Genomic DNA, 60,997 nt, shown 5'->3' with positions numbered 1-60,997 from the left:
GGAATGTTAAAAATTTTACCCAGATCTCAAATAATCCACCCACTCTCTTTAGGCATTGAAATCTTGCGCATCTTTGTTTGTCTATGCGGTAATTTTTCAAGCTGTTTGTAATCTTTGTAATTCCTTATCTCTTTTAGGCAATTATTCGAGAAAAAGTCTGGTAAACGTTGCCGTTTTAACTCCTGGTTTAGCGATAAAATAGACGCTCTTTATGTTCTTTTCCCAGTCTTTAAGAACAATACTTTAGTAACTATCCTCAGTGGCTTTAAGTGGCGTTTAACTGGCTAACAGCCGACACGAAACTATCAAGAGCAAAGTTTTTTTTGCAAGAGACATTCCGTGGCGATTACATCATTGCATTGTTGGTAGGTTGATCTCATTTGGACGTCACGTGCCTTGAGCAGCGGGAGGTTTTTTGCGTCCAAAAACTACTTTATGGTTTGTTTTATTTAAAAATATTTTAATTCAACACAAAGCAGGTAATTTAATAATGTAAACAAGACATTCATTTATATTACAGTTTTCTCATTCAGCTGTATTTTATTTACCACTGCAGAGAACACTTGCATTGGATTATGGAGTCTGAGCCTTTAATCTTAATTAATTTTACATTCTCTTCAATAAATACTAATTCTTAGGTCTCAGTTGCTCTTTATGTAAAACGATGGACTGGCATTTCTGATCGTGGTTCAATCTTCGTTTGCAAAAGTCGGGACGGTGACTGATACATCTCCAGCGTATAACTGTCGAGCCTCCCGTAAGCGGACATCCTTGAGGCCAGAAAAAGTGTCCTCTTAAGGTAGTGTCCGCCTATGAGAGGTTAAAAATGTAGTATTTGTATGTAGCTGAGAACATGACCAAGTGTCCGCTTACGAGAGGTGTCCACCTACGGAAGGTGTCCGTTAGGTGAGGTTCGACTGTTTCTGAAAGACATGAAAACATAATAGACACACGAAGCGGATACAAGTGATTGTATGTTGCAATCTTCTGCTGCTTAGAACTTTGGACTCCAGAGTTGGCTGACAGCATTGGAATTGACGGCGATTAACAAGATTAATCCCCGAATGGGCGAATAAAGAAAAAATGAGCCAGTTAACGTACTCAATTAGCGAAACATTAAGATAATTGACTATAAACGTATTTTAAGCAAAACTATGGCTAAGAGAAGTGATTGAAATGTTTTCGTAACGCCTAATTATTAGTCTCATTTCCCGTCTAATACAAATCAAGTTCCACTTTTATGCCCCTTTTATGCAACGCAAATCCAAATAAATAATCAAGCTAATAAATTTGTTACCCATTGTTTGCTGGAGTCAGTAATACTGAAAGCAACCTTTGACGGCTTTTCTGGGTCTTTCAATTTGTATGAATTGGGACGAAATCCAGTGTGCCTCCACTCTTCTGCTTTATGAGACAGGCTGGTAAGAACACTATTTTCCACTCTGAAAGAAGCTTGAGTGCCCCAAAATAATCATCAGGTCATCTGTCCTAATAATAGTTGAATGCTCATAAGAAGCAATCTAATGATCACTAGAAAAACATTTTCTTGGTACTTTGGGGGTTGTAGTTTTCCTGAATACTAAATTGGTTTTTCCAACCCGCTGGGAGTCTAGTACGGAGTTGTTGGTGATGGTTTATGAACATCAAAAGGTGAGTTTACAGCAAACCTTGTTCTTCTATAATGACATAAAATATTGCTTGCGTCTCCAGTTGGTTTCAACTGAAGCCCTTACAGTTTTGACCGTCATCTGCTCCACAAAGATAATACCTTGCATCGTGTCGTGACACGCACTGTTTTCTTAATTTTATTATGGATTAAGTTTTCAGTTTAACCTTTGTTGTAGCCAAGCACTGATAATCGTTTTGAATGCAGTCCGTGGATAGAAATGCGACAATTTTGATTTCTGGGAAACGTTTTAAAAAAACTATTAGAGGTTCTTTTTTCAGTCCGGTGGCACAGACATAGTCGAAACAAGAAAATCCGAGTTCTTCCAACAGGTGTCGAACCCATGACCTTCCGACTACTAGTTCGGATGCTCTACCACTGAGCTCAGTGTATAGGAAATTCGTGGGAGCAAGGCCATTGACAACAATGAGCCTGGTTCAAAAACTCTTCGGTATTCGCATTTCAAATGTTGAAAACTAAATTTAGAGTTGTGTTCGAATGTCAACACCATTAATCCCTCCTGTTGTCGATAAAGAGCTTCTAATCCGCAGTTACAAGACAAACGAAACCCAGAACTGGAGGAAACTAAGCAGGTACCGGCTCCCTTGTACGTACTCAGCAAAAGGTATACGGGTTTTCCTGCAGTCAGCCTACAGAAAAGCAAGTTTTCTGTGATCCTCACGGCGGGGAAGCTCACAAATTCGTGGAATTAGATCCTCGCATTCTGCGGAGAGAGAATTGAACAAAAGTGTGATGATTAACTATCGCGTGGAAGTAAACGACACCCCTTGCATTCTTGATTCCCACACAGAGTCCCAAGCAGACGTCTTGTATTTCCGTCCGTCGCAAAAAAGAAACGGAGACGTCTGCACCCAGGCGGGTCAAACAAACAATATCTAGACTGAAAGGATTAAAGGAACAATTACCCAAGTTGTCTGCAAGTTCACGTAAACACGAATCTTTTTCTTTCTTTTCATTCCGTCTTAATTCGCTGTTTAGTATCTATTCGGTTTTCCACGTTTTGCGCTGAATCTCATCAAATTGCTAACTTTTTTGTCCACATTATGCCAGAGTGACTCTTGCATGTGTATTACCATGAAAATCTAAGAAAGCATTCGATCATTTTCTTTTTACGACGGCTGATTATGCTTAACTGAAGATATAAACAAACGAAAATGAATTCTACCCAGTTTCGTACCTAAGTTCGTGATACGGGTGTCATCAAAAGAAAGACGATGGTTTTACTATTTAAGTTTAACTGAGCCTATTACTAACGAAAATAACGCTGAGATTAGTCAACCATCCTTCAAACCAGAGGGTCCCGAATGGGGTATATTGGGAATTGGGATTTGCTGATTTTAACACTGGTGTGAATGTAATTTTGCAACAGCGTTAGTCGGGGTTATCCTGTTACTAGCTGTAGGATTTGGGTAATACCGGGGTTAGGAAATCAAATGTGATTTTGAAAAGAGAAAGATAGAAAATGGGTTTATACCCCTGCTTCAAAACCTTCAGAAAAATCACTTCTAAGACGGTGATGACTTGCACGCGAAAACGAGCGGTGTACTTAGTGCTTATTAGGAGCGAACTAGGAGGATTGCATTACTGACACGGGCAAACCGCCGGGTCAGTTTTGGAGTATACGTTACCTTTGGATGCAATGTCATCCGCCTCTTGTTGTTGGTCGATGATAGCTGCGCCTTGGTTAGCAATCAGAATTATTGTAAAAAGCAGAGAAAGGGAAATTACTTGTCGGAACTCACATCTTAATTGAACGTAAGCGATCACTAATTAAAAGTCTGTAAGTTGACACTTCGAATTCTCGAACTGAGAAAGTGAGTTCGAAGTTCAGTCTTCTTCAGTTTACGATTTTACAGTTTTTTGATTTGTATTCAACTGCGGAAAAGAGAACAATTAATTTGAGAGTATGCCTGTGTCACTTACTGAATAATACACCTTTCTCATTTATTCACCAGGCTTAAAATATTCCATCACATTTATTCCATTGCGCATATGCCACACATTACATTCCAATCCTACAATAGCAGTATGCGGGATGTTTATCTCATGAACCTAGTTTAATGATATTAGCTCCCACGAGTCTCCTATACCTCAGTGGTAGAGGATCCGAACTAGTAATCGGAAGGCCTTAGGTTCGACTCCTGATAGGAGCACTCGGATTTTTTTCCGAGTATGCCTGTGTCACTTACTGAATAATACATCCTTCTTTAGATAGGTTTAGTTCTAAAACAGACGTAACTTTTCGGAAAATTTAAAAAGCAGAACACTAGAAGAAGCCAGTGGACAGCCGATTCTTCCCAAAAACCGAAGTAACAAAAACCAGTGTGTTTTTGTTTCGTGGCACGAAGATAAACTATGAGATAAACTATAAGATTAACTACACGGTGTGGATTCATCCACGAGGAAATTACTGATAAACTAATAAAATGTAGATAAACCAAGGTTTATAATTCTTTTTGTTACTGTGGAATCTTGTTATCACGACCACTCTTCTGGCCCAAAGATAGTTCATGCAGTCATTTTCTTATCCCATGCAAGTAACCCGTTCGCGTTGATCCGAGTGAACGTTTCAGTATGTCCCGTCCGTCGGGTCGTTGAAGTCCCACTGGCCACTGTCCTCTTTTGTCTGAAAAATGTTCTTGAATCGCTAGACGGTGAAAAAAAAAAATTTTCTGTCCCAAAATGGTCACCGTAGAAATAAAGACAAGTGTACATTTCCAAAAAGCAACAATGACTGAGCAAGTGTTAAGTCCAAGCTGATATTCAGAAATATAGATAAGGATCACTTTCAAAACAATAGACAGTATTCGTTTTCTCGGTATATTGAGCTGGATCTGCCGGGAAATATATTAAAAATATATTTCCATGGGAAATTATTCCACGAGTTCGTGTTGGATGTGAGATGACAGATACCTCCGGCATATCCAACAAGCGGGAGTGGAATAATTTTTTTTAAGCAATCAAGAAATATTTCTAGATGTTGCTGATTTCGCCTTGAAGGAACGACCAGAAGACAATTTAATGGTCGCTATTTCTCGGCCATGGTATAATGGCTGATAGACCATGGCCGCTAAGCCAATCAAATCCTTGGAATTGCATTATGCAATGACCCAGTTTTTAATAATCTGGGATAAAAGTAATTTCGTGTGCCGAGGAGAATACTGTGACAAATAAAGACCATCTCTAACTTCTTTGTAATAAGACAAGTATGCGGAATACCGCCTGATTTTAACCAACTCGTGTCAGGGGACTGTTATATACAATACAGCTCTGCGACACACATTTTTTTTTTGTTTCTTAAATATCCCTTGTGAGTAAATGTTTCTAAGATTTTGTTTAGGACGCGGCAGATCTTCGTAAAATTTCATTGGTATCATTGTGGTATCCTATCTAGCAGACAAAAATTCAGATAAACGATTTTACCACACCCTCGTGGGAATTTTTTCCCTGGCTAATTTAAGAAACCAGTAGCATCCAACGAACACGCAAAATACTTAAGAGCGGATGTCTGTAAATATCAACCAGAGGTGTGCAATAGCGAAAAATTCAAAATTCTCAAAAAAATTCACAACATAGCCCACGGTAAACTATTGCAAGAAATACATGTTTCACTTCGATCCGATAATTATTTTTGATGTGAGGCTATGATCCTGAATTCACCGCTCCTGAACAGGGTTTTCGGTGTCTGACACCACATGTTGCGAAGACCTTGTTTTAAAAATCAAACCAGTTTTGTTCCAAACAAAAAACATCCAGTCTCATAAAGTACATAATTATAGACATCATGAATGGTATGTTACTCATCTGAAGTGAAAATTAAATATTTAGGAGATTTTTCAATATTTACAATTTTTTTAGCGATTTCTCGTGATGTCAAATTGACAAATTTGCGAGGCTAAAATCATCAACTGGTACATGGCGTTGAGGATAAAGATTTATACCACGTGAAAGAGCATCATTTCTTCTTATAAAATCCGCTTTCAAAACTATGGGCAACACAGAAGGAAATTTTTGAGGCCCCGAATTACAAGTAGTACTTTAGTGAAATTTGAGCTTTTCTGTCATGGCATTCCGATGGTAAAACTCAGATAAACACAACATGAAAACGTTTCAAACAACAATTGTTTGTTGGTACATGCTATAGGTTTTGGCCCACGTTCATAATATTACTTTCAATGGTTTTTAATCATTCCGGGGCAGGCACAAAAGATTGTAGCAGTTTTATTAGACCCCGAGTTCAAAAGCGTACAAAGGTCACAAAGGCCAGTTTACGCAGTCAACGTTTTGAATTCGGACCAGAATGTTTTGCATTGAATCTTACTTTAGAACAAATGAAACAATAGCTACAAGTGCTACGTAATTCATACCTTTTGAGCGAGCCTTCTGTACATTGTAGAAATCATCACATCAATCAGGAACGATATATGCATTTTATCGCGATTTAAAAATACGTTTAACGGCAGAGATTGCGTTACAGTTTGCACAGACCATTTGCCCCCAGGGGGAGGGGGACCTCCATATCAAATTGACGAGTTGATCGTCGTAAATTTTGAAAAGTACCACTAAAAGGTACCAGAATTTGTTTTGTAGCCGTGGTCTGTATAATTTTCCCACTTAGTGGTACGAATTCTAAAATGAATACGCCAAGTGACAGTTGACTGACATCATCTTATTTGTTTTCGCTCAATACCCTAAAACTGGCTAAAAGGTACCACCATGCCTTTGACAGGTACCAAACCACGAATTTTAACCCCCGAAAGGTACGATCACCCCTGTCAATTTTTATATAAAGTTTCACCCCCCAGGTACCCTGCGAGCAGAGGCCCTTCGACATATCTAGGAAAATCGAAAGGGCCTCTGCTTGCATGGTACCCCCCGGGCGCATGCCAAGGGTAATTTTTCACTGCCGCTTCGATACAAACTGTAACTGCGATTTATTTGTGAGCTGTATTTTCTGTCACTGAACTTTCTAAACGTGCAGTTAGCCCACGTTGGTATTCAGATCGCTTCAGTTTGTTTATTTTGCTATGCAATCCAACTTTAATGCTCGATTCTGGTTTCACGGCGTTCAAACAACAGCTGAAACAAATTGAGCCGAAATGGTATCGTGTGAGTATGCTTCGATTGTTGGAGGACAATGCGGACAAAGTGTTGGAAATCCAGCGAATACCCAATGTATTCCAATCAGAGATTCGAAACGATCTAAGGGCCACGGAGCTTGCTGAATGAACACTGAAAACTGAGGCGGAGCTTCTCGTAGGCAGAGCAGGTATCGAATTACTGTAACGCAAAACACCTGACCTTAAATAAGAATTACCTTTTTAAAATACCGCTTGCAATTTGATTCTGAATTACTGGTTATTACATCCCCACACATTTACGATTTAAGTTATTTGGCCCTGTGATTTGTCACTGTTAGTCTCCCGACGTAAAGAATGGTGAGCTTAGTGGGGAGGCGGCAGGGTAATAGCGAGGAGGGAAACGGGGTTGCGTCACCACTGTCATCCCTATTTTCCCCAATATCTCCTGCAGTACGACTCACACCTGCTACAGTCGACCACAGTTAACATTGTCAGCAGGAATAAGGGAGGAGCGTAGGGGGAGCAATTTTTGTCAGAAAGAGGGCCAGGGTTTCACAGCCTGGATGGCACAGCTACGCTCCTTTGGCTGTAAAGCCAGTTCTACAAAGTGACATAACGAACTGCCTAAACTTCAGCGCAAAATTTCCCTTGGTATCTTCGAAATCGATGACAGCCACCTAATCAGGCGTATTTGACCAAGATGTTGAGATGCTTATGCCATCAGACGGCGCTACCAAAACCGATTCTGCGCCGGTCCCACCAAGTTGGGCAGCTAATCGTTTCAAGCAAACGAAGGGAGATCGGAGCATCACATTTGTGCAATTTAGACTTATCCACAAGATGACCTCGATATTAGTGCCTGTCGGCTTTCGCAAGTACTCTAAAAATTCAGAGCATAGCAACATATATTCAGTCACACATGATCTTGTTGGATCGTGTTTTTACTTCGACCCATTAAGGCCAAAGAAACCACTTTTTGTCTGCTCAAATACCATTACTGATGGATGAACTGTCTTTTATCGTATGAAAACTATCATACAACAGACAATTTTTGTGAACAATAAATTGAAAATTGGGTCTTATCCAGATGAACTAGACAGTGACATTGCTTTTAACTCTCCTTGAATAGCATTCATGGTAGCCTGCGAATACAGCCACCTCTCATCGCTCCCGGCCCCCGAGGGCCGTTTCGCGAAACGCCCCTCGGGGACGGGAGCGATGAGAGGCGGCTGTATTCGCAGGCTACGTTAGACTGAAATTTGAAAAACCTTATCAAAAATCAAAACAACTGCGCGAGTGTAGACGCCACCAGATAAAATTATGATAACCCAAAACCGTAATCTCAGTTTGAACTGATTATATAATTAATTGTCTTTGGGGTCTACCTGGACGAAACATTGATTTCTATCCCGTGGACAAGGGTGTACGTAAGTGCAAGGTCAGCGGTCTACCGGTGAAATGTATGTAACACAATCTTTGTGACCAAACGTATAAAACGGCGTTAAGTGTTATTATGTTTCCTATAGATGTCCCATATTTCTTAAACATCCAGTGTGCCCGCTCAAAGGTATGAATAATATAGCACTCTTAGCTATTTGCTCCATTTTTTTCAAAGTAAGATTGAATGAAAAGAGTCCTGGTTTCATTTTATTCCATATTTACTAGTGTACTTGCGACCGGTTGACAACGTAAACTGACCCGTGTACGGCTTTTGACTCCGCAAAAATCTTTTGACACTGCCCCTAAAAGATAGAAAACTAAGGAAAATAGTCTTATAAGCATAGATCATGCACAGGCAGTGCCCTGTAGCAAGAATTATTAAACCATCGTTGTTTGAAACATTTTCATGTTGTGTTTATCTGAGTTTTAGCATCGGAATGCCGTGACAGAAAAGCTCAAATTTCACTAAAGTACTACTTGTAATTCGGGGCCTCAAAAATTTCCTTCTGTGTTGCCCATAGTTTTGAAAGCGGATTTTATAAGAAGAAATGATGCTCTTTCACGTGGCATAAATCTTTATCCTCAACGCCATGTACCAGTTGATGATTTTAGCCTCGCAAATTTGTCAATTTGACATCACAAGAAATCGCTTAAAAAATTGTAAATATTGAAAAATCTCCTAAATATTTAATTTTCACTTCAGATGAGTAACATACCATTCATGATGTCTATAATTATGTACTTTATGAGACTGGATGTTTTTTGTTTGGAACAAAACTGGTTTGATTTTTAAAACAAGGTCTTCGCAACATGTGGTGTCAGACACCGAAAACCCGGTTCAGGAGCGGTGAATTCAAGATCATAGCCTCACATCAAAAATAATTATCGGATCGAAGTGAAACATGTATTTCTTGCAATAGTTTACCGTGGGCTATGTTGTGAATTTTTTTGAGAATTTTGAATTTTTTGCTATTGCACACCTCTGGTTGATATTTACAGACATCCGCTCTTAAAATGTTATCTCCTGTGTTTAGTTTCGTTTTAAGGTGGCTTGCACTAGTTTCCAGCACTTTCCATCACTTATAATTTAACGGATAGACCATACTACCATCTTTTATCATTTAAGCAATAATGATATCAGACAAATGCCTTATCATTGGCGAACAAGCCATGGAGACTTTCGTGGCATACTAGGTTACCATGGCAACGGGGTGAGGTGCAGAACAACCTTAAATGTTCGGTTCTGAACTCCTCCCTATTTTTTTTAAACTTTGCAAAAAGTTGTATCTGAATATACTTATGGCAGTTCCATAATAAAAATGGGGGTCACCGAGCTCGTTTTTTGAGATATAACAACCTTATATTGAGGTCTGGTTACGGTCCCAGTGTGCCTGGTTACTGTACTTGAGTGATACGTTGTTTACTTTATTTAAGGAGAGGCCATGCGTGAAGCCGACATGAAGCCATGCACTTTGAGCGGAGCCAGAGTTCCCTTCCTGTTTTAAGTTTCGTTGGTTAAACGGCTGTCTAATATTCCCGAGAGTTTATGTAACAAAGTAAAAGCTAAAATGAGTTTTGGTAGGCGCAAAAATAAGCGAGGAGAAAGTGGTTCTTTTGACGAGGAGGTATTAAGCGTCGCGAGCTTAAATCAGACATGACCTCAACGCCATTCCACAGAGCCAAGTTTAGCTGAACTAAAAGAAATACTAGCTGAGATACACAATACAGTTTCCAAGATCCTCGTGGAAAATCATCAGTTTAAAATGGACATTCAGATGTCTTACTCTAACTGAAGAGAAATGGGCAACCTCAACCTCAGTACAACTATATAAGACTGGGATGGCAATTTGTGCCCTGGTGAACAAGTTAGACGCTAACTAAAATAAAAAAAAGAAATGACAAGGATAATGAAATGGACCACTGATGGGAAACTTTTCGTTAAGACATCGCGTGATAGACAGCCTTAAGAATTTATTGCGACAACGATTTAGAAGACCTTTATTTTAAGGTAAATGACATCAGTTTCCAGCACTTTCGAGCACTTCAGTTTTAATACTTTGACGGGTCAATACTACCGCTCTTTATCAGTTCATGTAACACTAATAGCATCAAACAGATTCCTAATTACTGGGAACAAGTCATAGTAAATATCTTGACATAATGGTTACCATAGCAACGGCTTAACCTGTTAAAGACACTCTCAATTTTAACTTGAAATGACTAACCAACTTGTTTACAAAGGGCATGGAACATCCACACAAAAACTGAGATACTTCATTGTTGTTGAAAGTTTATTATCTAACAGCTACAGTGAACCAAATTGTGATAAATTCAGTTTACATTGAAGGCGTTTAATTTATTAATTTATTTTTCATTATTTATTAAAAATAAAATTCTTCCAGTTCGTCTTTAGATTCTCGGCTGGTCTTTGGTTCGTAGTCTGACGGCGCTTGAGGCTTCAGTGATATGACTGGGTGAAATTGTTCTAAGGTAAGAACAGCATAAAATAATTTGAATTGTAAGACGAGCTAACATAATGTAGTGTCTTGCAAAAACTGGACTCTGCTATGAAGACAGTCGCATCCCTACAATAGTTTTGTCCGAAAGTGGCCGCCATTACAGAGGCAGACGTTTGGCTGTATGTATATTGGAGAGAAGGTATCGCCTTGTATAATGAGCTATGTTGCGTCGTATAGTTTTGCCGTTTTGTATTGAAAATTGGAAAGAGATTGGGTACTACATACTAACTAAGAGATTTCGATAACTAGATGACCGACTGATCCAGCATTCATTCGTGAGTGCTTGAACCAGATTAAGGTAATTACTCTAAACAACCTCACAGAAGGTTAGATATACAAAGAAACAAAGAACCAGAAATCAGAAGCAAGTATGAGTAAACGACGTTAAGCACAGAAAATTTCTACTGACCCAGAAATTTGAACCGATCACCGAGTGAAATTTAGCAAATTTAGGGCAAACGTGAAATTACTTTTCACGTTCGATTACTGTGAACCGCTGTAAGTGATCGACTTTCAGGATGACTCAGAGACTAATTGGAGCTGAATATAACAACTCACCTCGACTGACTGACTGACTGACTGACTAAGTGACTGATTAATTGAATATATATCTGACTGACTGACTGACTGACTGACTGACAAGCTAACTGACTGTATGACTATTCGACTGACTCTTTACGTAAGCAATTAAGAAAAAAATTCTTTTTTTTTGCCCTATATGTCACGTGAAGATCTTTTCAGTGTGGAATAAGGTTTTTAATTAGTTGAACGGGTGTGAAACATAACGTGTGACTCTTGAATTTCTTTCATAGTTAATAAACTTACTTACGGACGGTGCCCACTAATACAGAGGCAGTTTTGTGCAGTTTAAGACTATGCGGGAAAAAACAGATCAAGGGATATTGAAATTTGAAAAGAAAATTGTGGGTAACCATGCATTTTTTTTTTTAGAGATAATTAAGCAACAATAATTCTAAAAAGCGCTTAAATACAAAGCAATGTATGGCATTTTTCCCAAATCTAAGATTAATTGTCTGTGGAAAATGCATGGTTACCCCCAATTATCTTTATGGATACCACGAGCAGTTGCTAAGTTCTACTTTGTCTGCATAGTTTCAAAAGCGTAAAAATATTCCTATATTAGTAGGCACCACCCATAGGAAACCCGAGTATCTCGAGATGCGCAGAACGTATGCGCAGTAACAGAAGTAGGACTACTAGTGGAAGAAACTTGTATACAATGATTGTCCTTCAGTAAGAGCAAGCATCATATCCCTAAACAAGGCTCTAATCCATGCCACATGTAGAAGGATCCCGGAAGTGAATGGGGAAACCCTCGGGAAGCATTTTTCCCTAAAAGATCCAATTACATCTATCATGACCTCGAGCCAAACGCCTTCTTTTTAAGTGCATAGTAAAAAGAAATTAGCTTTTACCTCAGGATCAGCAATAACGACAAGTTTTAGGACAGTCTCTCTGCATTGCTGGAACATTTCTAAAGATAAAACATTTATGCGGCCACATGACTCTGCAGTAGGCCTTCGGCTTAAGATCCACACATTCTGTGAAAAAAAAAGATAAAAGTATTAACAATTGTTGCTGAAACTCAAAGTTTATGGAATATAAATTTCACTGCTATTACTGGTAATTCTAACTTAAATTTTTGGTTGAACATAACTGGTTGGTGATGGCGATGAAAGCGAGCACCAAGAACACTAGAAGCGTACTGCCGTAGCGATTTAAAGTGGCTGAAGAAAATAAACAGAGACGGATGCCGCACTCTCGTAGTAAGTCGAGTTTTTACAAATGTCAATCTTTCAAGGTTTTTCAAAACTTAAATGTAATGAAATCATGCGATTTATTCGGCGTTGATATTATTTTAATAAACACCTAAAAGTGCTCAGCTTTTTCAGATTGAAACTAAAGGGAACTAAATGTTTGCTCTAGTCTATAAGCAAAACCAGAGAACTAACAGATCTTCGTTCTTATATTGACTGACGCTAAATGTTTCACTGCGGTCATAGCAGTTTCTAAAACCCAATAGACACTTGTTAACATAAGGCAAAAGTCTTTATTTGAAGAAAATGAAGTCGAAAAAACAAAACAAAAAACAAAAACAGTAGAAATAGAAAATGAAACAACAATGTATGTCAAATAAAGGTCAGTTTAAAGAGAAGAAAAAGAAGGGAAAAATAATACTAGTAATACATTAAAATATGTACGTTATTTCACCTTCATCAAGAAATTCCTGATCCTCTTCTATCTCGCTCTCAGCTTTTACAAGGCAACTTGTCAAAATAAAAAGGATAACATTCAGAATTATTACATTCTGTAGTTTAATCATCTTGCCTTCGTCCTGCACCTCTTTTGCTGTTAATTGTGTACACACTGGACGTGGTATATTCTTTTATACTCGGCTTATCATCAACAGATGCCAGGGCTTCACCATATCAGGCGCAGGTCAGGCTTGTGTTTTATTCAGACAATTCTTTAAGCTATTTTTTATTTATATTGTAATAAGCGTCCAGCTCATCAATCCATTTATTTTCATTTCCACATAATTTGAACCACGTGTAGGATTTCTTTGTTATGTAGAGTGTAACAGGAACGGCTGCCGTAAGCCTTTTAGGGGATAGCGTTTCTTCCCCTGCCAAAAATTGACAAGATAGAAAGCAATTTTATAACTCACAGAACTCGCTTTTAATTTTTTTTTCAGTCCTTGCAAGAGAATTTTGTGAAAGATGAGGTATCCGTACCAGTTTGATTACCACAACATTGTAAGCGTTCGCCGACGCTTGGTCATTCTGTAGGTTCTTTAAATATTCGTTGACAACAATAGATAATTTATTGGATGTCAGTTAAAAAGCATACCGCGCGTGGACACGGATGAAAACTGAAAATTAGCCTTTTGTGACTGGGAAGACACGCTTTTGTGACCACTGAAGATTAACACCCTTTTTTTTCGAACAGGAAGCGCAAGTACTCACTTTCAGAAAGGTCGTCACCGAGACGTCAAATTAACTTCTTTAAGAAGGAAAATAGAAAGAAAATTACTTAATTCTCTTATCAAGGATAATTCCAGTTATAGATAAGCAAATTTATTAAAAGCGCGCTAATCAAAGAACTTATTAGTTTTGCGTTGGTTTTCTTTGCTTAACGTTGACTGTTGTAAGAAAAAAAGGAAACGTGAGATAAAGATTTTCCATATTTTATTTGCTAAAAATGGTCAATGTAGTTGATTGCTTTCCGAGGTAACAAACGAGAAAAACCTAACAGGAAATGAAATTTGTCAAAGAAAAACAAAGCAATTTATCATATGATCCGTGCGGCCCTGCGCACGCTTTGTAAAGCTACACTCTTTTTTTTATAAGAACCTTTTTTATAAGAACGTTGAGGCTGAGATTAACTAAAATTTAAGAACATACTAACAACACGAGGCTGAGAGTCAGTTAAGAACATTTTATTCCAACCAAATATTTTTAAAATGAACAGTATAAATACGGATAAAATAAAACAGGTAAAAGTTCAGGCTATATTGTCCAATTAACCCAAATAATAGGTGTCTTGGCGAAGTCCACATAGATTTATGAACTCCTATAAAAGATAACTTAAGAACTTTCAGGCTCAAATATTGGCAACAATCATAAGAACGTTCAGCCTCAGCCTCAAAATTAGACGTTCTGATATAAAAAAGAGTCTATTGCCGGAGAAAATCCCGTACGAAGGTGGTACGCACTAACGCAAGGGGCCTCGGAAAAAGCCGTACAACTCAGCTAGAGACACAATTTTGTCGCGTGTAACTTATCTAACCTTATGACTTGAAAACATACTAAGATTGATAACAAACAGCATCAAATTGAAATTTACTTCGGAAATTCATCAGTGCTTGTTGGCATAACTACACCTTCTGCATGGATCAACTATAAAGACAGTTCTGAATTGGTCGTATGATAACGGATTTTTACTGAGTTAAAGTTTAGGTCGGGCGCTGGAGGAAAATTAAAAAGAATATTGAGATCTCGGTCATAGCGCCTTGCCCTTACCTCAAGCCAAACATTTTCCGGCGAACCAAACATTTCCCTGTTCGGTCAAAAGCTTTTTTCAGTGGCGACCTATCGGTCCCCCAAAATGAGGAAGGAAATTAGATCGATTATCTGCAAGCTGAGTTAATAATCCAGTTGCATCTGTTGTGCATGGATTTTCGGTTTAAACAAAAGTTTTTGTTATCACACACCATTATTGTATTGTACTCAAATTCAAAACTCTCATGGATCATTTATAAGGAAGACAAGGACAAAAGGATAAGATGGACGCGATTAATGTTCAAAATCAGGTTTTAAAACTACTTCTTGGACGAGGGAGGGGAAGATATCGATATTTATCTGTGGTAAGCGATCAATTATTTACCGATCACGGAAGGCAAAAGTAAAATACACTCTTTTCTTTTTATAAGCATATTGCTTTTCCGGCCCAGGCTGAATATTCTTATTTTTCTGTCGATGTTAGGCTGAAAATATTTTTGTGAATATTCTTAGATTATAGCCACCGAACTGTCATTAGCATCGAACATTTGGCTAGTGCAGGTTTTTATCGTTTTATTGGCTAGTTTTGGCGTTTAGGGAAAGAAAGAATTTTATACGGTTTAGTTAAAACACATAATAATGTTGTATTGTATTTACAAACTTTCAACATAAAAAATTACATTCTTTTCAAAATCTTAGCCTCGGGTTTATTCTTAAAATTTCGCAAATTTCAGCTTCGATATTCTTATAAAATAAATTCTTATATACAAAAAAAGAGTGCACGTAACTGAGGCATTAGCAAACCACCGCATCAGTAGCGGAAAACTTTTAAACAATTATTTTGTCTTTCAACGAATGAAGTTTTGTTACTAAAGGAGCTCTTATTTGTTGCGACCTTATGTTCCCATAATGTTGTTAATGATGTTCATGAACAGAACCAGATTTACAGTAAAATAAACGCGGCATTGATTTTTGGGTGCGTTCTATTGACCCTATCCCGGAATAGGAATACATTGTACAATGATTACAAGAAACCCCTCATAAGAGTTTTTTGGAGTTAATGGTTGTTGATTTTTGTGATGTAAAGCGGGTGGTCATTTCTCATGTCCTTCTGATTTTCTCACATCCATTGTATCAAAGAGTCTTTCATCTTTCCATTTATATATATTGTTTATTTTGTTTCACCGTAAAAGACTGATTGCGAGGGCAAAGTTTACATCGAACTAAATGGTAATTTCATAGATGATATATGAATTAACAAAGAAGTCATCGACACAGTATGAGATACAAAAAATTATATGGAGTGGGGAGGACACTAGTCTTGAAGAATATTATTTATATTTTATATTATATTTAATATGATCGAGATTTCCTCCCGAAAATTGTTCATTTGATGTACCATTGAATTTCCTGTCTAGTTTTTATAATGAAGAACTGAGTTGGACCGAAGAGAGTTTGGAATCCAAGGTCACGTGGCCTCTGTTGTCCCAAGGTTTACCCGCTGTGAAATCCCTGAAAATACTCCACAGAGGACAATTAGCGATAAAATTAATTGGCTCTCAGTATAAAGGGTTTTCCTAACATTAACAGTTCCAAAATACTTTCGAACACTTCTCGTAAACATTGACAACGTGGCCATTTCACCTAAGAAGAAGAAGCCCAAGATAACAAAACCCATGCACGATAATTGAAACAAGTGTTTATTATTGCCAGCAAATTTCAAAAGTAATAAGTTAAAAAGAGTACAGAAATTTTAACCAGACTGCAATAAATAGAGTATAGTGATCTTAAAATATGAAAAAGATTACATGTATTCAGTGGGAAGCATGATTTGTTTAAAGAGAAGGTAGCGTTTCAGTTGGACTTCATTCATCGAAGGTCTCGGCTTGGTCGTTGATTACGCCTGTGTAGAAGAAACAAAACAAGCAAGTAGCAAATCTTCTTGGTTGGTTCTGTTTTATGAGACTTATTGGTCTGAAAATGGGTATATATTTTAATCATATCAGTCTGAAAGTTTGCAAACGGGTATGATTTAAACCCTGGTTAAACGGCGCATGATAGTCGGTGATAGTTGATGATAGTCAAAACTATCATCCACTATTATCAACTATCAAGCGGGTGGTCAAATGGCTCAAAGAAACTATTGTCAGGCACCTGCCAAGTGTCAATATCGCAAACAAAACTTCGCAGGGATAATTTTTTCGCGGCGAAAGAAGGCAGCTGCCTGCTTCGTTTTCCTTCAATTGTTGGAAGAAGTAACTGAAAATTAATCTTGAGGGCGCTGGTGAAAAAAAAAAGCTGACCGAAGAACTATCATCAACTATCATGCGCGTGGTCAAACGGGGAAAACTATCATCAACTATCATGAAGAATTGGAACACGCTCAAAGTGAATGATAGTTGATGATCGTCGATGATAGCGCATGATAGCTGGTCAAACGAGTGCGCGCGCTTTATCGACTATCATCACTGACTATCATTGACTATCATGCGCCGTTTGACCAGGGCTTCATAGCGTTTTATAAAATAGCCAGGGTCAAGCAAGCACTGTGATTGATCAAACTGAGTTCTGTATAGCTCCACAATGCACGAAGCGTACGTATACGTCCATTATCATTGTACATATGCACGGAGCACACGTCAGATTTTTTGCCTGGGAAAAATCTGAGAAATTCAGAGAAAGAATCGAATGCGCTGTCACTCCAGCGATTCGCAAAGAACAGTCTCTTGTACTGATGTTTCCAGACTTTTAATTAACTTCAACTTGTCTCTCAACACCTTGTTCTGTCGCACTTTGTAATAATCATCGCACTTTGTAATACCTGTCGCACTTTGTAATAAAACTGTCACACTTTGTAATACCTGTCGCACTTTGTAATAACACTTGTCACACTTTGTAATAAAATAGCTGTCACACTTTGTAATAACAAGTTGTCGCACTTTGTAATAAATGAAGCTGTCACACTTTATAATAACAAGTTGTCGCACTTTGAAATAAGCTTTCAAATTTCCTTTGAATAGGATATTTGGTAGAAAATATGACTTAACTAATCCCCCCGGGGCACAAATACGTTCTTCCTTGATATTTTACTCTGCATACTTAACTGAGGGGACGAACCCGTTCTACTCCACGCTTCTCCCAATTGTTATTTTGGAGATCACATAGCTTGTTTAGCAACGATGGAGTGTAATAACTGAACAGAGGGGAAATAGCTCCAGGTAAAAATAAAAAGATGAGCGAGAGGGTTGAGTCCAAGGGTAAGCAAGGGAGACGGAGGCTTCAAGTGACTCGCTACTTGTTCTATATGAGGTTGCATTTTTTCGCGTGCACATAAAAAGTTTTCTCATTTGTATAAATTCCCATTTAAAAATCAGTTTGCTTGAAATACCGTTGAATCGTATCGAGTACCAATAGTGGCCAGATCTGGGTCCATGCAGTTGTTCAAAGTCCCATTAAGCTAATCCTGGGTTAACGTGAACTTTGATTCGAGTTTAATTGCTAATCAATAAAGATTCTTCCAAAAGGGTTTTGCTCCTAAGTTTTTACTTTGGACTTTTCTTTAACTTTCGCTTCAAATTAGCTTTTAAAAACGTTTTTAACCTCGGTCATGCTTTTAATCGGGGCCGGAATTAGCGTTAATCGGCTTTCGAACAACCGGTCCCTAAAGATTACATATATTTTGTCTGAAATAGGGTCAGGGTTTGGAAAATACAAAACGTACGTTGAGATTGTTCTATAGTGTACATTCGGCTAAATGACTTTTATTGATGGAATTACTGAATAAAACAGGCTACGAAGTTTTCACTACCTGCAAGGAATCCTTCCCCACTTCGGCAGAGATGACAGGTTCTCCGGCAGTTTGTAAGCGAGAATGCTAAGTTTTTGTAAACCAAGCATCCGTAGGTTCGACGTAGTAGTTTGCAAAATGTTGGTTTAAGATCTATACATTCTGCGGAACCAATAAACAGTGTTAATCAAAACTCCGTGTTATTCGTCAAGGGGATAAACCAGGAAAAGCAAAACTTGAGACTGTCTTCATCGCACGCGTTTTCCCGCGCTTGGCGACAGTTACATGCATTCGCTTCAAATTGTGATTGGCTCATTCCCTATTTTGGAATAAGAATACACACAATGATGACAAGATATCCCTCATGAGAGGTTTTTGAGTTGCTGCAGTACAAAATGACTCGTAAATTATTATGTGTCAGCGAAAGTTGGAAGAAATGTCTTCCCAAACGTTACTTAAAAAGAGAAATCTAACAATCATTTCGCTTATTCGTATTTTGGAATACAGTCACTCGAACGCAACCTAAATAACGAAGTCGGGAGAGGAATTTTTATGAAGTGGACTTTTTCGAACCATAGCCGTTCCTCACTCTAGAACTGACAATTTGCCCCTAAACTTTACCCCAGGGAATCACGTATTTTGAGAAACTACCCCGTTTAAATTTTTTCAAGCAGAATGAAAAAAAAAAAGAAAAGAAAAAGAAAAAAAAGAAAAGGGAATATGCTAAAACCGTCGAAAATTCAGAGCACAGTACCTCCAACATTGGCATTAATGTTCATGTCAGTCAATGATCCTAATCCATCGTTAGACCAACTCAACAGAAGTGTCAAAACAAAGAACGTGAGAACTGTAACCTTTCTCCTCAACATGTTTAAAACCACTTCAAATGTGATAGCTTCGGTTCTTTCTTGTGTCGTTGTAAAGCAAAATGATGCCTTTGGTGTTTTCTTGCTTTTATACTGCACTTTGTCTTGAGATGTACGCAAGACATGTGCGAGGGGTGAGAGATAAATAATTATCTGCCTCTTCCATGTGAGATAACATGAGAAGCTTGTAATTTGTGTTGCGACAAAATCAAACTTGTTGTTACCTCAAGACGCATGTGGCGCTCCTCATTTAAGAGATACCGACAAAATTATGTAAAAAAAATTACCAGAAATCCCAACACACTGTGATCAGTACGGACTGGTTTTCTTTGTAACTGAAGTAAAAAAGAAGAAGCTACACAGCCACATTTCCATAAAAGAAAACGGAAACAACAAAAACAAAGAACTACAACAAAAAACAACACGAAACAAAAACAAACAGACAATTTTCATTTTCAATTTATTTTATTTTGCCCATGGTTTATAATACATAGTTATGAAACACGATGGCGTGGGAACCCAGGAGAAACCACTTATGAAAACTAAGGTTTCCTCTCAAGATTCACCATTGAATGTCCTACTACAAAGTGGTTCAATAAGAAAAAAAGGGACAAAACAAGAGAAAATCAAAGGTTATAACTGATAACAAACAAATCAACAAACAAACAAACAAACAAACAAACAAACAAAAAAACAAAAAAAAACAAAAAAAAAAAAAACAAACATCGTGGAAACAATCCAGGTACATACACTCTTGTCATGTTTTTCTGTTTCCCGTGTTAAACCAAGTATTTTTTGTCCCCCAATGTCATGCAATGTCTGTAGCTGAAAACCACTGAGATGTGATAGCTTCGATTCCTGAAGCTGAATTTAGCGTAATCATGACTTTGTGGTTTTCTTGCTTTTATACCTTACTTTCTGATGCACATAGGCCATGTGCGAGGAGTGAGAGATAATTATCTGCCTCGTAAACGCTTGGGTAACATGATAAGTTTGAAATTTGTGTTTCGGCAAATGGAACTTATTGTTACCTCAAAGGCGAATGTGCCTCTCCCCAATTAAGAAATATCGACAGAATTAATTTAAAAATCCCTGATCTTCTAATCTGCCGAATCCCTTCACTGCCGCTGCATTACTAAAGTTAATGTGATGGTTTCAAAAAGGGGAAAAAAAAGAAGGAAAAACTGGACAGGCAAACAAGTACATTCCAAAAAATAAATAAAAACTAAAACAGAAAGCAAGGAGCCCCCCTTAAAAAAACAAACAAGAATTAACTATCGTTAATTAACTCGAGTTAATTTCCACGAAACCCTGATAACGTAGACGATTTATTTTCGAGACGCCGATCTACTTCGGCTTTTTTCAATTCCTGTATGCGGTGGAATTCAAAACTTAAACGGTGTCGCTCTACGTCGTATTCACAAATGGCCGACATGCGCGGGAAAAAAAAGGTACTAGACACCAAAACCAGGCGTTTTAGGACAAACAAAATATAATTTACCAGCGAGTGTAAGCTCTACAGAGAGGGTAATCAGCGGATACCTGATCTCTTATTCCGAACATGTTTAAGTTCTATTATTTATTGGTTTGCTTCTTGTGGCAATCACAAATGCAAAGTATACGCTCAAGGGAAGAAATCAGTTAAATTTTTTGCTTCAAACCTTCGAGGGCAATATACGAAAAAGTGTTGGAAAGATCCTCGCTCTAGCAGGTACTACACAGGTTTTCTCCGTGTAATTTTTAAAAAGGGAAGTAAAATAGGTCTTGAAGGAACGCTTGAAGGTTGAATTATTCGGAAACAAAAAATCCAACCGATTTGTTCACTTGAGTGTCTACTTTGCATTTGAGATTGCTACAAGAGACAAGCCAAGAAACACTAGAGCTCTCTTGCTCGGATCTGAAAAACTTGCTATCAAAGAGCTTATCCGCTGAGTAGTCTCCCTGTGATCTTGCACTCGCTGTAAAATTATTTTTTGTTTATCCTAAAATGCCTCGTTTTGATGCCTAGCGCCAGTTTTTTCCGCACACACACCATTTGTGAATTGTATTTGTGTCGGATATTTCCATTTCAATCATTCAAGTAAATTTCTGCCTCAGTTGATGACTAAATCAACATTCTTTGGAATCACAGACGTTGGAATTTAATTTCCTCAGCCCTTTCGAAATTTAATCATCGCTTCCGCGTTCATTTCCTTTAGGAATGTGCCGACGTTGAGCCCCAAAAGTCAGCGGCAGAATCTCGAGGATGCTATGGAAACCAAGAGATAAAAAATTCCCCCACCTTTTCAGACAATTCCGTTAATAACTAGCAGTTGTATTAAAGGTTCATTAGCGTAGATTGCTAACAATTTGACATTAAATTCTTGCAAGAGTCGAGGTCTCTTTTAAAATACAAGCTTTGATAATATCTGCATGAATTAGGGAAGAAAAACTCCCTGGAATCAAAGCAAATACAGTTCAGTTCTAACTTAGAGTCTTTGTTTAAAAAGAGCCAAGCATTATAAGCTGGGCCTCCAATAAACGATACTTCAACTTGGGTTTGTCCAGAATCGGATGTGCTGCGGAAAGTGTTTTGCCGAAATAAGCTATATTTGGGACCACAAGAAATGCGTTTTCAAATAAAAACAAACTGAAGAATCATAAAGCACTGTTAAATTAAGTGTCGCACAACCACAGCCAAAGTGATTGCACTGACCAATCACAGAAGACGCAAACAGCGCAATGAACCAGTCATAACTCAATGGTTTTGGTTTTGCTTCTTCTTGTCGAAAAATTGGCGCGAGGTTTTCGAACCAATTACAGAGTGTAGAAAAGCAAAAACAAAGCAAACGAAAAAATGCTTTCGACAATCAATTGAAAATCACTCTACTCAAATTGTGTTAACAGTAAATAACTTTCAGTTTTTCTCTGTTTCTTTGTCATCACTTGAGGTATCATTAAGTACGGAAACTCAAAACCAACTGGCTAAACCTTGTTTGTAATCGGGATCCCCTATCCCACTTTTGATATGCTCGCATATGGTCGGAACATGTTTTAAGATAAGGACATTAAAATGAGTTTGAATTTGCAGTTTTCCTGAAATTCGATGAATCACTAAAGGACCGTTAAACTGGCATAAGCTGTGACCTTCATCTTCTGAGTAGAGCGCTATTTGCATCGTAAATGGGACAAATCTTTCGTTATCCGTTAAAGTAACTCTTATGTACTGCATCAAAGAACCAAAACACGCATCTTCATTAGGAAATAATCTTACAACTTTTAAAGCCTCAGACAACTTAGCCAATAGTTTCCCACTAAACACATAGCCGGGACCAGAAGCATAGGGTGGGTATGTTGCATAGGGGTATTCTTTTTTCGACACATAAAATTTATTATCATGCTCACGGAAAGGTTCCTTGTCTATCAGAGCTGCACCCATATACAAAGGCTCATCTTGTTGCTTTCGTTGATATTCTTTTAGCCATAAAATTAGTTCGTGTATGTTAACATAGGAATCTTCGTCTGCTTTCATGACATACTCAGCCTGGCAATGCTTAGCTGCCCATTGAATTCCAAGCGCCATCTTTCTTGTTAGATTTCTGTAAGAATCGATGAAATCTCCAAATACAATATCTTCATAGAAATTGGCCTCATCCAGAAGCAGGTCGTCTAATTTTGGGTTGTGGGTCTGTCCTAACAGAAACACTGTCTTCCACAATCTTAAACCAGAAGAAGAGAATGTGTCGTGTAAACTTATTTTTATTTTTAAATGCGTTATAAACATCATAAACTCGCTAGATGAGCCCTTTTAGCTCTTATAGCAAGTGTTGAAATAAATGTTGTTTATAAAAAGAAAAAATAGTAAAACAGAAGCAAATTAGTGTGTTGACACCCTAACATGTCAAAGTTCTTTTCAAATAAATCCCAAAACGAACAATCACGGGAAAAAGAAAAGATAAGCAAAACTGCTCTGCGTTTTTTATAGTTTGGTCGTGATCGAATACTGCATGGCAATTAAAATAGATTAATAATGTGTAAATTAACATGTTTGTATGATCAAATGCGCAGAGAAACTATCAGAGCATAGAGGGAATCGAGATATTGTAGAACATTTTGCTTTTTCCTTCTCGAAGCCTGTTAATTTTTCTGATTTTTTTTAAAGCGAGATTTATTCGTTATCCTCACAACTGTTTTAAATATCTTATGCCTCATCGCTCAAACGGGTTTCAACTCTCAAGCCTCATTAGTTTTGAAGTTAATCCGTTACTAACCTTGGTATGTGTTGTGTTCCCGTGCTGACCTTATTGATTCTGTTCTCGTGTCTTCCCCAAGACATTCGGATGGCTGCTCTCTCCTTGACGTTTTCCGGTTTTGAATGAATTAGTATTAAAAGAAATGGCGCTTGTTTACAGTCGAGTACAGCAGCGTGATTTCCATTTTTGATTTGATCATCTTTTCTTGTTTGCGTCCAATTTCCTTTAAACAGTGCAGCTTGTTCGAAGGCTTTTCCAGCAACGCGCTCTATTTGGTCAAATCTCCGAAATGTTTCATTGATTTCTATTTGCAGTCTTCGGAGATCACCATAGAGAGCTTGGTCTTTTTCATTAATGTGATTAACATCCTCTTTGACCGACCGTTTGGCATATTGATAATTGATGATCATTAAAAAGTTGGATAGTCCCAAAAAAGCAGACAAAAGGAGAAGAATTTTAGATCTTAAAACAGCGGACACGAAACACATCTCGACGAAATAAACTCAAGTTAATGATTATCATGTATATTTTTGAAAATAAAACAAAAGAGTTTATATCACTTTGGTCGTTCATTGTTTCAGTGGTGTAAAGCTACCATGACAACTATGTTCAAGTTAAAGCTACAAATTAAAAAAAAAAAAAAAACATTTCGCAGATAAAGGAGTTGTTTAATCAGCACCCACAGTCCTTATGTGTGGAAACACATCACTCACGTGTTCTTTTATACCTGATCATGTTGCTCAAACATTTGTTTGGTGTTGTGAGTGGTTTCAATGCAATAGCGCCAGCGTGTTGACAGTCTTCTTTGCATTACCTTAGTTAAAATTTGCTGATACAGCTGAACCTCCCGCCGCGGGAAGCAACTGCCCAAAATACTAGCACAGGGGTCGCTTGATATATTCTCCCCCTGCGTGGTTTAGTTTTAGCTAGTGCCAACGCTCTTTTTCGTTCCCGTTTTTATATTACAGTGCATACATATACACAAGATCTGATGCTAATAGCGCACACAAAATTAAAAAATGATAGCGAAGGTCTGACACCAAGAAAGACAAAACGAAAACGAAACAAACAAACAAACAACCTAAAAACGAAGTCAAAACGCTTCTCTCAGTCTTGATAAATTTCTTAAATGTATCCTAGGAAAATCTTGTTGCTCACTGGAATGTTTCCTTGTTTAGTTGTTATGATACGGGGAGTATGATTGTGTTGACTGTCAAAGTTATTGCTATTCAAGTAAGCCCTAGGGGTAACAGTTGTTAAAATTAGTGAAATACGGAAAAATATAACCGCGTTTTATTTCATTGCTGGACCTAACTGATGCAGTTTTTGTAACGTTCATTGTAGGAACTACATTGCTTTGTTGGCTCAGACGATTTAATAAAAAGTTAACTAGTGAGCAGCACTCGTGTACATGTGTTCTTACGAAATGTAAACTCTAGTATGAGTTAAGTATATATACAGGTGCTTCGTGTTGTATTGTTAAACTCCCTGACGAAGTGTGCGTTAGTCACACGAAACGCGTAGCAGAAATAAAGAGTTACACAACTATAGTTCGCAGAGTGCTGCTCACTAGTAAAGTTTTTGTTAAATAATTTTATTAAACTGTCTTCAATTTCGAGGACGCAAGACACTGTATATATCTAGACTGAAAATTGCCTTGAGCTTTGAGCTATAATTGTGCCACTGATAAATTGAACAATCGTGGTTTCTCGTTAAAAGGTGAGCAAAGGGTTATTTTCCTCAAATCTCTGCGATACAAGGACATAACCGCCGTTTATTAATTAGTTGAAACATCAAAGTTAACAGCCACTCGAAACCATACGCGATGACTTTTCTTAAATGAACTATTTACAAATGACTGGGACAGAACATTAAAGCTTAAGTTAATTTATGTAAACTTGCCGAGGGAAAAAAAACCTACCAGGTTTGGCACGGCTAAAGGAAGAAGCGTGATGGGCAGTTATTTTAGCAAATGAAGTCCATACTCAGGCATAAGTGATATAAATGATAAATCTTTTTACTTGGCAACAAAGACTTTCTTGAGAATGATGATTATTCAAGAAAGTGACGCAGGCATACTCGGAAAAAAGAAATCCGAGTGCTCCTATCAGGAGTCGAACCTAAGACCTTCCGATTACTAGTTCGGACGCTCTACCACTGAGCTACAGGAGACTCGTGGGTGCTAAGGTCATTAAACTAGGTTCATGGGACAAACATCCTGCATACTGCTAGGATTTGAATGTCGAACGTGTGGTATATGAGAGAAATGTGATGGTATATTTCCAGCCTGGTGAATGAATGAGAATGATGATTATTCAAGAAAGTGACGCAGGCATACTCGGAAAAAAGAAATCCGAGTGCTCACTCGGCGGCACCAATGGGTGTAAACAAACTAAACACGTTAATGAAAACGATGGTTTTGAAAGCAAACACCAACAACAAGCGTCTCACCAAGCATAGTGCTCGTAAACGTGATTCAAAAACTTAATGATAACGATATTCCGCGGGCACAGAAACGTGCATAACATCAGACAAACTACAGTGGCTTGAACCTTAACCAGCAAAAAAATTATATCAGGCATCTTGAGCAGGACATCTCAAACACAGATGACTACTAGTACTTCAACTAGCGGAACTGCCGCCGCAAGCACGAGTAAAACTCCGATGAATTTTTTCCAGGGAGCTGTAATAAGTGGAGGCCAGTTTACGATTTCCGTCAACGCACTTACTACCTCGCCAACTATTCAAACCCGAGCGTCCATCCCTGAAACCACTGAAAAGATATGGAAGAGAGTCCGAATTGAGGAGTCCGACTCAGATTAAACTTTACAACCAATATTTTTATATTTTGTGTTTGCTGTAATGTTGCATTTCTAACGGAAAGGCCGTTTACATAGCTTACATCTTTTATGAGCTTTTGACGTGAATCTGTGTAACGACAAACTTTTATTAAACAAGAATTCAAATCTCAGTATGCATGTAATAAACAAAAATACACCATGGAAAGTGCGTCCGTATGGCATTTACGCACTCGTTGGTTTGTTTTAGAAATCTCACTCGTTCGCTGCGCTCACTCGTTCGATTTCTGATACTTCGCCAACTCGTGCGTAAACAAAGACCATACGGACACACTTTCCATGAAGTATTCGGTTAACAGTGCAGTATATTTGAAGTTTTCAATTTTTTATTTTCCTTTGTTTGTCGGGTTTATGGTAATGTATACTAATGAGTATAAAACAAAGGGAAATGAAAATTGAACCGAGGATAAAATTGAGCCACAATTCCACATGTTAATATTTTTGGTTGTGTAATGGGTCGGTACAGTTTCGATACAGGGTTTTGGTGATTATACCTAGATTTTTAAATTGGCTTTTTAGTAGACCTATGTTGGCCGAAATGATACAAGGAAATTTTGATCGAAGTTTGTCAGGACTGATATTTTACTTGTAGTAAAAATGACATTAGCAGTGACGACGATAAACAAAAAACCTTGAAAACAGTAAACTTCAATTTTACGGTATATGGCAAATAAAACATACAAAAAAATATTTTTCTTTGATTTTAAATAAATCGTAAAAACATTTCAGGCCAAGCCTTGTTTCAGAACATCACATAATTTTGAGGTCCATTACACGAACTAAGGTTTAGAATGTTTTTGCCATCTATTTTAAAACAAACACATTATTTTATAATTGTTCTTGTACATTTCTTTTATTATTCAAATCTGGATCGCGCAAAATTTATGATTTGCTGATTTCGAAGTTTTTTTGTTTATAGTTGGCAATAACGATTTCATTAAAAAGTCAATCATGACAAGTATCAATCCAAACCCAATAATTGTCGAACGGTAAGAGGAAAGACTGCTAAAAGGCTGGTTGTAAAAATGGGATATGTTCCTCAAAAACTGTACCGAAACGGTTTTAAGGGGTGGGTTAAAGTATTTCCGTTTCTTAAGGAAACCACAAAAGTCCCGTTGTGCTACTTATCAAAATTTGCAGTGGATCACTGCCCTCATATGCCACTGAAGTACCTGCGATATAATCGCCGGCAACTTCCAGTGAAGGGCTCCAGGTATCTCTGCGGCATACTGCGCAGGTGCCGAGCCTGCGTGCAGACGTCTCATATTCCCTTTACTCAGGTTAATTGCGAAAGCTTGCTTCACACATTTGTACGAGCTACATACTCTCCGTCATTTTGGAATTTAACGCATTGTGGCATAGATTTTACCACTTAGGAATCGCCGAATATGTTCTCAATATTTTTTTTTGTATCGCCGGCAAGCAGGAAGAATCGCTGACGTGCCTGTGCACAAAGTCAGTGAAGTCGATCCAATTGACCTTCGCAGGAAATTTGGCGAAAAAGGCCTGGGATATCTTCTTATGTCAGCGGCTCATGTTCCCACATGCGGCAACAGTATCTCAGGTATAGTATCGCCTTCTAATATAGAAGTCAGTATTGCGCAGTTTATTTAGCAAGGGCCATAAGCAGCAGATCTTGTGGAATCCAAAAAGAAAATGGGTGGTAATCACGCATTTTTCAGAGATGTATAAGCAACAACAATTCTAAAAAGCTCTAAAATACAAAACAAATTCAACTCTGAAAAATTCGTGGTTACCCCTAATTTTCTTTCTGGACTGCCAACAACCCTTGCTAAGATCTGTAAGTCCTCACATGGTCTTGAACCGCGAAAAAATCTTTATTGTAGCAGGCCGTCTTAAAAAACTCGAGTTTCTCGGAACATTATTGCCCGGCGACAATGTCGCACGTACTTCAGCGACATTTGAGGGGCATCAGTGAGTCTGTAGGACGGTGCCTCCTTTTGCTACTACGCATCCGTTCTGGGCATCTAGGGATCCCCGGCCGGTGAAGCCCAGTTCTCCCAAACACGTATCGTCGATGGACTGGGAATGATTTCTTTACTATAAGTCTTACGAATGCTCCTTGCCCTCTGTCATCTTGGGATTAAAGGATAAAATCTACTACTAAATATACGTTTCATTATACATTTTCATCGCCAGAATGTCGGAGGAATCGCCGACCTTATGCTAACTTTGTAGCCACTTCGGCAGGAAAGACCTTAAAATATCTTTATGTCGGCCGTTTACCGGAGCCGGACAGACCACGTCACAGGGATGCGGCAGCATACGACAATTAAGAACAAGGGCTATAATTGCAGCACCTTTTGCGTGCAGCTTTTGGCTTAGACCAAGGTGAACAGTTTGGCAACGACTTGTACCAAGCAAAGACGAAAACAAATTACGCGAGGGCCGGTGTGAACCTATTTTACAACGTACATAGGTGGTAACAAGAGAGGATCTCTTGGTGGTCAGGACGTTAAGCCTGCCCGTTATTGAATTTTCCCGTCAATCCCCTCCCGCACTGAAAAAGCAACAATAAGAGTTGGTTCGAAATTTTTATGGTACGAAATTTGTTGTTGTAGTAATCTGACAACACAACCTGCCAAAAAATAAATAAATAAATAAATAAATAAATAAATAAATAAATAAATAAATAAATAAATAAATAAATAAATAAATCAGTAAATAAATAAATAAATAAAGAAAGAAAGAAAGAGAGAAAGAAAGAAATAAAGGGACGCCCCACAATGCGTTGCCGCCAGATCTGACTACCGCAAAAAAGCGATTTCTCAAAGAAGAAAGAAAGAAAATGCAATAGGTTTCCCATCTTATAAGAAGTTTCGAGTGAATATATACGCTTACAATCCAAGCCAAAATGTTTTACGGGTTTTTAAACCTAAAAAAGGTTCAAAAGCATTTTGAATGGAATCAGTTTGACGAAAATAATCGATTGCTGTCCCTTAGCTGCAGTATAAAGATAATTTTTGAAAGTGATAATTATCAGAACCTTACGGCGTAAACGTTATCATCCATCATTAATTTGTCAACCATTTGTTATTAAGACACAATGAGACGGCGTTGACTGCATTTCTGGGTAATCTTTATTCTCACTATCAATTCATGTTGATTAATTCTTTCATTTGTCCTGAATGTGAATGATACTTACTAAAAACAAAAAATAATACCAAAAAACACGTACTAGTTACGGCTTTCTGTCTAACTATGCAAATATGACCGATGTTACATTATACTTTATTGCTTGTCGTTTCCACGTTTGGCAAAAAAAATCACCCATTAGGAATTTTGAACTTAGTAATATTTTTTGTTGATGAATGGAAAATCTTCAGTTTCGTCCTGCATTAATCCAGCCCTCTTGAGAAGTTTTGATTTCCAGTCTTGAAATCCTCTTTTCCCTTCGCATTGGAGTCGTTTGCTGCACATTGTTTTCTCGGTGTTGCACTCCGTGCATTCGAGAGGAGTTTCACAAAAGGTTAAACACATTTCCCACTTATAGTGACAGCGAGACTGACATGCATCTTCCACTGTCTTAGCGAAACAGGGTACCAAGAACAGCACTCCAAGACAGGCGCCGATAATCCTCATCTAAAGCAATAAGAAATTTGCTTATGGCACAAAATCAAGATTAATCGTTGCGTAGTCGATTATTTATTTCAAAAGAGGACAAATAATCCCATCGTAAACGATTAAAAAAAAAAAAAAAAAAAAAAAACTCGAAAACGACTGTAAAGCCTTTAAAGTAAAATTCTGAGATTTGGTCGTTTTCAGCTTCAAGAATTTTTTCATTGTTTCCTATGGGATAGTTGCTCTCTTTTAAAATAAATAGTGAACTTGTACAACGATAATTCCTTTACAGTAAAATTCTAAGGTTTGGTCGTTTTACGGCTCAATAATTTTCTATCGTTTGCGATGGGATAATTTGTCCTCTTTTGAAATAGATAATCATCTAGTAGCTACTAGTTTTGTGAAAACATCATGTGTAGTAAAACACTGACGAAAGCACTTTAGTGGTATAGACTTGAATGCTTTTGTAAAGACTAGCCTTGCTATTCTTCATCAGGCCGAATTCCAATTTTGCCCCTCATGCAATAAAAAGGGTGAATTTGTAGCTTTAACTTAATGGAGGCTTGTTATTTATTTAGGAAAGTTCTCTTTTACTGATGACCAGCTGTGGATTTTCAGTAAAGGCTAATTCTGTTATCAGATTCGATCGCTTTATTGTGGTTGAAAATGTTGCCTGCTTATTTTCAAAACACAGCTTCAGAGTACTAATTACTTACAGCTTGGGTGAATATATACTACTTTTTTGAGTTTATTGAAAGCTAACAATTTTACCGAGCGGTGTTGAGTTCGGTGTAGGCGTTGGGGGCTTGTTGTCAAAGAACAACTAGCCTTAATGAAATTCTGTTTTATGATTATTTCGGAGTCTATGACGTTATGAAGATTCGAAGTACGGCATTTGTATTTATTTTGGTTTTGGTATCCTGCTGGGAGAGATATTAACTTTTGGAGTGACCATAACATGGAAAAATTTGGTGAAACCGAATAAATATTTTGTATTGTTGATTTCTTAACCATTTTGATCACAGAAGAAATCAGATCTCAGATTGAGGTCACTGCTTTGGGTCAGTTCAGTTACATAAAGTCAGTAATGTAAATTAGAACAGAAAATTTTCCTGTCGATAATACTATGACACTGTTCCGCGAAAAAAAAAAAAAAAAAAAACAAGAATTATAGCGAAAGTTTAGAACTACAAGGTTCTTAAAATCTAATTTCAAACAACTGAGGTTTAATGTTTGAAAACATGAAGATAAGCTCACCTTGCACCTTCTGTGTATATCAAGACCACAGGAACTTGTAGCTTGTAAAGACCTCTGTGTCATTGTGGGGACTGTCACTGCAGTTCCTTATAACTGTTGCCTAGCATCCGGCCTCGTTGTGTGGATAATACATTAAAGGGAGTTGAAAGCGCCACTTACTAACTATACAATGAACAGGCCGAGGTCTGTTTCTTTAAACGTCCGGGAAAATTTATTAGTGTATGAATTATTTGGGGGACGTTTTCTATCGTGCTTTTGTCGGCATTTTATTTAGGTCATCATTTGGCATTGTTTACTTGTCTCTGCGAATGAAGACGTGATTGATTCACCTGCTAAAAGTTATGTCAACACGTTTGTGTGACAGTTCTAGTTTTCAAAACATATACCTCTGATTTTGTCGGTTTTCACAACAAACATATGATCAGCGGACCGCCGTGAATGAAGAGACTTGATTCAATTCCTTGTAAACTTTAGCATTGACTCAGACCAACTCTTTGATTTATTTTGATTCTTACCTTAATAGACATATTTTTTCTGGAGTTATTCACAATATAGCAGGTCATGAACCATCCCCAAGAAACCTTTTTGCCGACTTTAGAAGTGGCAAAGGGGTTTCACCTGTTTTCAATCTAAGAGCACAGCGCTGTAATCACTTTTAAAACAATCGATTATCTTTAGCATTTTAGACTGAGTGATGTTGATCGGTGGCATTGCGTGAAAGAATTATGCTTTTCTTTTAAAAACGTGGGAGTGTTGTTGTTAAAAAATAAAGAAAAATAAAAATATTGCCGTTTATTACATTTTTGAGTCACTCAATACAACTCAGGAAAACCAAAGACAAAAATCTTTCGTTGAAGCTGCACGCAGAAAAGTGTGGCTTTTACATTGGCTTAAAAATTCCGATGAAAATAAGTTTACTTCATTTTTGTAAGAAAAGAGTATTACGTTCTCCTTACCTGTCATCCGGCAAGATATTTAGAATTTATCTGTTCGGTTACGGAAAAAGATGCGGTTGTTTTCTTTCCATTACTTTGTTCAGCCAATGATTTAGCGGTTTCAGAGTCACGGCCGCAGGAAGTGGATACGGAAATTCAGTTTTTCCGCGATTTTCGACAAGGTTTTCCTTTCGTTGTTACTTGTAGCTCAAAAATTGATGATTGATGATTTTATGCGGAAACTACGTTGCAAAACAGACTAAGAATAGATAAAAGCAGTAAGAATTAATTAAGAGTTTAAATTTTTTTATAAGTGAAGGTTTCGTGATACGTAAGCAAGTGAAAATTAACGATTGAAACGAACTGGACGTTTCAGAGTCGTCTTAGCAGGAAAATGGTGTCGTGACTCCGAAACGTCGTTCCTTTGTATAGTTAATTTTCACTTGCTTATTATTTTTTTAATGATAATTATCTTGCTAGAAAACAAAAGTTTAATGGCGGCATGTGATGGATTGGAAATTTACTGCGATGGAGCTTTTGAATTTGATTGGATTAGCTCTCAGCAAACCAAGATAACTAAGATGACTTCTCCTAGATTATCTCTCATGTACTTGTCTACTAGACTACTAAGACAACATTACACTAACGGATAATTTCTGGTATCAAAGGCCATCTAAAAAGTAGTTGCACATACACGTTTCTTTGAAGGGTATGCCGTCGTTTCAAAGCTAACAGGTATTGCAGCATGAATTTGTTTCTGTTAGAAACATCACAGGAAATGATCGATGTTGATTTTAAGACGACCATGCATTACCTATGTGTGGGCTACTGGTACGGCCTTTGTGTGTGTTCAGTAAAGGATTCAACAGCGCCTTGTTGAAATTGTGGCAAACCTGTTTTGTTTTCGCAAGCTTGTTTTTACTGTACGTATTATGATTAATCTTGATTATAAAAGTAAGAAGGAAATTGCGTTCAACACGCTGAAACTCTTACGCCCTCGCGATGGAATTGAAATCATGATTCGTGACTCTGAAAGCACATTACCTGTTGTTGGAATATTTTTACTGAAACAACACGTTTCAAACGATCACAACATTGTTTTCTATACGGTCATTTTCCTAGTAATTTTCATCGCTAAGGCCATTAACGGTATCCCGGATGTGTCGGCAGTGCTGTATAAACTGAGAGAACCTGCTTAAAACGTGCGTGCGCCTGTAGGCTAAATATTAACTGAAGAACAGTGAAAAAAGAAAAAAACAAAAAAATTAAAAAATTAATCACCGATGTCTGTTTTACCCCGTTTGTGCCTCGGTAACCATTTTTTAAAATGGTGACACCTTAAAAGGTGTCAAAAGCACGTCATTCTACAAACACACACGTTATATGTTTATTCTTGAAACTGCTAGCGAACATTTCACGAGAAATTAATTAATATTGTTTGTTATACAACGAAAAGCCTTAAGGCTCATTGTACAAAAAAAGTAATGATTTCATATGAAGACAACATTATCCTGTAAACAAAACTTACGCCCGAACCTTACCTTACAAATGATTCTGACTTGTAACGTAAAAAGAGGAAAAATTATCTTTAAGTTGGTACAATTTTTAAACACAAATTCTCTTAATGTCAGTTTAATAGCGTCAATAAAGTTCTCGGTGGGCTGTAGTTTGTGCCGCGATTCATTTGTCAAAGGTCTCAGTACAGTTGTCAAGTATTTATACGGTTGGTAAGTCCGAGACCCGCAGAACGAGACTATGGGTCGCATAAGTGTTTTAGGTTTGTGTAGTTTTGGTAGTCCGAAGAGTTTAGGTGGTTGCGGTACACGGCACCTCAGTCTGTTCCATGTCATGTCAGTAACGTCAGTTTTTTTAAGTTGAAGTAGTTTGCTGTTAAGTTCACGTTGAAGTGCTGGCGTCGGATATCGTTTTAGTATTTCGTATGTCTGTTTGTCGTTGACTAGTGTGTGCATGTTGTCGTAGTAGTCTGTCTTGTCCATAACAATAGTCACTCGTCCTTTGTAAGCGGAGAGTATGACGATGTCTTGGTCAGTGTTCGGTCGTTTCAGTGTTTGTCGTTCGTCATTAGTCATGTTACTGTCAGTTAGGGAGGCTGATTGTATAGTAGAAGCAATTTTATTTCTGATTTTATCCTTGGCCGATTCCGATAGTTCTCTCTGACGAGACAAAATCACCTCAACACTAGATACAATAGTCTCGGTTGGTATATCTTTAGGCGTCACTGAGTGTTTACATGTAAGTCCGTAGGAGAGTACCTGGGTTTCAGTCTTGCTTAAGGGATGGGAAGTCGGTAATGTTCCTGACCCAGTTGTCGTCTGTCTTCTTTAGTACGTTGTAGTTGCGTTAGTTTCAGTTGAGCTTTGTTGCGGTGTTGTTCTTCCGTCTTGTTAGCTCAGTAGTCGGTATCATTGTTTAAGTTTGTCAAGTCGTTGTTGTAGTAGTTCAGTCTTCTGTGACAGTTGTTAATCCATGCTCGAACCAATCGTCTGCAGGTGGCTTTGACGATCTGAACTGTGGTTCAACGGAGACTTAAGTCTAAGTCCGGCCGGAAAACGGCCAACTGATCTATGCAGCAGTGGTTGTACCAGAGTTGTTGTCGTATACTTCTGACGTTGCTTCTGTTGAACCGACGTTGTTGTCCTATACTTTATGACGATGTTCACTCTGTCGTCCAACGGAACGCCAAACTGTAAATGGTTTGAACCCAGGAGCCATGTCATATGTTCGTAAATTATGATCATCCGGGTCATTGTAGTCCTGAGAAGGACTATTTGAGTTGGCATTGACTGACATTTCGACAACCTGAGCGGAAGTCATCTTCAGCGTCAAGTAAATTGTGGAACGTCAGTAGATGGTATAAATGTCTCTGGTTGTTAACCTGATTGGCCAAACAAGTCGAGATGTTATTGGTCGTTTATCAGTAAGCCGTGATGTCATTGGCTGGGAAGATTGAAAAAAGCGCCAGTTGGTACATTGTCAGTAAAATTGTGGATATCATAATTTACGTACTTATGACAAACCACGTACAGACTTACAAGACAGTTGCTGACTGTCTTAGCTTTAAATATCTGTTAGATGCGAGAAAAACCACAAAACAGTGGAGGTACATGTCGGCTCTAAGAACGCAATACCTAAAAGTGTTGAGGCCACAAAGCAAGGGAGCTGAAAATAACTGCAAGAAGCCATAGCTCTTGAAACTGAGAGACAACAGTGAACAACTTTGTAATGACGTAGACCTTTTAGACTCTGTCTCATATCAATGATAAACAAACATCCTGCAATCTTACTGTAGATAGATAGCATAAACATGAAATCACGAGAAAAGAAATTTACGGATCCTATGTCTTAACAGATAAAATTTATTTCTGAAATCTTGCAGTTAACTGAGCCGATAAGCCTAAACAAATGCCAAAGAGATAACGTACAGAACGGCATAAAGGAACTAATCGAATCAGCTCAAAATGATAAGAAAACCTCCATTCAGTAAATTTGAGTATTTTCCTTTATGATCAAGATCAAAAGGTCAACACCATTCAGCCGAGAGATCTCACCACATTTTGATAAAAAACTGAGGAAAAACCTCTTAGAAACGTACTCGGGAGAGCACTATCCAGAGGTCTAAGGTACATTTAGCGACCAGCGGGAGTCGTGTTTGGCCTGTGACCTATTTTAAAAAAATATGTTTGTTATTTTGGTTTTGTTCGCGGTAATCATTTTAAGGTTAAAGAAAACTCGCTCTGATTTCAAAGACCCTCCAGGTTAAAAAAGACTTCACACAGTTCTTCATTAGTAAGTGGCTTTATTTATAATTACTTGTTTTATTATTGTTCGTTAACTAAACATCGCTACTAACAAGAAGAGAATAAACATTTCGCTTAAAGATTCGGCTATAACTTTATGATAGAAACGCTGAAAGATAAAAAAAATCGTTCTCAATATTTAATGACTAATAACACGTGCTACCCTGAATCATTTTTTCTATTGTGTTGAGCAACAAGGTTTATTACATTGGATTAAACTGATTGTCTTAAACAGACCTTTTAAGCTAATCTGGAAGTAGACTGTTCACAGTCCCCTATTTTTCGGCTCGCCTTTACAAACCAAGACGGCTGGAGTTTGATCGAAGCGTACGAACTCGAAAATCCCACGGAAAAACAGGGGACTGTGAACAGTCTGATTTGGAAGCAATTCAGGTTATTTGTCGACTGTATTATAGCAAACACATAACTGTTCTTGTAAAAGCATCTAAACACGAATTTTTCAGTTCTTCCTGACCATTTAGCTCTCGGAAGGACTCTAAACTGAAGATGTAAATGACATCAAGAACTTGATAACCTTTCACCTTCCTTTACAAAATTATCAAAGTGATGTATCTTGGCAATCTTAAGTGGTCTTTCCTAAATCAAAGAGCTCAGAAAGTTGTATTCTTACAGAAATATGTTCACATACGAAAAATGGCGATTGGGTAACTTTTGGAAAAAATAAGAGTAAGATCATGAAAGCGCTGTTAGCACGTCCTCCCTTCCACCCCAACAAAAATTCGTTCCTTAGTATTAAAAAATAACCTTAAAATGACTTCTCAACATTGTACAAAGGCCTCATTATAATCAAATAAGTATTATGTTCTACTTAACAAATCGACGGCAGTTTTCTATGGTCTATACTCTTATAGACCATAAAATGACGTCAAAAAATGTTCAAAACTCAAGTGGAACCACGAGCCACAGGCGAGTGGTTTCACTGCCAAGTTTTGGACATTTTATGGCGTCATTTTATGGTCTATAAGAGTATAGACCATAGAAAACTGCCGTCGATTTGTTTTTTACAATAACATGGAAAAAGTACGAGCGGAATTGGCTATATTTTTCGTTCTGAGAAAGCGCGCACGTTACATCTGACGTCATTTTTATTGTCTGTACTCTTATAGACAATAGCTACGAGCCAATCAGCGCACGGGAATTTGGACAGTTATTGTAAAATGTCGTTTAGCCACTTATCACGGTCTTGCCGTCATATTAGCATCCAGCAGTTGTCCTCATTTGTCATCCGTGCACCTCTGAATCGTGTAGCAATCAGTAGAACAAAAAAAATATCAATAGTACGCATGTTCTGTAGCAAACTGTTTTAGTTACACAATCGCGTTTTGCTCCTGCAATATAACACAAGGCTGTCCGTCAGTATCTCTCATTAAGGTGAGTCTGGTGATTCTATCACAGGACCAAGGGCATGGGGATTCGCATGTACGCGGCACGCGCCGAGGTCTAGCGAAAAGAGGAGTCCACTGAAAGGAAATAGGAGACAAACTAACTTGAGTCTGCGCAACGGAAAGTCAAGTCTACTCTTGAATCTTCAAAAGAAGGATTTAGCAAGCCAACGTAGCTGGCTCACGCATATCAGTGCATCTGCTTTGTAGGTGAGGACATTTCCGTTACATTATATCGGCAGAGAACAACAAGGTTCTCAATGAGGGAGAGACGATAACTCTCGTTGAAACGTTTTCAGCCATTCTTGCTAAGATGGAAGAGGTGAAGCTTTTGCTTTTGCACTTTTGCTAATTTTACCTTGAAAGATTTTACACCACTCGAATTGCTTCCCTACAACATCTGAATCCTAGTCCTTTCAGAATAAATATTAGGAAATTTTGCCCAACCATTATTGGATGCTATCACTGGAATGATATTCCCATATCTATTCGTCAAAAACCAACAAAACAACTATTTAAACGAGCTCTCTTCCAGTATTATTTTGCTCAGTATTAATCACTGCCACACGACCTTGTAAAACGTTTTCTGTCTTTCTTCTCCTCTATTTAAAATGAGTTTTCCTTTTTCTTCTTCTTTTTTTTCTATCTCAACAAATATTGTAACGTAATTTTAAAGGTCATACACCATTTTGTACGTACTGTAACCTGATGTAATATGATCATGTGGAGTAAATAAAAAATACAAATACAAGAAGAGGTGAAGCAACAATTTCATGCGGCTTTCTACAAAATATCCCTGCCCTTTTTAGTGTGAACTTGACGTTTACGCCATACCGTTATGTTTTAATTAAACGCGCAGTTAGAGCTCTGCGCGTTGGACTTAATAAAACTGTATGTATCTAAATCTCAATTGCTTTCAGTTGTATGCAGTTAGTGATTTTTTACTTTTTCTTGATTCTCGTTTCAAAATTCTTTATCAGATAAAAAGAAGTTTAAAAAGAGCGGTGTTACCTTACTGCTGCATCGTGTCTTCGTTTTGCATTTTATTTTTAAAGTACATGTTTGTCGTGATACGATACAATGTTTTGACCTAAACTGATTGCTTTGCACGTTTCAAGCATCTTTTTAAGTTCGAAATAATTCATCTCTGAAAATGATACCAAATTAATGTTTCGTTTTTTGAGTCACTATTGGTGAATTTTTATCGTTACCGCTTCTCCGAAAATATTCCCAAATCACTTCGCCTTCAGTAAAAAATTATGAACTATTTTTAAAAGCTTTCTTTTGAGGTAAAAGCAGTTTAACATACGTTTAAGGAGCTCCTGTTTTTCCACATCCAACATGAGGCTTCTTTCTTTGACGCGATAGATGGGAAACTTAGCGCACAGGGAGGCCATCTCATCACTCAGAAATGAACGATCATGGACAGTGCCAACAACCACATGTTCACGAACTGGTGACTCAGTTCTTACCTGGGATGGGCCTTGGGAGGCTTCCTGTGGATACGAGCGGATGGGTTCGAATTTACACAAATATTACACAGAGGGAAACTATAACGCCGGAGGCAGTTGTCAAGTGTTTGCGTTGGCGTGACTGTCTCGTTCGCTTTGTCATCCCGAAGAAAGATAAGGGACTAGGCACTACCTCCCAAGAACACCAAAGTATCTGAAAGTAAACTTTCAACTGAAAAAAAGTTATGACATGGTGACTAACAAAAACTAAATTCCTTCTCAACTTCAAATGCCAACGCCGTCTCCGTTTACAACGAGGAAGTAATCGCGATCGGCGGAATAGCAGAATTAAGAAATAAAACATATATTAGAAGGTATCTTTACATGTCCTAGGATTATACCATAGCCCAATATTGCACTATTTCATATGATTTTCCTTTACGAGTCTGAAATATCACTAGACGATTTTGTTACTTACAATTTCAAGCAGTTTTGCGAGAACGGCAGGCTCTGGGAGATTTTCAGTCGAGTTACTCAGAAAACAGGCCTTCTGGTTAGACATTCGAGTCATGGCCAATTTCTATAGCAGTAGATAAGACAAAAATAAACAAGTTATTAGTAACTTAGCTTTACGATTGCTAGCTAATAAGTACGTCAGCAAGGTTTTAATGGATTGATTGACTGATTGATTGGGTGGTGCGAGCGAGGGTGGTTGGTTATTGGAAGAGTGGGCGGTTGGGTTTTTTGGTGGGTGGGTGGTTGGTTGGTAAAGAGATGGTAGGTAAGTAAAGTAGGAAGTAAAGTAAAGTAAAGTAGAGTAAAGTAGAGTAGAGTAGAGTAGAGTAAAGAAGAGTAGAGTAAAGTAAAGTAAGGTAAGGTAAGGTAGTTTTTGCGTGGGCACTTCCCCTTGTTTATTGTTATTTTTGTGTGTGCGTGTGTGAGTAAAGCAGAGTAGAGTAGAGTAGAGTAAAGTAGAGTAGAGTAGAGTGGAGTAGAATAGAGTAGAGTAGAGTAGAGTAGAGTAGAGTAGAGTAAAGTGAGGGAGAGTAGAGTAGAGTAGAGTAGAGTAAAGTAGAGTAGAGTAGAGTAGAGTAGAGTAGAGTGGAGTAAAGTCAAGTAGAGTAGAGTAGAGTAGAGTAGAGTAGAGTAGAGTGGAGTAAAGTCAAGTAGAGTAGAGTAGAGTAGAGTAGAGTGGAGTAGAGTGGAGTAGAGTAGAGAAGAGTAGAGTAGAGTAGAGTAGAGTAGAGTAGAGTAGAGTAGAGTAGAGTAGAGTAGAGTAGAGTGGAGTAGAGTAGAGTAGAGTAGAGTAGAGTAGAGTAGAGTAGAGTAGAGTAGAGTAGAGTAGAGTAGAGTAGAGTAGAGTAGAGTGGAGTAGAGTAGAGTAGAGTAGAGTAAAGTAAAGTAAAGTAAGGTAAGGTAAGGTAGATTTTGCGTGTGCACTTCCCCTTGTTTATTGTAATTTTTGTGTGTGCGTGTGTGAGTAAAGTAGAGTAGAGTAGAGTAGAGTAAAGTAGAGTAGAGTAGAGTGGAGTAGAATAGAGTAGAGTAGAGTAGAGTAAAGTAGAGTAGAGTAAAGTAAGTTAGAGTAGAGTAGAGTAGAGTAGAGTAGAGTAGAGTAAAGTAAGTTAGAGTAGAGTAGAGTAGAGTAGAGTAGAGTAGAGTAGAGTAGAGTGAAGTGAAGTGAAGTGAAGTGTAGTGAAGTGAAGTAAAGTGAGGTAAAGTAAAGTAAAGTAAAGTAAAGTAAAGTAAAGTAAAGTAAAGTAAAGTAAAGTAAAGTAAAGTAAAGTAAAGTAAAGTAAAGTAAAGTAAAGTAAAGTAAAGTAAAGTAAAGTAAAGTAAAGTAAAGTAAAGTAAAGTAAAGTAAAGTAAAGTAAAGTAAAGTAAAGTAAAGTAAAGTAAAGTAAAGTAGGTAGGTAAGACATTTATTAACTACTGATGTAGGAAGAAAAGGAAAACATCTAATACAAATTATACCAAAAACTCCCCAGCTATCCCCCAACTAATATGACCCTTCTAAGTCCTCCCTGTTACTACTCACCTGCTTAAAATCGTAGATAACATGCACCTCTCCAGGGGAATTGGGACTGGTATCACCATTGTTCGGAACGTGTAAGGTCTCGGTTTCCTTGTCGGACAGTTAAGAAACTTTGCCTTGCCTTCTGTCATGCAGCCTTAACATCAATCAAAAAGACTATTTTTTTATAAAATAGAAAAATACAAGATTATGATGGTACTTTATTTCTAGTCAACTGAGCGCACTATTTGAGAGATTTTACAATCCTGACGAGAAGGTAACAACACGAAACTACTGCTCCGTGGCTTATGAATGGTCACACTTTAGAATTTCATTCGCAGACTCAAAAGTTCGAATCATCTGGATTTCATCCATACACTGAAACATTAACCCAACATTTACAAAATTTGAGTGCTTTCCACAACAGTAAATTTCGATTACTTTGCACTGATGTTCGTGGACATGTCTGCTCGCGCCAGGTCCATTCAATGAGAAGCGAGCGAGCGACTTTGAGAAAGACTAACAATGATAGAGATTAGCTCTTTGGTAATTCGATCAAATTCTTTTCTTTAGTTGCATTGGTAAGAAACTGAAATTAATGAAGAAGAATTAAATCACTTAATTACCTTTCTCTCTTCTGCTCCGCATTTACAAACTGAAGCTCCCGAGGCGGCAACAAAGAAAACAAAGCACAGAACAAACGCTTTGAACTCCTGGAAAGAGAAACAAAGAAGTGAAGTTGTTGAGGCTATTCCTCAACAATAGTCGCTGATCCGCTCCGTTCCAAGTTTTTTGTAGTTGCGCATTCGTAAGACCTTAATGCCTTAGTAGCGTGTCTTTTTTCCCCAAGCATGTGGTCAAGCGCTCGTGAACAATAATGTGTTCGGGTTGTGAATTCTTACCGCTTACCGTGTCGTCTCAATCATATGGTAAGGTTGTTAGCTTGTTTTATGTTATCAGAATTTTGCTTTCGTAAAGTAATTTTAACTGTTGTATTTTGTGTAGGTTATTACGGCTTGCCAAAAGCTTGTAATTCAGGATGAGATTCGACTCGGTTTGTTATGCTGTCGTGAGCAAGTGACACTAAACTCGTTGTGTTCCGCTCGAATACTGTTTTTTCGCTGTGGTTTTATCGCTTTATATGTCCGACCCAGACAGAAGTTTAAACCAAAAAGTCAAACTCATCGCATTTGTGCTTTAAAACAGTTGCAAGTTGCAACAAAAGCGTAATTCTCAAGTAAGTTTACCATGTCAGCTTCTCACACCAAGGAACAGCACTGGATCAGTTCTTTCTTCTTGTAATAGAGAGTTTTCCAACTTTCCGCTGAAAATGAAGACAAACGGTACAAGTCAACCGTTTATATACGATCTGTTGGCCTGTTTGATGTTTCCTTGTCCTGAACATAATATCCCCGCGTGTCAGCTCTTTTTCCCGTGACTTATCACTAAGCTAAGTTACTGGCCAAAAGCATTTGCCATAGTTTCACGCAGATGGTAAAATTATGAAATTCACTTAATTTGTCGTAATAGTTACGATTTGTTTTAACAAAACAACAAACTAAAATCGTTATTGTCAGATATAGTTTATTTCTGCGCCGTCTTCACAATCTGTGACGAGAAAATATAAACCAGGAAAAAAAAAAATGGCCAAAATATTTTCTTGTTCTTGAAATCAGATATTATTTTTCCTCCATGTTTCAGTTCTGTTTCCCGACCTCACTAAATCTGGGTTCTTTCAGCGTTTGCACAACTGCGCATACACAACAACGTTTTGAACAGGGTAATCATAGACACTATTTTGATTAATTTTTTCTTCCGACTCTCAGTCACATAATTCACCTTTGTTTACGCAATGTCTGCCACTTAATTCAACCTCCAGACCTGTTCTCAGCTTCGCTGGAAGTTCTCTTTTAACCAACACCATCGGAAATGTTCCAAAAATACACAACTTGTTCAGAACCCGAAAACATGAAAACACGATTTAGTATAATTGAATGATTACCCTGCATATGAAGCAAACCATAAGGTTACTTTAAGTGAATTGATAAGATAGTCTTCAGAGCGAAGCTCCGATAACGTCACACAATGAAGCTTCGCCAGGCCGCCGAGAACGACCGAAGTTTGGTCGTCACGTTTCCGGCCCAACGAAGTCGCAGTAAAATACGGACGGCTTAAGGGGTCTATTGTAACCGCATCTTAGTATTGATTCTCGATGTGAGGTTTGGATCCATCTCATAAGGGAGTTGAGGAAGTAAGAGAGAGTCATAAGAGAGTTGAAGAAGTTGAGGAAGGGGGTGCAGGCAGAGGCCACCACATATTTTTATGGTTTGGTGTGCCCTGTTCGAGTATAGCATAGTATAGTCGGCGGAGTTTCGACCACTTCTCTAAATGAAACCTCTTTTAAGTGGTGTTATCAACACAAAATGTCACTGTTAGTGATTGACGAAAAACCAAACATGCCATGTGGTTTAACGAGGACGGTTCAGTCAACTTATGAGACTCGCACATCGTTTCGATTTCTTCAGTTTAGCTGAAAAAAAAAATCGGATCTATTCGTCAAGACATTTTTTTCTGTTACATCTTTAGCGAGAGATTACTAAATATCATTGAGAAATAAGGGAGAAATGTTTCTTTGTTATTCAGTAATGTGATAATCCTTTCTTCCACGTTTCAGCTCTTGTTGTCTTCATTGCTATGTATCGGACTTCCTTCAGCGATTGCACTACTTAATTCAATTCCTGGGTAGAGACAGGTAATGTGGACTATATTTTTTTGTGCAATGAAACGAAACGAGACAATGCGGAAACCCGGGAAGAGAAAGTCTACATCTTCCTTGTTCTTTTACTAAACAGAGGCTTTTTTCTTTTGCAGCACTGTTTGCGTCTGATCCTGTCATTGAACTTGACATCAAGACCTTTTCTCATTGCTCTCATATATACTGCTCTCGATGCTCACATTTATACAACTTTATTGGGTATAACTATAATTGAGATTTCAAACAACAAAATACAGATTACAGCACAATACACAGATATTCGATAAAATCAAAAAAAAGTTATGATCCAAAAAGGGTAGGTGCGAACGGGACACGAGGGCTCATGCGACGCACCGCACTAAAAAACTAATTCTTGTCGTTAAAAAATTCACTGCGCGCGTTCCGTAGTTTAGTCGACCGCTGAAGGAAGTATTCGTTAGCAACGCATCAGCGCGGAGAGTCGGTTTAAAGTTTCACAAGCGTCTGTTTTCGATTGGTAACAAAAAACCCGGCGTACAAGGATAACAGCACGTATTTCGGTAAGTATTGATGGCGCTACAGCTCAAAAGATGTCTTGAGGTCAGTGGGTGACTGGCGAATTTCGAATATAAACGTTGATAAATATGTAGAGCAGAGACGTGGAGAAAAAAAGAGAAATATTTCGACCAGTATTTCGTTATGATTAGTGTTTACTTGGTACAGATTGTAATGTACTGTTGTGACTTTCTTCGGTTGGAAAGTCTTCTTTCAGACTCAGCTTCAAAAATTTATACAGTAATTAAGAAAGGATAAATGTTAAGAGTAAAGTAACATACTCATGACTGTGTTAATACACAATATACGGTTAAAATGTCACAAGACATGATACATACATACATACATACATACATACATACATACATACATACATACATACATACATACATACATACATACATACATAAATACATACATACATACATACATACATACATACATACATACATACATACATACATACAAACTTTATTGATGCTCCCTAAGTGGGTTTTTCAGCTCAATACAATAATTATTGCAGTTGCAAATCTAAATTAAATAATTAAGGATATAAGTACAACAATAAACCGATCATCACATGTACAAGTCGCGATGTGTGAACTTATTTTAACAATTTCAAGGGGAGGGGAGGGGAGGGGTCTTTCCTAGTTTTCTAAAAATGTCCCGCAAGTGACGAGGTTTGCTTCAATTGTATATTGCACTTTGATGCCAAGGCGACGGTGGCCCAAAAGTGTCACGGCAATCTCAATTTCATCACGGTAGTTTCAACTTCATTCACGGCAATTTCAACTTCGTTCACATTTCATCACGGCAGTTTCGACTTGAACACGGCAATTTCAATTTCTCCATGGTGATTTCAATTATTTTCAACCTGTCAAAGAACCGGAAATAGTCGCCTTGATTCTAGAGGCCCATTGCCATCTGGGTAATATCCCACAATGAAGTTGAAATTGCCGTGATGAAATTGAAATTATAACACGCACGGCCGTGCGTCCATCCGATGACGTGCGGTTTGCAAGTCAGATGGGCGAAGGATGCGCGCGCTGTGTTATTAAAAAACTTTTACAGAGAGACAACACCATAAAAAACGAATATTTATAAGAGCTTGAAGCTTAATGAAACGTTAAGATTAAACCGATATGAGAAACCATTTTCGCCTTTTTTTTTGTACAGATAATTTTGTAATTAATCGGGAACACAACCTGTTTTCCAGGAATAATTTACTTTATTTTCACTATGTTATAAAAGAATTGGTTCATGCTTTTAGCTGTGCGTATATCGAGTTATGGATGCACTTGGGAAGTTTGGAGAGCACTCAAGAAGCTAGAGTTGCTCGAGGCGTACTCTTACGCTTCTCTTGTGCTCTCCAAACTTCCCGCGTGCATCCACAACTCGATATACGCACACTAAGCATGAACCAATTCTTAAACGTCGCGGTGATATTGAAATTGCCGTGATGAAATTAAAATTGCCGTGATACTTTTGGGCCACCCTGCAAGGCAATGTTTTAGGATGTAATGGAAGTACATGAGTATTTTTTACCAGAGAAGGTCTACACTACAACTGCGGCCGCCGTTCAGAGGAATCTGTTACGAAACACTTGTTTGTAGAATTTGCTCCTGGATATTTATCCACACAATTCATTAGAAGATGTGATGTGACAAATCGTTGAACAAGAAGTTCTCAAATGCTTAACATACCTTAGAACAGCCAGCGGCCAAAGAACATTTTTTTTATAGAGCAGTTACTTTATGGAATTCCTTATCAAACGATTTTAAACTTTGCGAATCGGTTAACGTGTTTAAACGCCGCCTTAGGTTTCGCCTCTTAAGTAACTTTTGTACTTACGCTTGATTATGCTATGTTATTTGCTCTATTTAAGTCATCTAGACTATTATTATAATTATTATGATTATTATAGCATTTTTCAAGTTTAATGATTATTTTTTAGCTTAACTGTATAATTAATTTTTATCCTAATTACGCGGGATGCCCTGAAGGGGCATACCGTGTCTAAAAACGGGTCGATTTCTTTTTACGCGGGATGCCCTGAGGGGGCATACCGTGTCTAAAAACGGGTCGATTTTTTTTTTTTTTTCTTCCTCGTAGCTACAAATCTGTACATTAATTTATTCATTAAACTCTCCCCTCTCCTACTCGGGGTGTATTGTTCTGATTGTCTTCAACAACAGTGTGACGTCAACGCATCATTTGATATATTTATTAAAGACGGATTAAATTGTCGCGCCATATTGTTAACATGTTGTGGACTCAAGTGTGCCGTTTTCAAACGGAAATTTCACCATTTTGAAGCGGTAAATCGAAAGAATAACTTCTAAGAAGCACCCAACGATTAAAACGGTGGTAATTTGTGAGTTCCTGGCGAAGGAATCGTGCTTTGTTTGACAGTCTTAGACCACGGCGCGAGACTGAAAAGAGGTCATTGAGAAGCTTACGTTATCGTAATAAAATTTCACAAATTTCCGGTAAAAGTCTAAGTCGCGTAACACAAGGGAAACAACGTAACGCGATCGTCGTGACTCAAACTATTCCATTAGCAAGGATAGTTTTATCAATCGTTAAACTCACCCCTCTCCTACTCGGGGTGTATTGTTCTGATTGTCTTCAACAGAAGCAGGCCAATCAAAATCCATTCTTGTCGCTTACATCGCGAGGGAGGGGACCCACTCACCCCTATACCTGTGTGACGTCAACGCATCATTTGCTCTATTTATTAAAAACAGATTAAATTTGGCGCCATATTGTTAAAATGTTGTGGACTCAAGTGTGCGTTTTCAAACGGAAATTTCACCATTTTGAAGCGGCAAATCGAAAGAATAACTTCTTAGAAGCACCCGACATTTAAAACGGTGGAAGTTGGTAAATTTCTAACGAAGGAATCGTGCTTTGTTTGACAGTCTTAGACCACGACGCGAGACTGAAAAGAGGTCATTGAGAAGCTTACGTTATCGCAATGGAATTCCCGCAATTTCCCTTGAAACCCTGAGTAGCGTAACACAAGGGAAACAACGTAACGCGATCGTCGTGACTCAAACTATTCCATTAGCAAGGATAGTTTTATCAATCAGCGAAGCATACAGTTGGAATAAATGAATCAGCCCCAGCATCACGCGTAATGCCAGTATAGCAGGCATCTTGTTGTATATTATTGCCTCTGAAAATCCTCTTTGGGTAAGTGGTAATCAAGTATGTATGACTGTATTTGTAATCGGATGCGTGAATGTTCCTTTAGTGAGTGAAGCTGCTCTAACCTCAAACATCTGGACAAAAAACAAAAAAGAAAACAAAAAACATTATCATTTAAATTTTCGGACACGTCAAAAGTAACTTTCTAAAATCTAGATCTATCTCGACGTCTTCCAGCCCGGAACCAAACCACTGTCTGATAATATCTCGAAAGCATTTCACTCACATTTTGGTTTTAACCAAGAGAGGAATAAAGGCATCCTCTCTTGGTTTTAAATAGTTGCTTTTAATTTTTGCTTTTATTAGCTCTGGTTTGGGGTCAGGTCATGTGTCAGGAAATTCCCTTATGAGAAGCAATACAGCTATTTCAATTAACGTTGTCTTCCACCTCATCCACTTGATATCCTAACATTCTTTCATCATATGGCGCGCCATCGTATATCTTCACTGGACGGACGAGGCATAGCTGATTTTGATGAACTTATTCATAAAAAACCCACAGAATGTTGGGGTCTTGTATTACAGCTTTACACTTTGATCCGACAACGTTAATTGAAATAGCTGTATACATGTACTGCAAAAACTCATGAAATATTATGTTGTTATGAAAGCGCAAAATTTACCAGTAATTAATCAAGCAGAACTCACGGTCGTTCTTTCTAAATGCGGGATATTTTTAGATGTTAAACAAAAGGAAACGCGTCCTTACATTTGCGATGAGAACAATTTTAAGACCATATCAGCAAGAGTCAAATGCACGACAGTAGCATGAAAGTCACTGAAACAGCCAAATCATGTGCGATTTCTTTGCGTACATCCGCAAGAAGCCCGAAAATTTTTTTGATTGAACAAGAGAAAGATTTGGAAAGATAGACAACCATTTACAGCAATATGGCCTACAGTATCTCATTTTTAAAGTGTATAAATGGGCTTCTCAGAAAAACATAAATCCCATCATAGAAACCCAGCATTTTTCTGAAAAAAAATCTTGATTCACAAAAGTTAACAAAAAAATTTGACTTCATCTGAGGAAAAAGTATTTTTTCAAAGTGATATGGAATTGTACAATGAATTGAAAAAGGAAACGATCCCTCTCGTGTCAGCAACATTTCCTGAAAATTTGGCTGGAAAAGAAGAAATCTAAAATTAGTTATGATCTTTTTGGCCCATGCAATAGCATCAAAACACAGTCAAGAAATGCATTTCTCCATGATCCATGGAACATAACAGCTGATCAAATTACGGGACCGATTTCGCTTGGGCAGCTTGAATCGCATCGCTCAAAAGATGCTTTCTGCAAAAATTATTGAGCTTTTTGCCAGTAGATATGAATTCATGATCAATATTCAAGAACTAGACGAGATATCAAACGCAAAAAAGGTAACCTGAGGAGTATATCTTCGCATTTCAAAACCATATGCTCGATGGCGTCGCTTTCGCGAACAGACGCGAAGGCTTGTGTTGAGCGCGTACCTCGATTCCTCGCTGAAATTCTCTAGCTGCCGGTCTATATCACTTTCTTCCTCATTATAAATCCCTTCAACCGAGTTTTTATCACCAAAAATCTTTTCTAATACATCATCTGCGGGAATAAAATCGACTCGCGAACTTCTGAATGCAGAAGCCATTTCTCACCCAACATGACATATTGAAGTATCATTCGGTGCATGATTGGCTTAATGAATGAACGTGATATCTTCCAAATATGGAAGAAACGGAAGTAACGCAATTTTCCTGCGAAATTTTTCTTGCCGGAAATGAGAATTACACATTCCCGTCACTAATATACTTGATAACCTCCCCTTCTCCCTGGGGACGATGGAGAGGCGAAAAGCATACGACAAGGCGGAAAATTAAACCAAAGAGCTCCAGTGCTCAAACTGAAGCTGGAAGGTAAACACAGGGTTCAGTGAGGTTGGCTGTAGGGAAATAATTATAAATACAGATAAAATTAAACATGTGTGTAACCCATCGTAAATATGTGCATTTTATCTGTGGCTGAGAAATATTGTTGTCTAAAAATAGAGCACGCCATTGCCGTGTGCGTGAAAAAAAAATTGATACCATTCCATGAATGAAGTCAAGAAATTGACATGTTATAGATGATAAGTAAATAAGAAACCCGTCCAAGTCTCAGGTCTGTGTGGTATTCCGTACTCCAGTTATTTGACAAAATGTGTACGCCATGCGGAAATAGGAAAAAACATCTGGAGTTCACTTTTGCCAGAAAATAGGTTTGTTTTCCCTTGTGAATTTTTGGATGTTAAGATAAATATTTCTCCTCAATGCTTAGAATGCTGAAAATCACCCGAAGAGGCATTTTTAAGATACGGAACAGCTTTGTCACGGCCGTCCTCTTGATGTCACGCACGATGAAAAGTCGGCTGATTGAAACTGTTCTATTTTCAAAAGGAAGTACGACATCGAGCTAAAAAATCGTGAAAAGACTTATTTTAGGTAATCTTTCCTTGAATGAAGGTAAAAATTTTGTAGGCCTCCGGGTTTTGAATTCTAGAATTTAGGTGGCCACACGTGAAAACCAAGAATAGGAAAGATAAATAACTGCGAAGTTCTTTCTTGTATTTAACCCTTTCACTGCCAAATTCCTTGGTCTCTCTGGACAATTATCGCGGTGTAGATGACCAAAACGGATTTAGTTGTCCTATATGAAGATCTCCTTCGCAATGCTCGCTGCTCTGCAATAACGAGGACTCAAGTTTTTTTGTGACGTCACCTATTTGAACCGTTGTTGTTTTGCTCGCGAGCACAAACACATTCTAATCGGTAAGTTGTCGGTTTATAAGTGTACTTTCGGGCCATTTTGCACTGCAGAAGCTCCCAGGCTGGAATCATAAAGCTGGAATGGAGAGTAGAGGTAATCCTCTGAAAGAATCCAGAGGTGAGAGATGATTTCATAGCGACTGGGACGCCAAAAGTGTTCGTATCGAGTCATGGTGGCTCACGAGTGAAGTTGTCTCTCTGGCCGTTCTGTGGGTGGATTCTCGGACCTACCTGGGCAATTTGGGGGAGATTTGATTTGCAAAGAAAACGATGTGTGCGATATTTTGCCAGTAGGAGCGGGTGGCTACTGAATTAAGATGGCGGGACCTCCATTTCGTCGTTGTATCGAAATTACCCAGAATGCAACTCGGACGGCAAAGGGGAAATCACGGGCTTTGAAAAGTGGCTCGAATCAAATGGCTGATGTTCGAACAGCTGTACGCGTGAGAGGCAAAATTGGAGATAAATGCTTAGTCATGAGATTAAGGTTTGCTGTCATGAAGGAATTTTGGTTTTAAAATGAGATTTTGAATTAAAAATTCGGAAGCAAAGATGATTGTGTGTTTTTCAGCTTTGTCGATGCCGCAGAAAACGGGCATTTTTGGTTTTGCTTGAAAATAAATGTTGATATGGAACGGCAAATGGAAGATAACTCAGTTTATTCGCTCTTAAAGCCTAAAACACTTACTAATTAACACTATTAGTAGACCATAATAACCAGATTTCTGGATTTGAGAACGTGACCAATCTTGAAAGTGGTAGCCTCTAAAACGGCGACATTAGTCGCCTTTAGCGGTGAAAGGGTTAATCTTTCACCCGTGGTTCAAAAACATGTTTCACATACAGTCAAACCTGTATTAAGCGGCCCCATATTAAGCGGACACCCTCTATTAAGCGGACAGCAGCACAAGTCCCATTTTTCTCCCCCACATGTACTGTAAAAAGAACGTGTATTGAACGGACACCTCTATTCAGCGGACGCGGACACCTTAAACTTGACTTTTATGGTGATTTCTATTGTTAGAAACCTGTATTAAACGGACACTGCAAAAAGGATGCATGTTTTTTGTCCACGTTTTAACAGTTCGATCATTTAACTTTGCCGAAAAAAGAGCTATCACATCTTTGTAGAATTAACTCCAGCAAAGCAAGTACACGTGGATAGCAACTCTGGCGAAGAGCATGAACTAGACGCAAAAGAGCCTGCCTTAAAAACTGACCGTGAGGCTTTAAAATTGACAGATATGTTACTGGAGTATTCTCGCTATCATAGAAGGGACGACCTTTCACTAGCCATCGGTTAAGTTAATGACTTACTTCAAATAAGTAGGCTTTAGAAACTGAATCAGCCACAAATTAACGCTTTGTTTTGCATTTTTCGCATAGAGTTTACTGTTGTGGTCTACTTATCCAAAATATTCTCGCCAGCCTACTGCACGAACCACAGAAACGCGACATTTTATTTATTCCGTTTTGTTTCCGCAGGATTTTTATTCTTGTTTTGATTTTGTGAACCTTTATATAATTCAATCAACATAGATACTGTTACGCTTTACATCTTCTAATAAAACAGTCAATGATCACATATACTTGCCAATGCTTATGGAAATAGTCGTATACGTTCACGAGAATGGTATTTGGCCCTTTCAAGTCCTTTTTAATACTGAGGAATATTAATATGACCATTTTAAGACGAATTCTAAGGGAACCTGTTTTCAGCGGACAACCTGTATTAAGCGGACACTGTACTGAGGAAGGGTCCCGAGGGTATCCGCTTGATACAGGTTTGACTGTATTCATATAATTACTCATCCTTTACGGGTAGTTTACGAACTCACAATATGACCAGCTCCCAATTGGCTTGATAGCTCAGTTGGTAGAGCACTGCACCGGCATCGCAGAGGTCATGGGTTCGAATCCCGTTCAAACCTGAATTTTTTTGGGCTTTCCTTTCCCTACTGTTTAAGTTGCGTAAATAACTGCGAGGGTCTTTCTTCTATTTAATCTTTCACCCGCAGATCAACTATATGTTTTCATATATCCATATTCATTTAAAAACCAGAACGTGGAAATTTCTTATTATTCTCATCTTAGTGCTCGATTGAGAATAATAAGAAATCGTTTCAAAATAATCTCCTGCTTCGTGTTTCTTCAGACAGTTCTTCAAACACTCGAAAACAATAAAAGCACTTGGCCTGCATCCCCGACCTTTCACTACTATTTCACATAAAACAAGCACGAGAAAGTGTTTCATCCAATTTTAATTAAACATCGACAAGTGGTTTGAAAAAAATAAGGGGTTTGGAAATCGGATTTCAGTCGAGTGTCTGATATAGCTTTTTAAACCACTAATAATTTTTTTGGGAAATTCAAGGCAAAACGTCACCAAAATTTATGATAATAAGCCATTTTACAGTTATGTGTTTAATGACCTGGCCTTTGAGTGGAGTTGGAGGTTAGAGTTGACCATGTTTTGATACAAAACTCAGTGCTATTCATATGAAAAATCATGTTGCCCTTATGCTGCAGACTAGTTTTCATTTACATAATCAAAAATAATTAGGCAGTGAACAAAATAGTCAGCCCCAACCTCTTTAAACGCTAGGTTACTAAGCGCACAACTATAAACCTCCCTTCACGGTAATGCTTCCCTTTGTTTTCTCTTTATAATTTGTTAATGATTTGAGAATCAATTTTCTTGTGTACAGTTGGAAACCTCAATGGAGCAGTTACACTAGTTGTTGAAATAGCACATTAAAATGTGGTAAAGTTAAAAACGTTTCTTCTAATTATAAATGTGGGCTGGAAGAAATTAAATGAGACATTACAGCAATGAAAATAACTCTTAATTTGGTTTCACTAGAAGGCAAGAATATTTTCTTAAAATAGCCTGGTTTCCTCTTTTGTTTTTATTAACCCTTTACGGATTTTTACATCTTATTTCTATACACATCAACGTGATTTGTCAGTCTGTTTTTGATTGAATGCAGTGCCCTACAAACATGTAAAGGCTTATTTAACGTGCCGTCTCTTCCTCATCAGCCAGCATCTCAAAATTGATATCCCTTTTGCCGCGACATTTTCTGTAGCAGTCCATCCTTTGTTCCATACAATGGTTTCCACATTCATTTGACAACCCTTTGACAATGCAATGCTGAACGCAAAACCTTCCTTGGTCGAGACAAAAGCAATACGGCTTGGCTCCTACCATCTGAAACACAGCCACCAATACAACAACAGCAATCATAGCTTGTAACATCTGAGTCTTCATCTAGAAAATTGAAAAGAGGAAGTGTTAATCACAATATTTTTTGAATGAATTAACAGTTTGCTATCTTTCGTAACCAAGCAGTGTGATTTGGTCCAACATCTCTACATACAGCTAATATTGGAAAGATTCATTCCTTGTGAACAAGGATTTGAAGTATCACGGAGATTTGGTGTCAGTTCGAAAACTCTACAACGCCTCATTAACAGAAACCTAAAAATAATGGTCCAAATTTTTTCTAAATTTTTTTGCTAAAACTGTCGATGAGTGTCTCTGGCCATAGATGGACTGGGTCTGAATGTATCGCAACTTGAAAAAAGATAGGCTAAATTTCTTTAAATTCTAACTTTTTTCGTTTTCGTTTCCAAAATGCGCCGAAGCAGATCATGAGTTATTATAACCTTTCAAGAAATCAGTCAATTGGTTTCTTTTTCTCCATGAAGGTGTCAGGACTGCCTCATCTTCACCAAAGACGGTCAAAATCTCCAAGACATTTTCCCTTTAAATTTTATAACCTTTTTTGAAATTAAGTAAAAGCACTGAATTCTGAGGAAGTGCCTTCTGAAAGAACCGTCAAACTCTTTATACCGGGATTCGAAAAACTTACTTTTTCCCTGTCGCATATGTGAAACAAATCGACTGACTTCAATCCAGGCCCAGACGAGTTATTACAACATCACGATATGACTGCTTTTTAGGTGAGCGAACATTTTGAAATTGTGCTGCAAAGCTGGCTCACTTATAGCAATGATTTGTACAAACAAGAATAGATTAAGACAACAGGTGCATCAAACGACACGTGCAAGATACAATATAACCGGAAAATCATCCTTTTAAAGGCAAACTTAATAAAATTTTTTTGTTGTACTTCAAGAGCTCAAAATTTAGGAAGGAAAATTATTACTTGAGTAAAAACTGGCAGATTACAATTGAGAAAAAAAAATTACAATTGAGTCATGACATGAAAGGAAGTTTCCCTGACGTTAAACGATCACTTTAAAACAAGCATTTTCTTAATATTGATACACAAGCGGCGAGCAACTTAAATCTAAATAGAAGCTGTTATGAGTTTACAACGTTGCTCATTTCAGTTTAGTATGAAAAAAAAAAAAAACAGGCCACCATGGCTGTTTCCAAGTTATAGCGCCGCAGTAATCCTTATATCTGTGAACACAGAAGGGACATACATCTTCCTGAATGAACACCAGCTCTAAATTATTACCAACAAAATAAAAAGGATGCACTAAGCGTGGTTGTTATGGCAGTAAAGACCACGGCATCTTTTTTTAAATTAACATAAATGATTTTAGAGGACTACAAGTCAAGGAAAAAGAATCTAACAACTGCCTGATTGACTACAAAAAGGCATTCGACATGGTGTGCCACACGCATGGATTATTAAATGCCTAGAAATCTACAAGATCTGCCCGGTGACGTGACTGTTAACCGAGTTTATCATGGAAAGCATGAGGACCTGGAAAAAAACGCTCAACCTGAATCACACAAATGGGCAGCTGACATCCAGAGCTGTAAGAATTAAAGAAGGCATATTTGACGGAGATTCCCTGTCTCCTTTACTCTTCTGCCTTGCTCTCGCCCCACTAAGTTCACTGTTAAATGAAAGCAATTATGGATATGAAATCCAGTGTCAAAAACTCACCCACCTCTTTTACATGGATGGTTCAAAAACATATGCGAGAGATGACGATCAACAAACTGGCCTACTCAAGATTGCCAAGACCTTCAGTAATTATATCCAGATGGAATGTGGACTGGGCAAGTCTCACAGAGACATCAGATGTACAAATTCACAGTAATTTTCAAGGAGTTGTTTTAACTCCAAAAATGGAGTTAAAATTTGAGGTCCAAAATAACTCCTTTTTTGGAGTACTTTTAACTCCTAATTTAACTCCCAAATTGGAGTTAGATTTACTCTAATTTTGGGGTTAAAGTTACTTTATTGTTGAGTAACTTTTACTCCTAGTTTACTTCTAGTGGAGTTGCTTTAACTCCAAATGGAGTTAAAATTATAGGTCCAAAATAAGTCCTTTTTGGAGGAACTTTCACCCCATAATCCATTTGGGTAACAGCTTCAATTTTCCCTGTCAAAATAGCTGGTAATTTAGGCCTTTGAGTTTTTCTAATTTTTATAATAATAATAATAATAATAATAATAATAATAATAATAATAATAATAATAATAATAATAATAATAATAATAATAATAATAATAACAACAACGATAATAATAATAATAATAATAATAATAATAATAATAATTATTATTATTATAAAGGTTTATTAGCATTCAAAAAATGAATTGGCTCTTCTATGCTAAAAAAAGTTCCTATTCTACTCTAATCACTACACAAAACATGGTATAATATAATAATTTACAATAATATCATATTTTAATTTAAAAATTAAAATATGATATTATTGTAAATTATATATAAAGAAACTAAAACGTGGATGTAATGAAATTCATGTAACTTCTAATCTCTTTCGAGCATTATTAATAAGATATGATGTCAAATTTCTCTTATTTTCTAAGGTACTAAATGAGCAGCAAAAACAATATCACTGACCCTGATGTATTCAATAATTTATTAGCAGAATATTTCCAGTAAGAAATTTATATTGCTTGATGGGTATAAAAATATATATTAATTTCTCTTCATTTAGCTTTAATTGTAATAACTGCATGGTCGACATGCAGTAATGATTCAAGTATCTAGAAAACGCTAATGCGGCAGGTACTATTGGTTTGATACTAAAACAACAGAAGCTCAGATACACGGCGAAGTTCTCAATCACAAGTTACCTATTTAATGCAAATTATGTGAACTTGTGTGAGACAAGTACACAGAAATAATAATATGTAGCATGTATACAAATATATAATATATAATATTATATAATTTTTTTAAAAAAAGTACTTATCTGTAACTTTTTATATCTAAATCACATTGCTACAAAACCTTTTTGCAGTTTCATAATCTTCTGTTTACATTGTTAAATAAGTTGCAATTTCCTCCCTAACAAAACCTGCATATGCAACTTGGGCTGTTTACTTACAGTATCTACTTTTTTTTAACTGTGTTGAACCTAATACTTGCATTAAACAACTGGAGCAAGAGGCTGCGTCAAGTACCTTGGTGTAAATGAAGGAGATGGCGTTCAACATGCTACCATGAAGGAGAAGGTGAAAAAGGAAAATTAAATGAGGGCAAGCTTGGTGCCAACAAAATAGAGGCCATTAAAACCCTACATGGCTGCCCCGGTGACCATCTTCAGTTTTAACATAACAAACTTAAGAGTAAGTGAGATCAAACAGCTTGACGCGAAAACCAGAAAATTCTCACCATATATAGAATACACCACTCAAAATCAGATGTCCACAATTGGCTATATCTTCCAAGAAAATCTGGCGGTAGAGGCTTAACCCAGCTGGAATTAGCCCTCAACACATACCTGAAAAGCTCAGGTAATTTCTTACTTCACCTGGTGGGAATGCATCAGGATGGTGAAAGAAATTGTATTCCATCCAGAAAGAGGCGAACAGGTTTTCTCAGGAGCTTGATTTGCCTGACCTACCAAAACGGCAGCAAATAACCAGCCATGATATACTGATGCAAAAAGAAAAAAACGCAAAACTTCCGACAGAAAGCCAAGAAGCAACTATCTACACAGTGGGGAAAAAAAGCAGTCCATGAAAAACATCCCCAAAGGATAAAAGAATCTGATGTAGACCATCATAAAACTAACCAGTAGCTAAGGAGTAGTGGTTTAAAGGCTGAGATAGAAGATTGTTGCAGCACAGGACGAAAGTCTGGCAACAAGATCTCATTATGACGTATCATCAAAGATGGCGCTAACCAGTTATGCAGAATGTGTGGCAAATACGACGAAACTGTAGACAGTCTCATTGTATCTTGATACAGTGAACTAGCCAAAACTGAATACATATACAGACATGACAAGGCAGAATCATATATGCACTGAAACGTGTGCCAGAACTTTAAACATATATAAACTGAAAAATGAAAAATGGCCAGAAAGAGTTACAAAAATGGAGAAATACCAATATTTTGGAATATGCCCATTCACACAGATAGGGAAATTGCAGCCAACAAACCGGACATTGTGATTTAAGAGTCACAAGAATCAGACACGTCAAATAATTGACATGGCAGCAATGACAGAAACACTTCAGAAAGGCAGTTGAGAAAGTTTCTAAGTATAACGACTTGGAAATCGAAATAGCCCGAATGTGGAAGATGCAAACAGAGACAGTTCCAGTTGTTATAGGAACACTTGGCATGATCAAAAAGGGACTGGATAAGTAAGTTGAGAGGATTCCAGGCTCAATCAACATCACTGAGCTTCAAAAGACTACTCTGCCGGGAACGGCTCATATTCTGAGGAAGGTTCTTTCAATTAAATGAACTCTTTCGTATCAGAGGACCATGATAATATTAATGATTAAGGTTTCTGTTGGTTGTAAGAAAGAAAATGAAGATTGTTTTTAGACTGAAGTAGTTCACCAATAAATTGTCTCTGAGTCTGATTGGTTTATATCGATCATGTGATTCGTGATAGTGTCCATCTGTGGGAAGACCTTTAGGGAAGACCCCTAGGTGATGGGATGTAACTGACAAATATCCCTGGTTAGTTAACTCATCGGTTTTTCCTGTCGTGTAAACAGGGAAACCATATCGATTTGAAAATGGTTACTATTTTCGTAGCCCATATCCACTGCATATCCTATATTCAAGACCTGTGAATACTTCTACGTCATTGATATTTTTTTTTTTGAGATTTCTTCCCTATTGTGACAATAATCCTCAGTTCCCTCAGCCTTCGTATAACTGGAAATCACCTCTCAATCTACCACAGGATATGTTATTAGCGGGCTAAACAATCACAGCAAGTTTGAGAAAATGTTCTCGACAATTTTTATTTCGCGGGAATCATCTTAAATTAAGTCGTATGGGTGTGACCCGGGAACTACTCGATAAATTTCCATAAGGCTCCGCCTGGAGGTTCAAACCCTTCACGTGCCTCCTTTCACACCAACTATACGTTCGAAAAGATACCCCCTTCATATACTTAAAGCAAACCGTTGTACTTGCACCTTAAAGAGATACCGTACTGAGGCATGTATGTTCTGTTTTGTTTACTTGAAAAAACTAAAGGAAATCATTAAAAAAGTAAGTTTCAGTTCCTGTATCCACTTAATTCGCGTTTTCATTCATTTCACTGCCCACAAGTGAAAGCAAATTGAAAACTATAATTTGCTGTTACGTTATCGTTTTTGAAACCTTCATCTACCGCATTCGCTTTTGCCCTACACACGTAATTTCAACTGGCTTCATTAACATCCGTGTGGGCAGAAGACCTAACCGGATAAAAGATATCCGTTTACGAATAAAAACGATTGAAAAAGGACGCACGTGGACGGGGCATTCAATGAACATCCGTTAAGCAGCGCTTTCCTTTGTTTATCGATTTTTCGGCTTTACTTGGTCAATGACAAACTTGGAAGGCCCCAGTTTCATTCAGATGTCTTGCATCAAAATGCTACCTTTTTTGATTGCCACTCATTCCTTTATCAATACACTATACTTAACATTTTTTCTTTCAACGCTTAATTCAGACATCTGACTGCTGACGACAGAGCAACGAAGAAATGTTTTCGCTTAACTTGGAGCTGTGTTGGCGTCTGCTTACTGAAAGCTTCTATCTATAAATTTAAAGATGAAAGACTTGGCGGTGTAGACATTTTAAACTTTGTCGCCGTGATAGGTACTATTTTTTAAAGTTAAAATAAACATTATTGATGATGTGAGCATCTTTGAGGTCGCCTATCCGTTTCACAGGTACATGTACTTTCATCGATTAAAATGATACGTGCAGACTGACTTTACTTCATCATTCACCATCACAGTGACTCTTAGAAAGGTTTAGGATGTGTACGTACGCCGTAATTTGGTTCGTCAAACTCAAAAACGCTTTACGTTTTCTTATCGAATGAGAATCTTTTCGCGCAAGGATTGTTCACAAAAATGATTCACAGCGTATATTATCCACGCCACCTAATACGAAAGTTCCACGAATGTACAGATTACAAAGAAAAGGACAAGAAACGATGTAATGGGGTGTCGTAATTTCTTTCGTAATCACTTTGCTTCGTTCTAAAAAATAAATTAAATTAAATCGTTTTGTCTCTAAAAATATGCCTGGTGGCTAAAACATAGATGTGAACGGGCTGATATCACCCCTTACAAATTAAAATAAGTAGAAAAAAAAAAAAACAAATATATTCGTTTAAGCCAAAAGAGGAAAAATAATTTTCCGTATATCATCGTTTCCATTTCTGGCCAATTTTAGCCACGAGAAATGTGACCGGCGATGATCTTCTTCCAAAGAAGCTAACGTCATTGAATCAGGCTGAACTTTCAATCGTCGAATGCGTCATATTATTCACCCTTGCTTCTTAAACCAAAGCATGCCAAAATATTATTTAACGACAGGTTTTTTCTGAACTTGCATGTGGAAGCTACATACCGTGATTTATGATAAATGAAAGAAAAGCTGCAGCTTCCATTACCCGTACTATCTGCTCCAGAACGTAACAAGCAATCATCCTCTCTATTTGTTGTTTTTGTTTTTCTTTTACCAAAAGAGAGTATTAATATCGCATTTTGCTTGGAAATCACACCATGGTTTCTTCCTGATATAATTTTACTTTAAAACTACTGTTACCACTACTACTAATAATAGGTAATTAGGTTGCTTTAGTCTCTAGTGTTCGCGTGAATTTACGATTAATTATTTCTTGAGGCGAAATGAAATTAAAGTCAACTTATACGGCATACCATGCTTTTCCTTTGTTTTGATGTCGTCGAGGAGAATCTCAGAAAAGTCTTGCGTGCAATGTGGTATCTTTCTGAATGCTCCTTGTCGTTTTATATCTTCCACACCAGTCACACGCTAAGCTGTTTCTTTTTTCTTCACACCTGCCCCCGCGAACAATAACCACTCAATTTTTCTCCTAATCAAATTTTTTACTTTTCAATTTGAGATAAGTTTCACAAACAAAAAGTATTTTTAAACCAAACGTATTGTGGGTGTGTTAATTAGCAAAACATATTTAATTCACAGAAGGTGTCTGTACTTGCATGCGTTGTATTGCCCCAATTGTTACAATAATAATTCCCTTGTATTGCCCCAATAATTACAGGCAAATAATTCCACATCGTACAATGTTGTTTTGCGGGAAACCTAAACGACGAGGAACTAGATGGTTATCAACCATGCTTTCTCTTTCATCAATAATGGATAATTTTGTCTTTTCGAGTGCTGGGTTTTAAATTTATCTTTGGCTGTCAGAAATGATATTGAATATGTTTTCTTGGCGGCTCGTTCAATTCCATGACCATATTTTTAAATTTTCTATTTTTATGCCACTAGCTATAAACTGATTCATGATAT

At 37.7% G+C, this 60,997-nt stretch overlaps 3 protein-coding genes and 3 long non-coding RNA genes across 7 annotated transcripts; all 6 read right to left on the bottom strand.

The window, feature by feature from the left end:
- Positions 1-10,487: 10,487 nt before the first annotated feature.
- Positions 10,488-13,183, bottom strand: LOC146484218 (uncharacterized). The gene is made up of 3 exons (XR_014863664.1): positions 12,960-13,183; positions 12,164-12,289; positions 10,488-10,693 (listed from the first exon to the last, which is right to left on the bottom strand). It is a non-coding gene; the product is annotated as an uncharacterized LOC146484218 (long non-coding RNA).
- A 2,564-nt stretch (positions 13,184-15,747) lies between these two features.
- Positions 15,748-19,709, bottom strand: LOC146484217 (uncharacterized). Its single transcript, XR_014863663.1, has 3 exons — positions 19,291-19,709; positions 18,558-18,698; positions 15,748-16,652 (listed from the first exon to the last, which is right to left on the bottom strand). It is a non-coding gene; the product is annotated as an uncharacterized LOC146484217 (long non-coding RNA).
- A 499-nt stretch (positions 19,710-20,208) lies between these two features.
- LOC146484216 (beta-1,3-galactosyltransferase 5-like) lies at positions 20,209-24,141 on the bottom strand. Its single transcript, XM_085104949.1, has 2 exons — positions 23,653-24,141; positions 20,209-23,100 (listed from the first exon to the last, which is right to left on the bottom strand). The coding sequence occupies exons 1-2, from the start codon at positions 24,120-24,122 to the stop codon at positions 22,353-22,355; spliced, it is 1,218 nt and encodes a 405-aa protein (XP_084961075.1). The 5' UTR covers positions 24,123-24,141; the 3' UTR covers positions 20,209-22,352.
- Positions 24,142-29,570: 5,429 nt separating this feature from the next.
- LOC146484215 (uncharacterized) lies at positions 29,571-32,017 on the bottom strand. The gene is made up of 2 exons (XM_085104948.1): positions 31,332-32,017; positions 29,571-30,095 (listed from the first exon to the last, which is right to left on the bottom strand). The coding sequence occupies exons 1-2, from the start codon at positions 31,392-31,394 to the stop codon at positions 29,802-29,804; spliced, it is 357 nt and encodes a 118-aa protein (XP_084961074.1). The 5' UTR covers positions 31,395-32,017; the 3' UTR covers positions 29,571-29,801.
- A 5,241-nt stretch (positions 32,018-37,258) lies between these two features.
- LOC146484214 (uncharacterized) lies at positions 37,259-42,402 on the bottom strand. Its single transcript, XM_085104973.1, has 6 exons — positions 42,200-42,402; positions 41,579-41,665; positions 40,977-41,072; positions 39,417-39,518; positions 38,797-38,983; positions 37,259-37,433 (listed from the first exon to the last, which is right to left on the bottom strand). Exons 1-6 carry the CDS (start codon positions 42,200-42,202, stop codon positions 37,357-37,359), a joined length of 552 nt encoding a protein of 183 aa, XP_084961099.1. The 5' UTR covers positions 42,203-42,402; the 3' UTR covers positions 37,259-37,356.
- Positions 42,403-51,123: 8,721 nt separating this feature from the next.
- LOC146484213 (uncharacterized) lies at positions 51,124-60,618 on the bottom strand. 2 transcript variants are annotated; one of them, XR_014863672.1, is made up of 3 exons: positions 60,382-60,597; positions 51,278-53,503; positions 51,124-51,197 (listed from the first exon to the last, which is right to left on the bottom strand). It is a non-coding gene; the product is annotated as an uncharacterized LOC146484213 (long non-coding RNA). The 2 variants fall into 2 exon arrangements; XR_014863671.1 differs by lacking the exon at positions 51,124-51,197 and having other exon boundaries at positions 52,885-53,503; positions 60,382-60,618.
- Positions 60,619-60,997: the final 379 nt, after the last annotated feature.

The sequence above is a fragment of the Pavona decussata genome, unplaced genomic scaffold, assembly GCF_977016875.1.
Source record: "Pavona decussata unplaced genomic scaffold, jaPavDecu1.1 SCAFFOLD_36, whole genome shotgun sequence".
Lineage (NCBI taxonomy): Eukaryota > Metazoa > Cnidaria > Anthozoa > Scleractinia > Agariciidae > Pavona > Pavona decussata.
This window is presented reverse-complemented; position numbering and strand designations above follow the sequence as displayed.

Coding starts and splice junctions, on each gene's coding strand:
- LOC146484216 (XM_085104949.1), bottom strand. CDS start 24,122: ATGTGTTTCGTGTCCGCTGTTTTAAGATCTAAAATTCTTCTCCTTTTG. Junction 23,101..23,652: donor GGAACACAACACATACCAAG/GTTAGTAACGGA, acceptor TTCTGGTTTAAG/ATTGTGGAAGACAGTGTTTC.
- LOC146484215 (XM_085104948.1), bottom strand. CDS start 31,394: ATGACACAGAGGTCTTTACAAGCTACAAGTTCCTGTGGTCTTGATATA. Junction 30,096..31,331: donor ATATACACAGAAGGTGCAAG/GTGAGCTTATCT, acceptor TTATTGCTTTAG/ATGAGGATTATCGGCGCCTG.
- LOC146484214 (XM_085104973.1), bottom strand. Junction 41,073..41,578: donor GCGGAGCAGAAGAGAGAAAG/GTAATTAAGTGA, acceptor GTTTCTTAACTG/TCCGACAAGGAAACCGAGAC. Junction 38,984..39,416: donor TCGCAAAACTGCTTGAAATT/GTAAGTAACAAA, acceptor TCGTATCCACAG/GAAGCCTCCCAAGGCCCATC.